The 61,058-nt window shown below is 32.6% G+C and overlaps 2 protein-coding genes across 6 annotated transcripts; one reads left to right on the plus strand and one right to left on the minus strand.

Annotated features, from left to right (window-relative positions):
* Positions 1-20,288: 20,288 nt before the first annotated feature.
* LOC141907523 (succinate dehydrogenase assembly factor 3, mitochondrial-like) lies at positions 20,289-45,319 on the minus strand. 5 transcript variants are annotated; one of them, XM_074797188.1, is made up of 3 exons: positions 45,224-45,319; positions 30,374-30,593; positions 20,289-23,004 (listed from the first exon to the last, which is right to left on the minus strand). In XM_074797188.1, exons 2-3 carry the CDS (start codon positions 30,560-30,562, stop codon positions 22,780-22,782), a joined length of 414 nt encoding a protein of 137 aa, XP_074653289.1. In that variant the 5' UTR covers positions 30,563-30,593; positions 45,224-45,319; the 3' UTR covers positions 20,289-22,779. The 5 variants fall into 5 exon arrangements, with proteins under 5 accessions (XP_074653289.1, XP_074653293.1, XP_074653291.1 ...); XM_074797192.1 differs by having other exon boundaries at positions 30,374-30,579; positions 45,224-45,317; XM_074797190.1 differs by having other exon boundaries at positions 45,162-45,233.
* Positions 45,320-50,246: 4,927 nt separating this feature from the next.
* LOC141907766 (uncharacterized) lies at positions 50,247-53,948 on the plus strand. Its single transcript, XM_074797508.1, has one exon. It carries the CDS (start codon positions 50,247-50,249, stop codon positions 53,946-53,948), a length of 3,702 nt encoding a protein of 1,233 aa, XP_074653609.1.
* Positions 53,949-61,058: the final 7,110 nt, after the last annotated feature.

A 61,058-nucleotide genomic window follows, 5' to 3' on the forward strand; every position in this document is an offset into this window, starting at 1 on the left:
CTAATTAAAAGTGAATATTATAATTATAGAAATGAAAATGTTATCAATCATTTTTGTGACTTATTAATTGAATATGAAATAAGATTTAATGAAAAGTTAAATAAAAATATAGAAATTATAATGACAGAAGAAGATAAAGAAGAATTTGAGTTTGCAGATAAATGTTATTATTGTGAAAAGATATTTAATTATAAAGATAAAAAAGTAAGAGACCATGATCATTTGAATGGAAAGTTTAGAGGCGCTGCACATGAGAATTGTAACTTACAAGCTAAGAAAATTAACTTTGTACCAGTTATATTTCACAATTTATCGGGGTATGACGCGCATTTATTTATCAAACAGTTATGCCATAAAATAGAAGAAATCAATAATGAAATAGAAATATTAAATTCAAATAGATCAAAAGATAAAATACCAACTTATAAATTTAGAATGTTAGCTAAAACATCTGAGAATTATATATCATTCCAATTTGGGTGTCTAAGATTTATAGATTCATATAGATTTTTAAATAGTTCATTAGATAACTTATCAAAATCATTAGTTGATGATGAATTAAAAATATTAAAAGAATATTACCCAAATAATGATGATTTCCAATTAATGAGATATAAAGGAGCGATTCCATATTCTTTCTATAAAAATCATAATGATTTTAAAATAACTGAATTATTGAAAGAACAATTTTATGATGAATTAAAAAATGAATATGTTAAAGATGAAGTCTATAATAGAACATTGAATATTTGGAATCATTTCAAAATAGAAAATCATGGTCAATTAGTAGATTTATATTTAAAATCAGATGTATTATTATTAACCGATATATTCGAAAGGTTTAGAGATGTAAACCTAAAATATTTCAATATTGATCCATGTCATTGTTATTCTAGCCCAGGATTAACATGGGATTGTGGATTAAAATTTACAGATATAAAAATGGATTTGTTAACAAATATAGATCAATTACTATTATTTGAAAAATCTATAAGAGGAGGTGTTTCAGGTGTATTGGGTGATAGATATTTCAATGTAAATGATAATCCTGGATATAAATTATTATACATAGATGCAAATAATCTTTATGGTTGGGCAATGATGGAACCACAACCTTATGGGATGTTTGAAATAACTGAAGTTTTACAAATTGATAAATTTGATTGGAAGAAAAGAATCCTAGATATTGCAGATGATTCAGATACTGGTTACTTCTTCGTTGTAGATTTAGAATACCCTGAAAATATTAAATTCAAATCTAGAAATCTAGCATATTGTCCCGAACATAAAACTGTTAAACATGAAGAATTATCAAATTATCAAAAAAGAATTAAACCCGATAATCATATTCATACTGAAAAGTTAATGGTAACTCAAGAAGATAAATATAATTACGTTGTGCATTATAGAATGTTGAAGTTTTATTTGAGACAAGGAATGATATTAAAAAAAGTACATAGATATATTTCATTCAGTCAATCTAAATGGTTAGAAAAATATATAGATTTTAATACTACACAGAGAACTAAATCTAAAACTGATTTTGAAAAAGATTTTTTTAAGTTAATGAATAATGCGTTCTATGGAAAAACTTGTGAAAACATAAGAAATAGAAATGATATTGAGTTAGTTAGTAATGGTAAAAGGATAAGGCATTTACAATCATATCCTAAGTTTATAGGTAACAGAATATTTGATGAAAATTTAGCTGCAGTTAAAATGAGGAGAACTTCTATGAAGTTCAATAAACCTATATTTATTGGTTCGACTGTTTTGGAAATTTCAAAATTATTGATGTATAATTTTTATTATAATGTTTTACAACCCCATTTTGGGGAAAAACACATAGAAATCTTATATTTTGATACAGATTCTTACATATTAAAGATAAAAACTGATAACATAACAGATGATTTAAAAACATTAAAACATCATTTTGATTTCAGTAACTATCCTAAAGATCATGAATTGTTTGAAAGTTGTTGAAAAGAATATTCATTTCAAAGATTACATCAATTGTATATTTAATGAAGAAGTTAGAAAACATAAGATGAAATGTTTAAGATCTGAAGATCATGAAATGTTTATTGAAGAAATAGAGAAGATAAGTTTGAATCCATTTGATGATAAAAGATATATTTTAGATGATGGAATCCACACAGTCGCCTATGGTTGCAATTTAGATGAATATATAAAATTCAAAAGAGAAGAAACAAAAGAAAATGAGATTATGAAAAGGATTCTAGCGTGTTAATCAATTTCAATAAAAATTTGTATAATAAATGGAGAGTAAACAAGTACACAGTGAATTCTTAGATAGAATTAAAGATACTTCAAGCGTCAAATCTGTAGATTATAAATTCAAAAAGTTAACAGAATTAACAATCCTTAAGAAATATCTAATTACAAATATTGTTACAGTTACTAATAAATATGGAGATAAATTAGTAATTCATTTAGAATATGAAGGATTAAAAGGAAATAAATATAAATTCAGAACATATTTACCAGATAGATTTCATAGATTATCAAGTGAAGATTTAGAAGAATTATGTTCTGGAGATTTCTATTTCGTATACAAAGGTAAGAATGAAAAAGGGCACCATGAAATAGATTTCGAATGAGAAAATATGTAAAATAAATGGTGGAATTAAAAGAATACAGAATATTTGTTGATTCTAGAAAACTTACAAATTATAAATCTCATAATTTATTAGTACAATTAGATAGAGAATTTAAGAATTGTGTAGATTTAAAATTAGTAAATATAAGTTTATGTAATTCTTTTTACAATGTATCGGATAAGTCTATTGAACATAGAGTCTTTTTAATTCATGATAGAAATAAAAGTAAATGGTTTCATCTTTATCTTAAACCAGGATTATATAATTTAGAAACATTAGCTCAAGAAAATTAATAGAAGAGCTCGGTTAAAAATGGGTGCATCTGCTGGATTTGGATTAAGACTGATTAAAAGTGATAGTTCTGATAAAATAAGAATAAAATTAGGTAATGAAGATCAACATCAATTTCTAGTTAAAAAACCCTTAGCTAAAATTTTAGGAATAACCCCAGATGTAAGGATACGCAATGCTGATGCTACACCAAATATAATGCCTTTTACACGTTTTTGTATTTATTGCAATTTAATCGATCCTACAAAAACATTCGAAGCAACTAAAGATATAACTTGTAATTCTGGTTTACTAAACATTTTACCATTGAAGAATGTTAAAGAATTTGGAACGCAAATAAATTATAATTTAACAGAATGTGATTTCAAACTATGCATTCCTCGTTTTAATAATTTTAGATTAGAAATTAGAAATCATAATGGATACTTAATTGATTTAAATAATTTCCCTGTAATTTATGAATTAGTTATAAGATGTAAAGAGTAATTTTTTCATTATATAAATGAATATAACTGTTGGACCGAGTATATGTTTTGGATTTGATTTTAAACATGGTAAAGAAATGAGAATTAAACTAAATGATGTAATTACTGATATAAAAAGTAAATCATTTAACAATGCATCAATGATTGATAAAGAAAATTATAATATAGAAAAAGTAATTGATTTAATTAAATCACCTTTAGAATATTATGAATTAAATGAAGATGGAATTATTGATGATATCAAAAACATATTATCCAAAATATATGATAATCATAAAACTAGTAATGAAATAAATGTTGAAATAATCATAAATAAGTTAACGAAATATTTTGAAGATAGTAATTTTTTTGATAAATAAATGAGTGATAATAAGTGGATAATAACTGGATTATATAATGGCGCATTACTATCAGTTGGAACTGTTGGTTATTCAATGGTATTAAAAAAAGTATTCAAAATGGGAAGTGTTAATGTTGATAGATTTGATATAAATGATATTTTAAAGTTAACATTAGCAGTTACTTTATCTAATTTAACTATTGATTATTTGGAAAAACAAAAATATATTCCTCCCATATAAATGCATAATTGTTTTGCTAAATAAATGGCTTCTGCAATTATAACTATTATAGGATCGGCAATTGTTAACGCTTTAGCATTTACTGGTGGTGGTTATTTATTTAAACATATTGATAAAAATAGTTCATTAGGAGAACAAAGAAGACATAACTTAGCGTTAGAGAAATACAATAAAGCTGCAGAAGAATATAGAGAAAAGAGACAAAACTATATGGATTACATCAATAAAGAATTATATAATCAGAAGATTTCACACAGAGATTTTCAATCAGTTGATGATGCAATGAGTTTATATAACGGAGTAACAAATAAAGAAAAATTACATCTATACAAACCTAAATTATCAGATTATTATACCCCAAGTAAAGAACAACAGAAATATGAAATAATATGGATTTTAGGTGGAACTGTTATTGTTATATTTGTTGCTTATAAGTTTACTAATTAGTAATTTTTATTCTAAATAAATGGAAGATAAAGTTGATAGTATTGATATTATTCCTCATGATATAAATAAAACTAAATTAAAAACATATTTAGAAAAACAAATATTAGAATTTGAAAGTGACTTGAAGATAAAAAAGAAAAAATATTTAAAAAGTAAAATTATATATTATTTGATTATAAGTGGTTCGGTTACAATTAGTTCTGTAATAACATTTTTAGCAATATTCAGTCCATTAACACCTTTAGCTATATCAATTGGTGTGTTAGGATTAAGTTCAAGTGTTTTAACTGGTATAAGTTCAAAATTAAATATAAAAAGTAATAAAGAAAAAATTAAAACTAATATAAAAGAAATTAATAAATTAAAGAATACACTAGATTATATAATAAGTTTAAATGGTCATATAACAGTTGAAGAACAAGATAAATTATTAAAAGAATTAATAAATTATTAATTTTTTTAATTATATAAATGGTAGATAGTTTTCCAAAAGCTTTCCAATATAATAAATCAATTAAATATAATATTCCAGCAATAGATTTTAATAAAGATATTACATATAGAAATGAAGTTTTAGATTCATTAATTGATTTATATATTTATGTTACTGAAACTAATAATTTTAATGCAAAGATGGAAAATATATTTCATGTATATTTAATTAATTTTAAAAAATTGAAAGATGAAAAACAATGGTTATTAAAATCTAATATGAAGTATTGGCAGAATCAATTAAATTTTGCTGTTTATTGTGCAACAACAGGTTGTGGAATTAGTTGGAATGATCATTTGAATAATTCTAAATATAAATTAATTCAAAGTTTATTTAGATTTCATACATACTTTCAAATAAGAATAATATTAAATGAATTAGAGTGCGCTTTACCAGGATCTAGGTATTTTAAAGAATTAGATAATAATATTAATTTATCTAAGTTTTATAAAATTTGCAATGAATTTAATATAGATATAAATAATTCTGATTTTAGAACAAAAATTGGAACAATAAGATCACTTCCTTGCCCTAGAAAGATTGCAGAATATTGTGCACTTCCCATACCATCTAATAGTTTTTATAATATCTATAATAATAAATTAGGTTATGGTAAAATAGAAACAAAGGATTTAGAAACATTAAATTTCAATAAATTACCGAAATTTTATGATAATTTAAAACAAGAAAACAATAATGGTTGGGTATATTTTATTTTAGAAAATAGTGAAGGTTTTACTAAATCAGGTATAGAAAGAATAAATCAATCTATTAGAACTTATTTGATTTGTATTCTAGGTGCGCAAGTTGAAACAAGATCACCGATAATTGGAAATTTGAATACATCATTCGATACACAAAAACAATTTAAAGTTTTATTTGAAGATTCCATACATAATGATAAAAATAGATCGATTCCAGAAAACATTATAAGATATCAAAATTATTTAGATAAATCTCATGTAAGACTTAATTATTGTATAGGCCCTAATCTATTAATTATTTCTAATGATTTAGTATTAAAGATGGGAAATATAATTGGTTATAATAATCTAATTAAAACTGCAACAATAAATAATTCATTTGGATTGAATGATATAAATAAAAAGATTATTACTGCTCCAAAATTAATGGAAGGTGAAAAAAATAAAAAACATATTCAATCAACTGAAACTAAAACTAATAATATTAAATTGGTTAATGATTCTAAAATAAAAGATTACAATACATCAGAAAATAATAGAACTGATATTATTCAACATGATATAATTAAAACTGATGATGATAATAAATCCCATGAAAATACTAAATTAGCTATAACTTGTATAGGAATTGTAATCGGAGGAATATTATATTTTAAATTTTAATTTTTTTATTATGTAAATGGATGTAGAAGGTGGAGAAGATATTCCATTGGATGACATGGGAAATAATAATGAAGGATATATTGATAATGATTATAATGATGCAGGCGCTAATATTTATAATGATGATGAATCAGCATATAATACTAATTTAGCAGATAGTGGTTCTAAAGCCCCATCAACAGATGAATTTGATAGAAGAACTAGATCGAGAATACCTACTGAAAATTTAGACCCAGGTTTATCAAAAGAAGATATAGAAAATAGTAAATTTATATATAAGTTCCAACCTGTATTTGAAAGATCTGGATATAATATAAATGACAGAGGGGCCAGACTTTTAGTAGAAAATTTAAAATCTTTAGATAATGAATATTATTATCATTTGAAAGATGATTATTATATTAATATCACTAATCAAAGTACAAAACTAAGTAAAATATTAGCAGAATCAACTTTGCTTAAGTTAGAACCAGATAGAATTAAGAGAATAAGTAATAGTAATGAAATAACTGATGTTACACAAGAAGAAAGAAATAATAATATAAGAGTATTTAGTGAAAGAATTGATAACTTATTTAAAATAATCGATAATAATTTAGAAACAGAAATGGAAGAGAATAGAGATCGATTAGATAAATTAAGATCTTCAACACCCGAAACATCTAGAAGAGATATTCAACAAATTGATAATGATTCAAATCAATTACAATTAGGAAAACATTTTGATAGCATGTTAGATGCAATTCATTCATTTGACGAAGAGATGAATAGTATTTTAGATACACCCGGTACTGAAACTGGAATAAATCGAATACAATCTTTACTAGAAAAAGGATTATTTGATTTAACTGATGATGAATTAGAAGCATTTCCTGAACAAGCACGTAGAGAAATTAAAGGTATGCAAGAATCAGCTGATAAAATTGCGCATGAAAAAAGTAAAAGAGATATTAAAATTAGATTTTTAGAAAAAGATAGAACTGATAAAAATAAAAAAATAGAACAATTAAAATTAGATAGAGATAATAAAGTTATTGAAGAAATTGAATTTAAAAAAAGAAATGCATATTTAGAAAAAGAAATTGATGATTTAGAATATAACATAGAATTACAAAAAGAAGAAATTAAATTATTGTTCAAATCATATGATTATAATATTAATAGATTAAAAGTTATTTTTAAAGATTTGTTGATTAAACCAAATTCTGAAATATCATTAAAAGACAGAATAAGATTATTATTTAAATTAGAAGGAATAACAATTCTTTCAATTCTAACAGCTGTAACTATGTTATTTACAACAATTGGTTTAGCAATATCAAATGCTTTAAAATCTACTCCTACTCCCACTCCCAATAAACCAGATAAACCTCCAGGTAATAATTCTATACAAGATAAAGTTAAGGATGGTTTAAAGAAATTAGCAAAATATTTATGGGAACTATCAAAGAAATCTGCTGCAGCTTTACCAGGAGTTATTGCATGCTTCAATTGTTGGTTTTATATTGAAATCTGCAGGAAACATTATTAACTTTGCTGCTGAACATATTATTTTATTTTTAATTACAATTGTAAGTGCTATTATTTTTGGTTTAGTAAATATGATATCAAAAAATATCAAGTAAACATGATATCAAAAAATATCAAGTAAACCATGATATCAAAAAATAAATAATTAATTTTTTTTGTTAAATAAATGAGTGGGAGTTATATAAGTCCTTCGAAGAATCATAGAATATCTAATGCTATTAAAGCAGAAAGATCACATCATATAATTACTCATAACCCTTCAAATATTAATCCCGATGAAACTTTATACGTTAGAATTCCTAGATTAACACAAAATACTTTTTATGTTCCAAATAGTATTTATTTATCAGCCGATATAAAAGTAATCGGTAATAATAATAATTATGTTGTTGATAATGTTGGAAGATATTTGATTAAAAAGTTAACAATAAAGATTGGTCCAGGAACAGTTTTCTCATTAGATGATTATAATTTATTTTCACATTATAAAGATTTATGGTTAACTAAAGAAAATAGAAATAATATGATATTTCAAGGAATTCAATCAGAAAACCAAAATAAATTAAGATCAGAAGCTAATAGCGCAATATTAACAAATGATGTAGATAAATTGATAAAAAGTATATATGGAAGCAAATATAAAATTCCATTAGACTTTGAATTGATAAATAATAATGCACCTTTATATAAATACGCAATTCAAGAAGATATTATATTTGAGATAACATTTGCTCCTGTAAATGAAATTGTATTATCTAGCGTTAATAAAGATATGAGTTATAAATTATCGAATATATGTTTAGAATATGATACAGTAACTGATGAAAATATTTCAAGTATAATTCAAACTCAATACAATCAAGGGTTTTCATTATTATATGATTATATTGATAAATTTAAAACTGTAACTATTAATGCAAATGATGAAATAATTAATGAGAATATTAACTTCCCAAGAAGATCTATTAAAGGTATATTAATATTTTTTACCATTGGAACGTATACTAATGGCGCAATAAATGTTGATAATTATTATAATCCTGAAATAACAAAAGTAGAAATAACTATCGAAGGTATAGCGAATAAAATATTTTGTCAAGGAATGAGAATGATAGATCAATGGGTAGAAATTAAAAAACATTTTATGAATGAAAAAGTAAAATCATCTGAAAATTGTAACATTAATCAAATTGATTATTATGCCGGTAATAAATATGCATTATGGTTAGATTTTAGAACAACTGAAGATAATTCATTTCATGGTTCTGGAAAAAAACTACAGAACACTAAAGATGGAATACAATTATTCATGACAAAGAAAAAGGGAATCAAAAATTTTAAAATGCACATTTATATTATATCTGACGCACAATTAAATATTGTAAATTCACAATTAGATAGTGTTATGTATTAAAATTTTAACTTTAATAAAAATATATATAATAAATGGAAGGAGGTAAAGTATATGAAAGAATCAAAGCTGATAAAGAAATCAATGATAATTTGTATTATGTAATACCTTATAAAAGAATAAATGAATATATTGGAACATTTTTATTAAATGAATTAAATCAATACAAAGAATATTTAATTGAACGTAATAATAATAAAAGTGGTGTTGTTAATAATAGTGTAATTGATAATAATGTAATACCTACTACATCTGTAATACCTACTACATCTGTAATACCTACTACTACATCTGTAATACCTACTACATCTGTAATACCTACTACATCAAATAATGTAATACCTACTACATCTGTAATACCCTCTACATCAAATAATGTAATACCTTCTACATCTAATAATAAAATAATATTAGATGTTAGTGAAAATAGAAATTATTGTGGTTATTATAATGGTGAATTTTCAAACGCTCCATCAAATTGGAATAAACATATGAATACAAATTCACATATTACTAATGTTATAGAACGTGTTGGTTTATGAGAATTTATAGAACACCCATTTAGATATGTTACAAAATTTGTTTCAAATAAAAAAGTAAATGGTAAAGAATTATATGAAGATTTTTTATTAACAACACCTAATAAAGATGAATTAGATTTAACCGATGCTAATGAAATATTAGGATCAAATATTGTAAATGAAATATTAGGATCAAACACTAATAAAGATGATAATGAAAATGATGCCATACGCCCACATGGTGATAAAGTTACAGATAAGCATATTGATAATAAAGATTCTATAAAACTTAAAGTAGAAAATAATGATAAATTTGATTGGATCAATAAGCTTAACAATAAAACAACTATTGATGATTCGGTAAAAAAGGTGAAAAAAAATTATAAAGATGTTGATGTAGATTCGGTAGAGCAGTTAAATATGTTGTTAGGGCCGTCTGATAGTGAAAGTGATTCAGAAATTAATTATCTAACACTCGAATAATAAAGGTTGAAAATTGTATAAAATAATAGTAAATAAAAAAAGGGTTTTAATTATTTAAGGTATCTAATAGGGTATCAGGTATAAGGGTATCAGGTATTAGGGTATCTAATGGGGTATTAGAGGTATTAGGGTATCTAATAGGGTATCAGGTATTAGGGTATCAGGTATAAGGGTATCTAATGGGGTATTAGGTATAAGGGTATCTAATACATAGGTATACAAATAGTTATTTTATAAATTTATATTCATATGGAAATTGTAATCTCATAAGTAATTTGGAACCTTTATTATTCTTTAATTTATTCATATATTCATCATGTAATTCAGTAGGTATAATTTGATTTTCTTCCAATGATTGTTGCATAGATTTTCTATCTTTGTTATAAAATAAAACTAGAAATCTTATATTCTCCCTAAAATCTTTCACAATTGAATTATATTTCTGATTTAAAACCCATGTTGTTATCCCAAAATGTCTACCAGAGAAAGCTAAATAACATAACTCACTTTCTCTAATTTTAGAATCATGTAAATTTGCGCAATCGTCGATAATAAATAATGTATTAGATCCTTTATAAATATCTAATGCAATTTTTATACAATTATCTAAATTATCTTTTACTGTTTTAGGATCTAATATAATAAACTTTTTTATCTTAACTATATCTCTATTATATGTTTTATTCATTTCATAAGTAGGACAGAATAATATTATATTACCAAAATGATTCTTATAAATAGTTTCTAACAAATCTAATATGAAATGTGTTTTACCACAATTGGTTACACCAGTAACTAACATATTATGAGGTTCAAATATAAATAAATCTTTATTCATTTATTCTTTTAATTTTACTAGATAAAATCCATTCATTAAATTTATCATCATATCCTTTATATTTCACCAGAGAATACTTTTTTCCTTTAAGAGTTTTTGTTTTCAATACCTTTTCTATTTTGTATTCTATTTCATCTGGATTTGGTACTAATGATAATTCTTGTTCATAAAAATAACCTAATATTTCTTCATCTTTTAAATCAAACAATTTATAAACAAATGGTTTAGTTAATATTATCTTTTTAATTTTAAATATTTCTTCAGTAAAATTTGGGGTATAACCTTTATAAAATGTTTTTCGATATTTAGAAATTCTAACATGTTGTCCTATTTTAAATTTAGGTTCTCCAAAATCATGTGTAACAAATGCTCCATATAAATTATTCCAAACTATTTCTGAATTTTCTTCTTTTCTAGCTTGTATAGGTTTCATATTTATAGAACTATGTTTAGAATTATTATAACCTTTAACTAAATCATCTAATACATTGATATATTTATATGTTTCATTAGCGGTGAAATATTTCCACATTCTAGTTTTCAATGTTTTATTAAATCTTTCTATAACAGATGCTTTTTTATCTGAATGTGTTGAAAAATATTCTACATCGTTATCAGTTAATAGTTTTTTAAAATGTTTGTTATAAAATTCTTTACCTTCATCAAATTGTATTTTATCTGGAATAGCTTCTTTAAATATTAATTTGAAAGAATTTGTAACTTCTATACCGGTTTTATTTTTAATCGGGATACTCCATGCGTATCTACTGAATATATCTATAACATTTAGTATCCAAAAATATCCTTTGTTATATTCTTCTAAGTTCTTCATGTCAATTAAATCTGCTTGCCATTGTTGATCGATATATGAAACCATTACTTTTCTTGTTAAATATTTTTTATCCATCTTTTTATGAATTTGATATGTTGGTTGATTTTGTAACCATGATTTTAATTCACTATATTTTATATTGCTATTATCAGATTTAATTTTATCCCATAATTCCGAAACACTTGAATATGAAACTTCGCTTTCTGGGTTGTAATATAACGCTCTTAAATATTGTTCTTTTTTCATCTTATTTTAATCCATTAATAATAATCTTGGTTTATTTTCAATGACTTTATCATTTGACTTATTTTCTGGTATGATAGGTTTATTGTCATTGGAATCATCTTTATCATTAGATTTGAATTTATGTTTATATATTACACCGGAGAATATAATAATTGTGATTAACCCAATTGTTATATATAAGTAATTATTTCTTCCACTATTAGAAGAATCAGATGGATTATTATTTGAATTAATACCACCGTGTGGGTGCCGTACGGCATCATCAGATAATTTCTGTGATTCATTTATATCAGTTAATTTCTTTTTCTTAGCTTTTTTTAATTCTGATGATCTTTTACCTAATTCTCTTGCCCATTTAATTTGTTTCTCGGATCTAGCCTTTTTCTTAACGCTATCACTCATTTATTTTAGTTAATTTTTGTTCTGATTCATTTTCTGTTTCGACGTTTGGTTGTAGTACATCTGTTTCGTTCTTACCTGATTTATATTCCATAGGTTTGATGTTCGAAAATGTAATGACACCAGTAGAAATTAATGTCATAACCGATCCTAATTGAAATGAAGCATATCCAACCCATTTTTGTAATTCAGTCATAACTAAATAGTCATTTTTCAAATCATTATATAATTTATTTTCATCATCAATTGGTATTAACTGGTTACATAACTTAGAATAACATTTTACAATACCATCTGAAATAGAATCCTTTATTTTAGATAATCTTGCCTCTTCATAAATCTTAAAATATTTTATTACTTTTTCTTTATTCATATTATCTAATTCTTGAAAAGTTATTGTTTTACCAATAAACTCTTTAGTTTTTCCACTCGCAATCAATAGTTCTAGATGATGCTTACAATATAAATAGTATTCATAATCTATAGAATTAGAAACAACTGTATCTTTATTATCACTTATACCCAAATCATCTAATGTTTTTTCAATATCAATACTATTCTTATTCGATTTCTTAGACATTTATATTAGAGAAATTTAATAAGAATAGTATTATAAGTATTCTTCAAATGATACTAGATAGTTAAAGTTAAAGAACTCTAGTATTGACTACTGATACTAGCTATTTGAATTTAAAGAATATCTATTTGAATCTATTCAAAATATAAAGTATTCTCTTTTGAAAAGAAAGTATTAAAAATATAATAGAATTCACTAGCTAGTTGAAGTTATTGTTTTTTTATTATATTTTATTTGAATTAGGATTTAATATCTCACTACTATTGTCTATCTATAGGAGCGGTAACTATAACTGTCCAGATAAGTCATTTCGGATTCTCGATAATAAATCCTAAAACTGAAAATAAATTCAAAGAAACGACTGGTGGAAATATTATTTCATAAACACATATATTTATTATGTAAATTTTAGCGATCGATAATAGAACAATGGAGAACAATAGAAATGTGGTCCAATCGGACCGGTTATTGCGCAATACACAGTTATATTTTTATTCTGTAAACTACAACATTCACACATAGAAATGTAACCAATCAATATTGAGCAGCTGTTTCAGTCAACAACGATCAATAATAGAACAATGGAGAACAATAGAAATGCGGTCCAATCGGACCGGTTATTGCGCAATACTTAGTTAACAGTAAACAATACAATATTAAAACAGATATATACAATCGAGATTACATTTTTGATATCTATATTACAAAGACTTTCAGTGTTATAATCTATAATTTTGTCTAGAATTCTTTAATTACTGGATTGTTTCCAATCATTTCTTCAATTTCTGGTAAATATCTTACTACTTCACTAAATGTTAATCCTAATATTTTGAATTTTTCATATTTTATTAATCTACCTACTCTTCTCAGTTTTGAAAGAAAACCGGCACTGATATCTCCACTCATTTTCTTAGTTTTCGATTATTTGAGTCCCAACAGCAATTTAAGTCGCGTTGCTGGTAATTTTGGTAATTGTAGTTCGCGCGGTAATTGTTTATTATGTATTACATCACTCAGAGTTTTCACCATTTCTTGATGATAGTCCAAATGTTCTTATAATTTTGTGAAGTTTGTTCGTCAATTACGAGAGTTTCATCCTCCATTTCTATTGATTCCTGAGTTTCACTATCCAGTAGCAATCGTTCCTCATCCGTTAGTTGGCTTAGAATTTCTGGTTGATCTTTGTGTTCCATTTTAATCTAAAAGATATCGTGAAAATGAATTACTGTACTTAAATATGTTTAAAGGTTTCCCTACTTCATAATAACTACAAAAAACGGTACTTACATTTAGATTTAGAACTGTAAACTGTGTTTTGAGAGAGAATATCCAATACGTACTATGTATGTGAAAGTTGATTTCTAACTGCCGACGTGGCGCACGTTCGACCAAACTAATTACTTCTGCACAGATGTTCTTTATGATGAAGTTAATTAACTCTTTAGAATTGAAAACAAGATATATTTGGCAACATATGTTTTAGTAGTAAGCAAAAGCTATGTATTATATACATACAAAGCTCAAATAGAATTGCCAGCTTTCTAACCACTAATCAAAACCTCAGAATGCGGTTGATTCTGTGAAATACTATTCCATAATTCAACAAATGTCTTTGCTTTATCCAGTTGATCTAAATATAACTGTAAATCTAGTTTATTGGATTTAATAATGTTTTCCTTCTTTTCTAAAGGTCTTAGATTCTTCCAATTCCAAATAAGTTTTTTATTGTATTCATCGTTCATGTTAAATTTAGAAATCGGAAACACATGATCAATATGAAAGTATTCACCATAATTATCTATATTCATTTTATCATCGAATTGATATATTATCCATGATTTGAGAAATTCATCTGAACAACCCAATAAATTAGATAATGTTTCTGAATGTGTTTCTTTGTTGAATAATTGTGTTAATCTAGACCGTAAACATTGTTTTAATCTAAAATTAAGATCTGTTTGATATCTTTTTCTCATATATTCTGCCATATAATAATTATAATGTTCTATATTATCTTCTCGGTATTGTTTGGTGTATAGTTTAAAACAAGTTTTACAGCAATATTGAAAACCATCTTTGCTAATCTTACGCTTACTAAATTCTGTTAATGATTTATCTAATTCACATTTAGAACACTTCTTGTAGTATATGTTTATAACGCCAGTGTTATTTGTAATATTGATAATTTGTGGTTGTTCTGGTTCCATTTATTATACGTATTTTTTTACTAAATTGGTTAATAATTTTAGAATCCTCTTCCATTTCTTCGACCAACGTCATCCTTTTTCATTCCTCGCTGCTTTTGATAAGTTGTTTCGATTCCTTGATATCAAATTCCTCAACGTATTGTTCATTATTTGGATCATTATTCCATAATTCAATAAATTTCTTTCCCTTTGTTAACTGTTCTGAATATAACTGTAAATATTCTAGTTTCAATTTATTCTCTAAATGTGTTCTAGTTTTATTGTGTCTTGCTTTTTGGGATTTATCTATATCGATATTACATGTTGGGCAGTAGTATTTATTTGCTTCCATTTTAATACTAAATTTTTTATTAAAATTGATTTTAGAAGTTCAATGATTTAAATGTTATTCATATATATATATGAATATTTTAAGAGTAATAGGGGTAATGGGCTTTCATATCAAAGGTTTAATGATCGAGTTCATTAATAACATATATTAAAAGTAATTAAAAAACTATAATATATTTTCATAACCGCGTGCATTTCAGTTGAATAATAGAATAATTATTATCATTTGAATATATTTGATTATTTGAATTTGTGTATTGTAATTAAATCAATTGGTCGCGGAGCGGAGCGGTAGCGAAGTGGAGCGACCAATTGATTTAATACAATATGCTTTTTATATTATTGATATCTTAGAATAAATATTTAGTTTTGATATAAAATGCACGCGGTTATGAAAATATATTATAGTTTTTTAATTACTTTTAATATTTTGTTTTTTAATGGGCTCGACCGTTCGACCTTTGGTATGAAAGCCCATTACCCCTATTACTGCTAACCATAAGGCTTAAGAATGGTATTCAGACATTGGACTTGCCTCTACTAACATTGTCTGGTTGCGAAACGAGATGTCGTTTTGAGCCTCCAGCTCTCACTACAGTCGCGTTACGAGTCATTTGTGGAGTCGCCCGCTTGAACTTAACCTGGCAGGCTAAGCAACTGACTTGTTCGCAGGGAACGATGTACAATCTGCCGACTGCTTGCTCGGTGCCCCTACGGGTTAGTCTCTTCACAATGAGACAGCTCGTATCGGTTCCGAGTAAGGTTGTGCTTGTCGCGGTGTATCGTTCTTTTAGTACTGAATTACGAGAAGCGACTCAGCTGACAGTTTCGTCAGTGTAGCCCGAGATCGTAGTAATAGATGATGAGGCCCAGACTGAACGTGGGCCCGGTGTACTGGCACTCACAGCTCCTCCTGGTGATGGGCTGTTGCCTCCGGATTATTCGGTAGGAATTCCCAGGAATTCTATGTTGGCTGATACCAGTAGACTGCATCCATATTTGTATTGAAATTAAAATTCAAATATTATGACGAGGGCGCCCGGGTGCGCTCCGTGTCAAAATTGAATTAGTTGTATTATTAGTCGTAAGTATAATCTAATTAATAGTTGAATCAGGATGCGTATGTCCTGTTGAATTATCGCAAAGTTTTGATTTATAGTAGATATCATTACATAAGAAATATGAAAATTTAGTATCATAATACTTAGTTCGCCAGTGAGTGAACTCATGGCCTGGTCATGAGTTACAGAAATAAGGAAAATCGTGACAATTGCTGATATTAATAATTGTAATTGACATGACATCGGCTTTAGCCTGACTATTAAAGAATCCGGTACTTATTATCGATAGTTTAAAGAGAAGTCATTAATTATCATTGCGAAAAAAAGAAGTTATTGTTAATAATAACAATAAAACAAATACTGTTTGAATAAATACTGTTTGTTCGTTATGTTCGTTATGTATGAATAATCTCTGTATTATTATGATGTTAATTGTAGCATACCCGTATCGGATGAGTTGGAATGAGACCGCCGAAGATACGATAGCACTAAGATGGAAGAATGCCTTCTTCTGTCGACCGCAATAGATGTTGATGGGTACCCCCTGATAGTGACCATATGGAGATGGGGACTTGTTGGGAGGTATCCTAAAACTCTATTCGACGCAACTGATGGTTTGAAAAACCAGCAACTGGTATGCTCTGGCCGAGATGGGTGATATTAATTCACCGAAAAAGGAACAACTATATACAGCCTACAACAACGATCTAGGGCGTTGCCGTTTCAACGGGATGGAATCATGCTCGGTGATTAGTCATGCGATTCTGGCCATTGTTAGTGGTGTTTGTCACTCTCGAAGACCTGTTATATACTCACAAACTTAAGTGATGAAGGGTGGACAAAGACACCTGGCCAATGCAATACGAAATATGAAGAAAAGTAATAATTTCCGTAGACATTTTAGCGGAGTAAAGCCGAGTGTGTTCAAGATGGCTCCCGTGTAGTTACATTAACATTCGATGGAATGTTGTTCGCTCAAGCCGTAAGATGCGAATGCATTACTGTTATATACTAGCTGTGGAGAAAAGACTCCGATATTCACCATAGAACTGTAACGTCTATGTGTACCAGTGAGCGTGTATTAGTAAAGAAATAATGCGGATTGCCGTACTGAACGATTTAGCGGTATGAGTTGCGGGAACTGCGGTGGATGACGTCATTCGTCCGTCCATGACGTACCTTGTTGTGTCTGGTAGCTGTTGCGTCACTTCGCGGTAAATTCTAAACTCAAACTGAGAACTGTTTTGTGCTTAACTTTCGACTGTTTAGTGTGCGGGGACAGTCGTCTCGAATGAACTTTTTTCCGATTGGGTATCCAGAACTTTAAAAGCGGTTTTATGATAAACTATATCATGAACTTTAATATGCGTTGTAGTGTCGAACTCTAAGAAATAGTTACTCGTTATAATGAATTGTTTACTAATGTTCTTTTTCAGGATTTGTTCTAGAGGTATCAGCGGGATTCACGAGTTGGTTTAAATTCAAAATTTCGGGACGAAATTTAAATTGGATAGGGAGTGTTGATCCACAGCTAGATTTTCGTAGTATTTGAAAATGTTTCGTAGTATTTAGAAATGTTCTTAATGTTGTTTCCGTATGCGTGGGGGTTACGTTAAAGCCGTCAGACAAGAACGTACTAGTAGTAAGAATTACGAAAGTTCTTGTTTGATGCTTTCATCTACCAACGCAAACCATAAATCAGTCTGTAAACAACAATTTTTTCTCGGTTCTTCTGCTGTGAGATCTGGCAAACATTCAGAAAATCTTTATTTAAAACTTTTAAATAGTTGGAACCATATTTGGTTGGGTCGGAACAATGGAGTGTATTTATAATGAGGCTCGTGAAGGGATCACGCTGATACTTGATGATATTCCCGGCTACTTTCCGTAAAAGGAAAAACCGGAAGTTTAGGAAGATGTGGTTTTGTTTTGCTTATCCTGTATTTAAATAGAATTAGTTAAATTGTAGATAAAATAATTAGGATAAGTATTCCAAATAATTTAAGAATTGATAATCAATCACAATGTATTCCGAATCGTAGTTAATTATAATAATTAAAAAAGAAACAATGAATTTGTACTGTAATTAGAAAAGAAAACAAAGTTTTGAAAAGATATTTAATTTGAGTAATCTAGATGTTGTTTAAGAACAAATTGTTAATAATCGCTAATGTTTTAGAAAAATTATTTGTGTTAAATGTTAAAACTAGCTGTCTGAAGTTTCTGTTGTCTGTATGCGCTCGTTGGTAATTCACAGACAATAGCTGCTCTCTCAACAACGACTAGCAAGGAGTGAGTAAATCACAACGCGTCATGACAGGAGGGTTGGAAGAAAAAGTTTATATCAGCAAATCAGTTTCTAAAAAACCTTTAGATCAGCAAATGAGTAGGGCTAAATTTTTAGTAACTAAAAACGGTCATGAAAGTTGGGTAGCTGCTCCTTGCCAAAAAGCGGAAGACCCTGCGTGGGAGAATCGGAATTCTGAGAATGCCGGTTCTTTCTACAAAAGGGGGCCGCTATCGAGAGAGAGAGGAGAGAATCTGTACCTTAGTAAGACGAGTGTCGACAGCAGGACAGGAGAACCTTCGGAACGATAGGGATTCATATACAATAGGGATTAGGAAAATCAATCTTTGTTCAAGGTAAATAAAATATATTATCTTCAATATTATCATCCGGTATTTATTCATTCGGATTTGTGCACGGACACGTTCTCTCGCCAGGGCCTTACTCAAGTATTTTATAGATAACGATTAAAGAGAGGATTGTGACCGGTGTATCAATACCCTATTGCTGCTCTAATTTTATTGAGTACTTTAATTCAAGTTTGTATTTTCTATTTCTGCCTGAGAGATTTGATTTTGAGTTAACCATGGGCGAAAAAAGATTTTGTAATTTTTCTATCTGCTCCTGACGGTCACAAGTGGCGATTAAATAAAACAGTCAAATTTGAAATCAGAATGCCTTTGGAAATTTCACCAAAAAAAATAATAAAACGAAATATAGCTGCGGGCAACAGGTTTTCCTACAGCTGCCACATGAGTATTCGAAATTGTTGGGTTGAAGGATTGCCATATCTCCATATAGTTTACTGTCATCCACAAAAGTATAAAATTAGTAGAAGCTATGAATCTCTCAGAGATATCGTTGATTGAAATTAGAAAAGGCGCAGAGTCTTAAGGAACCCCACTTAACATCAGACATAGCAGATATGGCCTTCCCAATTTGTCATCATCTTTCTTTCAGAAAATTTAATATCAAAAAGTGTATTATTGCAAAATGATGTTTTCAGGCCAGAGTAGGAGAGTACTACTCGTCCGCACTCCTAATCTTTTTCTATATAAATGGGAAACAGAAAGACATTCATGGCATCAATAGATAACGGAGTAAAACCTTCAAAACAACAATTTGAAATTATTTGATTAGTTGATGTTTCACAAGAAATTGAACATAAGATATTAAAATTAGAAAAAATATAAACTAAATATAGTGAAAAAATATCAGCAAATGTAAATTATTGTAGTGTAAATCGGTATAGTTTTAACCAAAAAAAATGCTTCTCAACGTTACAAAAAGTCAGTCACACCACTTTTGAATGCTACCAAAAGAAGAATAATGTGCTCCAGTTCCAACTGTTTCTTTTAATGTATAGCAGCTCCCTCTTAGATTGTATGTAATTAAAATCTTTATCAGACTGAAATGTTTTAACATATCTACAATGATTTCCTCTCGAGGATTTGCTAAAAACTGTAACGTCAGTCACATGGAATAGCCCAAAACCAAATTTTCAACTGTCCTATATGAGGTGTCAGGGTTTTTAAGCTTTCCTGACTGTTTCAACATATTTCCGTCGATGGGAAAATCTCTATTTCTTTTCTGCAAGGTCTTATGTTTTTTACCCATCTGTGACTACAGTAATATACAGCATAGTGTTTAATTCAAGTAACATTTTCATAATCTTCTCAACGTGCAGGGGTCTCATCGAAAAAGAATACATACACTTTTCAAATTGTTACATATGTCCCAACCAGTTGCTTGTACTTCAGTAGCAATTTGTGCAGCAACATCCAGCAGCTTCTGACCATCAAACTCCAGATTATTTCTATCTTGTAGCTTTTCAAAAGTTGACCAATTAACATTTAGCCCATCCATTGACAGCCGCAAGAAGTTACGATATCCAAAACTGGGTTCCACTGTATTTACAAAAGCAATGCAAGTGAATATCACACTGTTTTTTGGAGCTTCTTATCTATTAAGCTTTTATCAAACAAAAGTACATACCCATCAGCTTTTTTGTCTTTACCTCTATAAGAGTGGCAAATGCTGAAGCATGAAACCTACATCTATCAAATTTCTGTGCATGAAAATGTTTTTGCAATCTCACTATCTGCATACTACTGACCATCAATCAATCCTTTAATTTTGTTAGACAAGACAAATTTCAATTATTACTAGTATTTTAAAGGTATTTCCAAAAGCTAATATATACTTGTCATGTGAGTTTCTTGGTTATAAGGATCATAAAATTCGAGAAATAGATTTGTATTCAATGATTATTTTTACTATTCCACATATAACTGGCATTATTGAAGCAGTTTAAACTTGCCACACACTGTCAATATTTTAATTATTTCTTACAAGTTATTTGTAATCAATCAATGAGTATTCTTCCCAAAACACCAGGAAAACTGAATTTATAGGTATTGTTACATCACTTTGTGGGCTGACTGACTGCAGGCGCGGATCCAGACTATCACACATGCAGCACGTGCAGTAGTCGCAGTTTTCATATGCCGTTGAAAAATTTTTTCAAAATGTGAATAAAATAAATTGCTCAAAATCAAAAAAGACAATTTTAGGCATTTTCCTTTACTCAAAAGGGTACTATTCTAAAAGACATTATTGTTGGTCTATAAATTAAATCGAAAAGGACAAATTTCGCCAAAAATCTAAAATAAATTGCCTATGGGCAAAGTGTGGTTTACCTTGAAAGCTAGAGGTTGTTTGGAGTAAGGGCATTGCTTAAAAATCTTTTTACCTAATTCGTGACATCAAAATTCCACAAGTTTACATTGTATTTTATCTTTCTTTAAGAATTATTTTGTAGTCAAATAAGACCAAAGATATATATTTGGTTACGGTCCACGTCCAAAAGTTTGTAGGGTACAGGTAGACGTGGCAGGGAAATTATTTTATATTTTCGAAAAAAATATGTTTCACAATATGAGAAAAATATTCAAATAAGGCCATCCCAAAATAATTGTCTGTTTGCCGTAACACCGATTCAACTTTTCAGGATGAGTCGGTAGGTAAGAAAAAATTTTTTTTGCTAAATTTTTGGGCCCAAAAAACAAATTTATCACATTTTTACATGGAAACAATATCGCAAAAATCATCTACGTTGTTCACGGGAAATTTGTCTAATAGCGTAGATTTCGAGAATTATTCTAAAATTATAACTTCGTCCAGAGCGTCATCTCTGTGTTAAAAATGAAACAGTACATTGAATATGTGCCCGGTTTTACGTTACCAGCTTTGATGTAGTCACTATGAGAATGAATGTCAGCTTATTGGAACACTGCCAGTTTCCTAGAAAACTTAAATTAGGCCACATTGACAAGGCATGTTTTCACACGATGCACACTTGAATTCAAACATATATAATACGTAGCTCATACGTAGGCAGTGGGTCGGTCGGCCGTTTTTGTCAAAAATAAAATTTATTTCAATGAACCCCAGAAAAAAAGTTTTCACGGTACCTTTGAAGTCGGGTCGGTCGGGTTACGGCAAACAGACCGTTAATATGGGATGGCCTAAAATTCATATGATGTCACACATCAGAGGGTGGCTGAATATTGAGTCATGGAAACCTCTTCCAATGTTGGCCGCGGAAGTTAAAATACCGGTACAGAAGAAATCGGTTATTAGATCGTTTTAAATCCTGGAATTTACGACTACAATATTCAGACCTCGACCTATACTTTTAGTTTGCTGCTTAATATTTTCAGGTCACAAGTAATTACAATTTATTATGCAAGCTGCTTATGAAAAGTCATCAGCTAAACGATTTTGGGTTATCTGGTATAGGAGGCCAAGCCTCAGTCATTTCACCGACCCTGTTATCCTGATCGATGGGCAGGCTAGCTTCTTGTTTCAACAGATGTAATTGTCCAAGTTTTTCTCCATCTAATGTTTCTATAATGTCTTCCTCTAGATTTTTGCCATATTGCTGCAATTTACTACGCTTAACGAGCTGTTTAGACATGATGTGGACATAATTCTACAAAATGAAAACAGAAATAGATGTTTAGAAGTTTGTGGCATCTATGTACATGTATTGCTAAAATTTTAGCATATTTAAAACCCTAGGTATCCAACATTCTCAAAGTATCGATATATATATATGTGTTGTTAAAATGTTGGCATACTAAACTAGGGGTCCAGGGACACCATGCCCACTTGGGAAGAATTTTCAAATGCTCAACAATTTCAATATTCAATGCCCCCTAGTGACCATATACTAAAACCAAAGATGCCTGCATGATATTCTCTGTAATTAGTAATAGTATACTGTGCATAGTTCGTATCTTTTCATGTCATTTCTTGAAAAGGACTCGAAGAGATGAGTCGAAATCGATCGAAACGTTTGAACATGTAAATAAACTCAATTTCATCATGAAGATTGTGATAGTTGCATTTTTATTATTTTTTAACTAACTGGATACTCTTCTGAAATTATAAAACCAAAGACCTTGAAACTCACTAGGTGCAGGCCTCGAAGTTACCAGCAGCAGCGGCGGCATTTGTCGTTTGTTACACAACAACTGCTGCCCGTTGGTCTCGTTACCGGCAGCAGAAATGCCGTCGGTAAATTCATTTCTATTATTGCTGCAGGTGATATAAATAAACTGCGGCACAACTGGCTCACAATAAAGGTCAGTCATCAATCAACTGCAGTTCTTGACGCTGCATTATAAAAGCGCTGCCACTTGACCTATCTATCTAACTTCAGTCAGAGAGCTCCCTCCAGATTTACTGATAAGAAAACCAGCATACATTTTGAAGAAATATGGCATTAGCAGTGAGCCGCGTATGTCAAAAGATGTTTCTCTTCTATTTTGTAGTTATTTAAACTCTGCTATCTTTAATAAAATTCTGTACATTTATTCTGTCCCTCAAGACCAACCAAAATTCAAGGCCATTTGAGATGCACATTCAAGGCTTTCTACCCCCATGAAAAATTTTTTTTACGGTAATATGTCCTCGCTTCATCCATTCAAAAACAATCAAAACAGGGTTCGTTGTGCCACTGCTGACCCGAATTCACCGATATTGACTGACACAGCCAACTACAGCTACTTTTAAGAAATTTAATAATTTTGAGCCACTGACCTACACTAATGACGTTTTAATTAGTTGAAGTACAAATTTTTCTCGAAAATAACGGAAAAAAATAAGTGTGAAAATTGTATTCGGTTGAATTCAAATGATGGGAGAAAACTTACTTTTTGCAAGTACTTAAGATGAAAATATCAAGCAAAAAATCATTTCTTATTAAATCTGATGAAAACACCACCCAGATGATTTTGGCGGGATTTCAGAGGGGATCCATGGTCCAAGTCAATTGACACCATATCCGTCAAAAGCGCTAATACATGAAGCCATAACACATAACTGAGTGATGATTCATCATGAATGTACATAGCATTGGGTTTCCCAAATGACTCAAATAGACAGTTACTGTACAACATAGGTCTCCAAGGATATGAAACTAGGGGTCCAGGGACACCATGCCCACTTGGGAAGTGGTTTCAAATGCTCAACAATCTAACAATTTCAATATTCAACGCCCTCTGGTGACTATATACAAAAACCAATGACCTTAAACTCAATACAATCATAAAACATGTCAGCAGCTACGATTTTGTAATTGATTGTGATAACAAAAAATGTCTCGTTACCAATTTAATATGGAAATACTAAGTTATTCTACTATTCGACGCACCCTGGTGACCATATTCAAAACCCAATAACCTTGTAACTCACCATATTCATAGAAAATGTCATGAACTACAACTTTGCAATTGATCATGGTCACAAAATATGCCTAGGTACCAATATAATAAGGAAATACCAGGTTATTCTACTATTCAAAGCCCCCTGGTGACCATATAGAATAACTAATTTCCTTAAAACTCACCACACTAAAGATGATGTCATGAGCTAGAACTTTGCAATTGATTACGGTAACAAAATATGTATTGGTACAAATATAATATAGAAATACTAAAATATTGTATTATTCAACGCCCCCTGGTGGCCATATACAAAAAACAATGAACTTGAAACTCAACCCAATCATAGAACACGTTATACGCTACAAGGTTGTAATTCATTATTGTAACAAAATATGCTTAGGTATCAATATAATGTCGAAAAACTTTTTCCCACCTACGAATGAGTACTAATGACACCAAGATGGCCGCCAATTGCGTCATAATTGGCGGATCAAAAATACCTGTCACAGGTATAAAACATCCCTTTACAAAGAATACCCATCACAAATTGCAATGAGAAATGGCTAACCAATAGGAAGCTACAGGACCTAGAATTCTGGCCAAAATTGACATTTTTGGGCACTAAAAAGGTCATAAGACGGCCATCTTGAGTCAGATGGACCCAATTTTTCGCATGCTGATGGGCGCTTGGTAGATCAAAATATAATCGAAAGATCAAGGTAATTGATCAAAGTGTCTTCAAAATTTCCCTCGTAAACTTCGAAAATGCGTAAAAAGTGCTGATTTTGGCGAACAACAATGGCTGCCAGTCCGCCATCTTGATTCTAACAGGGCCAGTTTTTGGGCTGAAGATGTGTCTAGGGTAGATACATGTATGAACCAAATATCAAGACATTACCTTGAAGCGTCTTCAAAACTTCCCAAAATAACTGGATTCCGTCTACGGACGGACAAACGCTACGATGGACGAAAAGTGAACGTAATAGCCCGCTGGGACTAAAGTCCCAAGTGGGCTAAAAAGAAATCAATACGATTTATATACCATGCAGTAGACATTGTCACTCTGTTATCCATCAAATTTCCATCATTACAAAAAAATCATAAATCTACAGATTTGCAACATTTTCGAAATTCAAGGCCCTAAAATCTACTTTCAAGACCTTAGTGCTTTTCAAGGCCTTGAATTTCCTTTTGACAATTCAAGGCTATTCAAGGATTTCAAGGCCCGCTACAAACCCTGATTTTTGCCGTAGGTTTTCACAATTACGGAGGCCAGTTGGGATTCTAAAATGCTGATGGTCTTTGGTAAAATGCTGTCAGTTGCTTTAGCAACCCACAGCATTTTGAACTTTTGCTGCAGGTCTGATTTATCCAATTTCGAGGCCTGAGGTACCGATATAATATAGAAATACTAGATTATTCTACTATTCAACGCCCCCTGTTGACCATATGCAAAACCCAATAACCTCCACAATTATAGGACATGTCATAAGCTACTTTGCAATTGATCATGGTAACAAAATATGCCTGAAGTCTGTCTCAGTCCAGTTTGCCGCGGCACATCAAAGCTTTACTATCATAACATTGCCTGATTCCTGTGGTTACTGCATGGCAACTACGATCTCCACAGCAGGATATCTGGCAGCTGTATCCAAGAGTGCATATTATGTAGGTATCTTACTGACCAGTATATGTGTAGCCTTCATACCATAAACACGTCTTCGAAAAGTTATAAAAATGTTATCATTTTATTCCTGCGGATTTGTATTTTTCCTGTTTTTGTTCTACATGATGCCTGCGACACCATCTACTTCTTCTGGATTGAAAAAAACATTCTTAATGGACACCGATTATTTCTAAAGAAAGAACTATATTTTGAAAGTTTGGAACTATTTTCGAGAAAAATACAAGAAATTAACTGTAGAAAAAGTGGATATTGAAACTGGAAGGCAACAGGGGTAAGCGAGCGATCAGTTCGTAATATATGGAAACAAATGAAGGACACTGGACGAGTTAAAACACCGCGAAAACCTTAAGATTTAAAACCCCAGTATGGTAAAAATATAGCCGGTCTGGATGGTATGGTACTTTCGAACATCCGTCGTATAGTTCATGACTTCTTCCGCATAAATGAACCACTGACTCTCAACAAAATTTTGCAGAAATGCAAAGATGGTGACGATATCCCCAAAATATCCAGGGCCACACTTCACAGAATTTTGAGGGATATTGGATTCAAGTTTAGCGTAAAAGAGAGCGCAAAATTGTTTGTTGATAGAAAAATATGAAATCGTTAGCTGTCGCAACAAGTATTTGCTAGGAATTAAAAAGTAGCGCAAACAAGGAAGGCCAATTTTTAACCTGGATGAAACTTGGCTTAATGCTGGGTCAGTCCTTGATAGTATCACGGTGGATATGAACATTAAAAGCCGTAAAAGTGCCTGGTTAGATGGATTGACAACAGGCCTTAAAGATCCAACCGGCAAAGTTGACTGGCTAATAATTCTACATGTTGGTAGCAAAGATGGTTTTTTGTAAGGTGGCAAACTAATTTTTAAATTAGGAGGGAAAAATGCCAATTACCACAATGATATGAACGGAGAAAACTTTGAAAAGTGGTTCAAAGACACATTTTTTACCTAAGTTGCCTCCTAATTCAGTGATCGTCATGGACAATGCGAGTTACCACTCCGTGAGAATGGAAAGCATTCCAACTTCGAATTCACTGAAAGAGGATATGGAGGTCTGGTTGAGCCAGAAAAGCATATTTTGGTCACCTGACATTCTTCAGCACAAACCGCGTTATCTTTCGTACAAAGTGGATGTTTTGGCGGAAGAAAATGGCCATTCAGTTTTGAGGTTGCCCCCATACCACTGTGATTGAGATGTTATGGGCCAACATCAAAGGATGCGCAGCTGCGAACAATAAAACCTTTAAGCTGGATGATGTAAAATTACTTTCAATTGATGCCATGTCTCGTGTCACTGCCGATCATTGGAAGAACTATATAGCCCATGTCATAAAAGTGGAGGATAAAATGATCGAGATAGAGGGCATCATGGACAATGTCATAGAACAAATTGTTATCAACCTCGGAGACGATAGTGATTACTCAGATCAATCGAAATCAGACGACAGTGATTGGGGTGAATCCTGGGAGATGGACTATGATTATGATATCAATGCGCTTTGATTTGGATCTCTGGTGGATTAATTTATTTGTATTGAATAAATAACAAATATTGTGTGTCTCCTGAAGTGATATTTTTACATTTTACTTATTTATTTGCCTCTCCAGCTGTGTTGTATGTTCTAAATCTTAACAGATTCCAGGAAATTGGTCCATCAAAACACCCCTGACAACTTCAAAACAAACATGAAAACTGTGTATAAAAGTTATGCACTTTTGGATACTCCAAGAACTGAAAATTCATGAAGTCATTCTAAGATATAGCTGACATGCAACAAGGTAGTAAAGCATAACTAGATTCGTTTGCATTCTTGCTCCTGTTACCCACTCATTACGGTTACTATAGCAACAGTCAGCTGATTTTGCTGACTCACTGAATCTTTGCACGAGGTCCAGCCACTTCAGCTGTCAGTACTAATTAACATGCGTACATTTGATCTCCTTTGCCTAACAAATGCCGCGGCAAACTGGGCTGAGACAGACTTAAGGTACCAATATAATAAGAAATACTAAGTTATTCTACTATTCAATGCCCCCTGGTGACCATATAGAATATCTAATAACTCTGAAACTCACCACAATCAGACCATGTCATGAGTAAAAACTTTGCAATTGATTGTGGTAGGCTAACAAAATATGTATAGGTACCAATATAATATAGAGATACAAAGTTATTGTATTATTCAACGCCCTCTGGTCGCCATATAGAATAACTGATGACCTTGAAACTCACCACAATGATAGAACATGCTAGGAGCTACAACTTCACAATTGATTGTGGTAACAAAATATGCTAAGTTATCAATATAATGTGGAAAACCATTTTTCCACCTACGAATGACTACTGATAACACCAAGATGGCCGCCAATTGTGTGATCATTGGCTGACCAAAAATACCTGTCTAAGGTATTAAAGAACCCTTTCGAAAGAATACCCATTCTCACAAACTGTTTGATCATAATCTGATAAGTAGGGGTTTAACTTGTAGCTCTACTGTTGTCGAAGTGTACTGTACTGTAATCCCCTTTTTACGCTACAAATTTCCTGCAATAAAACTCGTTCGCATAGCATGTTCTTGTCGCATTACGCCACCAGCCTACTTGACGGGTGGATCTTAATTCATAGTTTGCAAACGAAGTTATAAGTAGTTATACATATGTAATACATAGATCAATATCTGAGTAATTCAACGTCGTTTATTTGTTTGATCTGATATGTTATTTGTATTTTCAGTTAACGGAAGTTCAATAAAGCATTCCTGTAAAAACTGTTTTCCACAGTTACTTTTATGTTATCTTGAGGGTTCTGTCCCTGACTTAGAAAGAGTTAAAACTTTTTCATCCATCATGGAAGACCTAGATGAGAATGTTCTAGCGCCTACCTCGAGCATTGCGGATTTGAAAGCTAATCTGAGGCTTATGCTGGATGGCTCACGAAGAATATCAATTCGTGTGAAGCGTTACTCGGGACTGCGAAATCGTCTACCGTCCTGTCCTGCGAGTGCGATTGTTTATTGAATTCGCTTGAGAATTTACGTCGTTCTCATAACACGTACGAGCCTTTACTCACCGATGAGTTAGTTGAACTATCCGAAGAATCCTGGTTTGAAGAATATTATGCATCCGTGATGGTCGTAATCAAGAAGCTCGAATCTAAAATTCACGAATTGAGGGAGCGAAGTGTAGCCGGTTCCGTTACAGGTTCAGCCGGTAAATGCTCTCAACGACCATCCGTGCCGTCAGATGATGCTTTGAAGTAAGCACTATTGAACGTCGAGTTAGCCAAGTTGACAATTAGTCAAACTCAGCGTCGGGTTGAGTTGACACAAGAGATTTCACAGTGCCACAGGTTGAAACAATAAGTTGAAACACTACCGGTACGTCAATAATTGTATAAATAGCGTGAGCCAGACAAAACTTCACACCATATAAACTTATTACCTATCGACATACCTAGCGACCGATCTGACGGAAAGTTGGCTCCCTTGTCTTTTTATATAGTACCTAGGATACTGGGGTCAAAATCCTTTTGTGTCAAGTTCCTGTGTGTGATTTGAAACCGTATTTAAGGATAATCCAAAAAGTCTTCCTTGAAAGGGGTTATAAAGCGAAAAGTGACTCCGTGATTTGAAAGTTTTAACAATATGTTATCATGCCTACATACTAAACTTCAGTTGGTAGGCATGGAAACATATTGTTTAACTTTCAAATCATGGAGTCTCTTTTCTCTCACGAACCCCTTTTAAAAACGTGAATTTCAAATCTGAAGATGATGATTTCTCTAGGTTATGGTATTCCCAAGACTTCGTTGTCTAATTTAATATAACCAATTGGGTTTGAGTTGTGCGGCAGACGAAAAAAATGTCAGGGCAGTTTCAGGTGGCTTGAACAGTGCTAATGGATTAACTCAATTTTGATTAGAACTGAAACTGAGACTTACCTTCCAGCCATTAATAAACTGATCCACTTCAGTTTCATTGACTGTTTTATGTTTTTTGAATTCATCTTTTACGTATTGGTCGCCCATTGCTCTCATTTCAATTGGTAAACCACGGTGTAATTGTAGAATTTGTTTATATAACTGCCGCACTTGACGGAATCGAGCTTTACTCACGGTACTCATCTTCATTCCAAGATTATCTAGATCTAATCATAAATACCTTAAAAAAATCACACATATATATATATATATATATATATATATCGGTTTACGATTTAAATTATCAATAAGGAGCCTATCGGCTTATATAGCTCCGCTGTGTGATTTGAAGAAATAGAAGCTGCATACCTAGGGGGTGCCCCCTTGTGGCCAAATCCAAGAAGGGCTCTGTACTTTGTAGGTATTGGTCCATAGAACATTCAACCAAATTTGGAATTGATTGGATTAAAACTAGGCCAGTTCCGAACACGCACTCTACTGAACGTTAGTCCAGCATGTTCACCGCAGCGCTACCGGGTCAGTTCACAAGCCGGTTCATAGAGCTATTATATATTAGAATTCCATGAAGCTTAGATATTAGGTTCACTCCTACGTACATTCTTGTTCGCTCTTCTGACCTGGATAAATTCTTTTACGTGATATTAATTCATAATAAATTACCATACACAAATTCGAAACGATCAGACGATGAGTTATATTTTTCTCTTAATTGAAAATTACGTTTATAAGCTGTTAGTAGGCGAATCTGAGAGGAGATACATTTTATGAAAAAGAACTGTATGGAAAGTGAAGGAATAATCACGAGAATTACAATATGGCTTCTGCAAAGCAGCTGAAACCCTAAATTCATTTTGGGATTCAAACCTAATAGAAACGGAAACATTGGAGTCATCAAAACACACGCTCATTATGCGTACTGACATGACCCAGTTTTGAAAGTTCTGACACGTAGTGACGCCTGCGCACTAGAGAATTTTGGAATAGAGAATTTCTCCAACACTAACTAATGTGCATGCGTTAAAAACGAAGACATTGGAAACATAACGTTTTTTGCAGTCGCATGAAAAAATAGTTGAAGTGAAGCAACATAACAATATGGCAACTTTTTGTGCATGATAAAAGGTAAATTATGGATTCGGACTTGAACTTGGACTGACATTGATGCCAAAGCAGATATTATTCTCGTTTCAAATTCTTAAGGTAAAATTCACCGAAATGAATTTTATTAACAAAAAATAACATTTAGAGTAATTCTTGGTAAAAGAGCAGATCCGCACCTCTCGTGAATGGTTCAGTCAATTACATTAAATATCACTGTATCAGAATCAAAATTTCATCAGCAATTCAGAACAGTGGTTTATTTTATGATATCTTCACTAGAAAGTAAATTTTCGGCCTGGATTTTGTCTCGAGATAGTCACCATTTTTTTAACCAGAGGCCATATTGAATGGGTATTATATCTAAAGTGAAGATCTGTTTAGAATATTTGTTGAAACAATGAACCATTCAATTTGAGGAAGAAAAATAAAATTTCTTGTCAATTCACGCGCATAGCAACGTAAAAATGGTAAGTCAGACCAAAAAATAACTAGGGGTCCAGGGACACCATATGCCCACTTAGGAAGTGGATTCTAATGCTCAACAATCTAACAATTTCAATATTCAATGTCCCTGGTGAACAAAAAAACCCAATGACTTTGAAACTCACCACAATCATAGAACATGTCATGAACGACAACTTTGCAATTGATCATGGTAACAAAATATGCCTAGGTACCAATCTAATGAGGAAATACTAAGTTATTCTACTATTCAACGCCCCTTGGTGGCCATATACAAAACCAATGACCTTGAAAACACCAATATCATAGAACATGTTATGAGCTACAACTTTCCAATTGATTGTGGTAACACAACATGCTTAGGTATCAATATAATATGGAAAAACTTTTTCCAACCTACACCTGAGTACTGATGACACAAAGATGGCCACCAATTGCCTCATAATTGGCCGATCAAAAATACCTGTTTCAGGTATAAACATCCCTGTCCAAAGAATCCATCACAAATTTCGATGCGAAATGGCAAACCAGTCAGAAGCTACAGGACTCAGAATTAGGGTCAAAATATACATTTTTGGGCACTAAAAAGGTCATAGGACGATCATCTTGAGTCCGATCGACCAAATTTTTCTTATGCTGATTCATATAAATACAAAAGATCAATATCATATATTATCATTCAATTCATAGGGCCAGGGAGATTAAAAGACAAATATCCCTGACATGAACTTCTGTGGGTCCCTGAGAAAACTGTTTTTTTAAAGGTTATTCTGGAGCATTTCCTGGACCAAATAGATGTAAAATCAATAACAAGAGCCCAAAGGGGCACTATGGCCAGCCCGTCAGCTTTTCATAAAATGGCAAATGACGCATTCTGTGGGTTACATTTGTCCAAATACACTCCCAGCCCATAGACTTAGTCAATCCCAGGCTAATATTGTGTTTTCATAAGTAGCACAGACAGCAACTGGAGCTGGCAGGAACAAATACCTCAAATAAATCTTTTTCCTTGGTCTTATTGATTTGAATGCAGAATAGAACTGAATTTTCTAAAATTTGTTCAATAAAACAAAATTGAATCGGATAGTTTTATTGCAGAATAAAATTTGATTGAATTTGCAGTTTGAGCACATGGCTAATTGGCGTATCAAGGTCATCCATCCGATTTGAGAAAAAGCTATTTTTCACGAACTTTGGACAATTGTCAATGATATTTTCTTTAGTGCAAATAAAAATATTCCTCCCAAAAATCAAATCAACTAAATATTTCAGAGAAATCGATATTGAAATACAATTTTAGATCTTAAAATAAAACCCAGAAGTAACACGGTAGACGTACCGCGGGTTCACCCACGTGAACACCCGCTGATCTCTGCGGCTAAGCCAATCATAGAGGAGTCTTTGCTTTCTGATTGGTTTTTTAAAACGGATATTTTTGCGAAAAAGCTCATATAAATTTTAACGAGCCCCTCTTTCAAAATTCAGCTTCATAGAGGATGGAGAACGGATAATGCTCTAATGAATGATTTGTATGAATTTATGCTCAGTTTCACAGTCAAAGAGCCTTAGCTCTGGCAACCATGTCATTTAAATTTGCTCCATTTGTATGGTTATAGGCTCAGTCTATGGCTGGCCTAAAAATCAAGGGTTTTTATTATATTCAGAATGGAGAATGGATTTTATTCTATCAATACTGTTACTAGCATTAACACATTCAAAACTCTTGAGTGAAAGAAATAAACAAACAATTTACTGAGAAAGCAATTCACTGACCTGATGTAATCATATTGCATCAAAACAAATACATGTACCAGGACACAATTAAGCAAGGTGTTACTTTAGGGTAGTGAATTGATAATTTTCTATTACACAATATTCCATTGATTGTTATGTATTAGTCAAAAATATTAACTCTATACTAATTTCAGCAGCAAAAATACAGGTAAAGATTTATATATTGCAAAGTTTTGATAAACACACAATATTTCATTGATTAGTTAAATACATCTAGTCTATACACATTTCAGCAGCAAGTAAATTATTGATTTACGAATTGTAAATTTTTGATTTACACAATATTTCATTGATTTTTATGTATTAGTTTAAAAAATTGTAACTTAGTCTTTACTTACAGTAAGTAAACTATTTACACAGGTATACCAGCAGTAGAATAACCCAAATTGCAATTCTTTGGTGAACACAATATTTCATTCGCTAACTACAGACAATAACATTATAACCATCACTTATAGGGGTCATGAAGAGGTTTTTGAGATATGGCTAAAAGTATTTTTTATCATCAATCATAACTTATTGATTGATTTAGTGGTCAAGAAATTAATTTTCAATTCTTCAATTAGTGTTAAAACGAGACTTTCGATTGGCCGCGCTGATGCCTTCCCAACCCGGAAGTGTGAAGTCATTCTGAGAACCCAAACCATAACAACATGGTGAAGTGTATTGAAACAAACAGCGATTAAAGTGCAAAATAGTGACTCAAATACATCAGATTCCAATCAAACGTCTAAAGTTTAAGAAGCCAACTGTTCATCATTCCATTTAATTTGGACCTGATGCCTCAGAACAAAGCAACTTGTGACTATAGTACAGCACATTTCTACGTCAAGAAGCAGCGAGCATTCGTCATCATTTAAGTCATTCCCTCTATGTAAAAACCATGCGGAGGGGATGACTGATATAGACATCGCAGATATTTCTGTGGGTAGAGATATTTTTATCCAGTACTGAACCATAAAAGCGTCCTGATAAAATAACACTACCCGGTATGCTTTCAAAACAGCACGAGACAGACAAATTAAATTGGGATCAGTTATGAAAACAAGATGTTTAGCTACCAAAGTACTGACTTCAGATATCCCTCACAGCAATAAACTCTGATGCAACTGATTCAGCAGACAAGGAGTCAGTGACGTCGTTGTGCACGTGCAAGAGCATTAGATGATTCAGCCGCTGCCGAGTCATAGTTGACCGCAGGTAAGCTTTCAGTAAACAGAGAGCACTGAAGGATCTTTTTGAAACCGCGTTTTTGGCTGGCATAGCAACTAACAACACAGTAACACAGTAACTATTTCTGATAAGAATTCTTTTTCTGCTGAGGTGCGCATCTAAACCTTTTTAATCACATCTCGAATCGTAATTCAAGCTTAAAAGATCTGCTGAACCTCCAGTCAATTTGCCTGAACATCACCGGATGGAGTGATGTCCTTATCACACTGTCTAATTCATCCTTATAGCATAAGCCAGTAGCAGCTTTCAGTAACAACTGCTCGACATTTTGATAAATTGTATACCCTGGCTGCTCAAACCTGGAAAAACACTATTCATTACTAGATCCAGAGCTTCGAGCTAACGACTTCTTATCAACTGAGAAATCAAAGTATGCGTGAACTCCTGTCCAGTTCCATGTTCATACAAAGGATTTCTTCTACACTGCCTCAGTAATATAGGTTCATCTATACCAAGATTTTCATTACGAGACTCTGTACACTTTTTCATACCATAAATCAAAACTGCCATCATTTCTTACGCTCTTCAAAGTGTCCACACACTTCCGCGTGATAGCATGTCCCTCTGCTGCACTGGTATTGGGATTTTGGAGGGTACGGGAAAGATTTTCAACCTGTTCGAAGAGCAGCTCTCCCAGACAAAGACCAAAGAAGAAATCCTGACATTAACAGCACTGATTCTGGCACGCACGTCTTGGTCGGAGACTTTAGTAACAATTAGTAACAGATTCCTAAAGAAAAAGATACTTCATTTTAACATTTGTTCTTTCATCATCAACAAAAAGTAAATAAGTTCTAGGTCTCAGAGGTTACTTTTTTATGAATTGCTGTCTAAAGATCTCAATTTGGAACCATTAACCCCAGAATACTCTGCCACAGCAAGTTATTTGGCCCATAAAGATGGGGAAAAATATATCAAATTGAAATTCAAGCACAGATTCCTGGACTACTCAGGTTGCCAACCAGTTGTGTTTAAGTAAATTACTTACATCCCACAAATCACGTAGATGTGCGTAATTTTCACGTACTTTGCGTTGGGCACAGCACTCTTATTCCAGGCTTAGGGTTTTTATCTGGATTTGCCTCTTTGATTTGTTGAAATGTTGCTTGTCTGCCATACTGGGAACTATTTATAGTATAGGGACTGAAATAGAATATTTGTTAAATACATTGAAAGTGAATAAAAATAAACATAATCAGGCACTCTTAGTTAAATCTAATCTAGTACTGGCTCATCGCTGGCTGCTTGCTGAATCTCATCTAGTACTGGCTCATCATCGATGGCTGCTTGCTGAATCTCATCTATTGGTTCATCATCGATGGCTGCTTGTTGATTGGCTAGTTGGTTATTGTTACTATTGCGATCATTCTTTTGGTTACACCCCGAGCCTGCGCACAAAAGATGCCCTTAAAATGACCATTTAAACACAAAAAGTAACCTTTTTAAAAATTGATTAGGCACGCCCAGATTATTTTTTTAAATAATCTAAGTCCCCTTTTAAATAATACACCCCGGGCCCGCACACAAAAGATGCCGTTTTCAACATTTAAAACACATAAGTGCCCTTTTTAAAATTCTAGGCCCACAAAAATTTAACTCGCACAAAATGTGCCCTTTTTAAAAATAAGACCCAATTTAAGTGCTCTTAAAATCATTATACCCTACACGAAAAGTGCCCTTTCCATAAGGCCCAAATTCATTAGTTAGTCTGTTACACGAATCGATATACTACACTACTGCTACACATCAGTCACATTTTTATTTTTTTTTGTGAAAAATGAAAAACATACCTAAACAGGCTTCCAAAAGTACAGCATCGCTTGGCTTCAGACTCCAATGCCTTCTGCTGCTCTCTCACCCTCCATTGGCGGGCTGGCATGATTAATTTCTTACTTTACAACATGATTACGATGATTAACGACAAAATAATCAATTTTCGGAATGCTTTTCTGTGAAATCCGAACCCGGAAGTAAAACAATGCAACGCTAGCGATCCTAATAACCTGAATTGCAGAAACCGGTAAGCTTACGATACCATAGTGGTGAGCAGTGTCGAATCCCACAAAAGGCAACATTACCACGGAAAATGTATTCACGGCTAACGATCACAAGTGACTCAGTACATATGTAACCGGCTGGTTGTTGTATCGGCAGGCTGGCTGGGGAACTAGCATTTACACCAGCGGTACAGGATTCCATCCATCAGGAACAACAAGGCAGTTAAACCTTATATGTACAATCTTTATTGCATCCCGGAATGAGAATGATTATCATAGCTTTACATAGTCTTTATATACAGAATCATGAGTATAATGTGAGAACTAGGTGTCAGACAAGTTGTAGACATCAGGACTCACAAACAAACACCTAGTGACACATTTGAGAGACATTAATTAATTATCGATGAGCACTGACTATAGCTAATTATTGTGAAAACATATTGAGTAATGTCACATGTTGATTACGACCTTAAAGCACATATTGACACTATAGTCATAAGTTATATTATATTATTATTATTATTATTATCATTATTATTATTATTATTATCATTACTAATATGTAGTAGAGCTATGAAATGTTATGAACTGATCGATATGACATTGTAGATCTATATGATTATGAAATACGCAAATTATATCAGGGTGACACATATTTCTCGAACCCCCAGACTCCGACTTCTCCGAAAGAGGGAGAAAAAGTCTTTCACTGGACTTACGCATGGGCTCGGAGCGGGACAGGAACATCCTCAAAGCCCTGACTGGGCACAAGGCCGAGGCAAATCACCGGAAACTCCCTGAGTCAGCGCCTCAATTCTCCACTCCCTGCCCACAGAGGATGGCTTCTGGTTTTTCGCCAGGAACGACAATCCCGGGGGAAGCTAAACAAACTGGTCAAGGGGGCCAAAAACAATATGACCAGGCCGAGCCAACAAGGCATGAAGCTCCGACCTGCGCGCCGCCATAACTAAACACAGTAAAAACACGGTCTTCTTGCTAAAGGCTCGTACGGAGCCGAAGTCAGACCATCAAATCCCATGGGGGAAGATCCCGGACCACCCTCGGACGAGAAATGGAAAACTTCGCAATCAGCTATGAAATACGAGGATCTGCCGTGACTGACGGAAGGCCTGCCAAGCGATGGGTATGGGAGATCGCCGACCTATAGCCTTTCACTCCACAGACTTGAAAACCTTTCCTTGCAAAGAAAAAGGAAAAAATCGACTAAATCCGCTACAGAGGGTGAGGGAGGATCCACCTGTCTCCCACGGCACCAATTACTGAAGAGCTCCCACTTGGAGTCGTTAACGAGACCTGTCGAGGGTCGTCTCGAAGTGACGATATATGAGGCAACGTCTGCCAGAAAACCTTCACTCTGGAGACTCAATGGACAGCGGCCACGCATGAAGATTGAGCCAATGTAGATTGGGGTGTCATTTGAACCGACCCTGCGACAGAAGCGACGAAAACACCGGGGGAACCCTGGGGCTGTCGCACAAGAGCTGGATCAGAATGGTGAACCATGACTGGGTTGGCCAGCAGGGAGCCACCAGGACCAATTCGCAGTTGGTTGCTTGTTCCAACCAGGAGAGTGCCTCGCCGATGAGAGGGATCGGGGGGAATGCGTACGCATGGAGATCCTCCCAGTCTTGAGCTAATGCATCAACCGCCCATGCCTGGCCGTCCGGGAAGGGAGACACAAACGCTGGGCACCGAGGGTTGAACCGCGTGACAAATAGATCCAAGGTCGGCATCGCCATTAGGGATCTCACCTTGTTGGCCACCTCCTGATGTAGCGACCATTCCGTCGGAATGGGACGATCTTGACGCGATAGGGCGTATTGCGACCAGATTGAGTTCGTCCGCTAGGTGCGCTACTGACAGAACCGGCGAGAACCTTCGAGGTGAGTGCCCAGCCGTAGTGGCTGGCATCCGTAAATAGGAGAACTGGAGCATCGAGGGGAGCCAATGAGGAACCCTTTATTAAGTTCCGCGGTCAAGTCCACCACAGCAGGCTTGGAAGGAGGTCCACCGGCGGCAGAGGCAGCAGGGAGTCCCAGAAATCGCCGGAAAGAGACTAGTAGGTCTTCCAAAACCTCCGCAGAGCACGCCCGTGCAGACGACCCAGAGGGACGATCAGAGACATGGAACTTATCGGTCCCAACACCTGCGACCAAAAACGAGCGGAACGCTGTGTTCCACTGGTCAAGCCGAGAACCGCCGATGTGAATTCCTCTATTCGGCTGTCCGCCGGCCGGACTATCCCGCGAACGAGATCGAAAAAAATTCCGAGATGAAGGAATTTCTGCAATGGGGCCAGCTGGGACTTTTCTTCGTTTACGAGGAAACCTAATTCCCGAACACGATCGATCGAGCGTCTCTCCGATAGCTCTTCGACATTCTTCCTCCGAATTGCCTACCACCAGCCAATCGTCTAGGTATACAAAAAGACGAATACCTTTCCTTTGTAGCCTTTTCTGGACAGCCTTTACGACCTTGGTAAATACCCAAGGGGCTGAACCCAGGCCGAAGGGGAGGGACGTGAACTGATAGTGGACGCCTTTCCACTTGGAGATACTGCTGTGACTTCGGGTGCACCGGCACTTGAAAATAAGCGTTTTTCAGGTTGATAGAAGCAGCCCATTGCCCGAGTTTCAGGCCTTGAATGACTCCTTTGGGGGTCGTCATTTCGAATTTTGGGCAGTCGAGAACTTGTTTAGTAGAGAGAGGTCTATCACCATCCGAAGGCCGCCGGACGCCTTGGGAACGGTGAAGATCCTGGAATACCAACCCCGAGAGGAATGACCCCAAACGCGATGCAGGGCTCCTTTTTCGATTAGCTCCTGGATCGCCGGGGTAATGTGCTGCTCCTGACTTTTCTTGGGTCGCATGTCCAGAGGGGAGCTTCCCAAGGGAGGTTTCTTTCTGATCCTAAAATTTTGTGGGCGACGCTCACTGTGCGCACTTAACGAGCGATCCGCCGAGTTCCTGACTGAGACCGGACCGGGGACTGAGTTCTTTAATGCGACTGGGACCGGGAAATCAGACGTGACCGGGCCCGTTGGCGCGAATTAGATCCCGTGAAGACGGAATCCGCCGGGACTGAACCCGGCGCACCTCCCGTAGGAGGTGGGTCCGAAACCTGCGTGACCGGTCGATCAAGAGCCGGGGGAGCAGGAATACTCGGAGAGTTAGTAACCATTGACGTATTGTCAACGCTACTATTCGACTTCTCTTTCCGAGAAGCATAGGAGCGAGACTTGTCGGCCCGTTTCCAGGTGGCTTCATCCCACTCCAGACATGTTGCACATATCTGAGCCCTAGAACACGGAGCTCCGTGTAAGGTCGCCCGGCATTTCTGGCACGCGAGGTGCGAATCCCACTGCCCGAAAAACCTAGTGCAACTCACACCAGAACAGCGTTTTTGCCCTATGGGGGCGGAAAATCCACTCGATTCGATCCCCCAACCGACCGATCACGATCAATATCGACAATCTTCCACTTCTCTGTCTCGATCAGTGACTGTTAATCATATATTGACAACCAGATGGGCGTTTAACAACCGATAAATTCAACCGATTTTCCAACCAAACAATTCAAGCAGTCTTGCTCACACCGATGCGAGCGTAAAAAGATGGTGAATCTCCCGTTGAGGGCACTTCTAGGCCTATACGGGTTCTCAAAGTCGTTATCTCTGGCGTTATTTCCGGCCAAGCTAGCGTTGGCTATGTATATTTTTACAGGGAACGTATTGAAGGGAATGTATCTGACAATTTGACTAGCACTGATAATTGGATAAGTTATAGGCCTATGCACTGATTACCCAGTAACATCGTTTCAGCAAACACTTTAGACAAATCGTCACGTAACATTTCCCTATCCAATATGGCGTCCTATTGAAAGATCGTCATGATTCTTAGTCTGAATACCAGTCGTTGTTATGGTTCCCTACAACGTCAGACGCTAAAGTATCATATAGAGGTTAACTCCTGTTGGGGGAATTCACTAATTTCGGCCGGGTTTCACTAGCAAGTAAGTTATTAGTGTCAAATCAAACCTTTGTACTAAAACATATTAATTGGTTACCTTGTTGACTTTGAAAACGTGTTTTATAATAAAATTTTTGATGATTTAAATCGCGAACCGGAGAATTTATTGATTTGATTTGAATTGCAGGGGTAAAAACGGCCCATATTGAAAAAGTCGGAAAATATTTTCAAAAAAAAGAATTTTTTTGGGGAAAAAAAATCGGTAACTTTTAGCCAAAAAACTTACTTCCTTTTGGTCAAAATGTTAATAGTTTGGGCCTGAATTAGAGCTGCTTTTTGAATGAGCCATATTGGTTTCTCCGACTCCACAGTTGTGCTAACAACTGCCGAAAACCATCTTAAGGAGCACTCCTAACTACGGAGCGCTCCGATGTGACGCCCATGATTTAGGTGATTAAAGCGATTGAGGTGATTTACACTGTTCTCAAGAATAAAGAAAATGTTAGAAAAGGTCAGAAATCCGTCTATGGTCGGAAGATTTTCATCCCTGGAATTAAATTGATTGCCACTATCGGGATTCCAAAAAGAACTAAATTAATAAAATGTGAAAATTCAATATAGGCTATCTCTCTAAAATTACTCTAGGCCTATATGTTATTTTTTGTTGATAGGCCTAAAACGCATCAATTATGGTCAATTTTAACCTTAAGAATTTTAAACAAGAATAATATCTGCATCGGCATCAATGTCAGTCCAAGTTTAAGTCCGAATCCGTACGCTCCCACCATGCACCACGAAAAGCCGCCATATTTGTCATGGTGCTTCACTTCAACTGTTTTTTGAGGCTACTAGTCAAAAGTTTTGAGCTAGGCCTACTACGATCGGCCTACTAAAAGCTACTTAGCATTACAAATTTATGCACAAATAGTTAACTTCCATCTGATTACAGAACAGTCAGTCTGAGGTAAGTTGATGGTGTTTTAAGGGGTGAAATAGACGCTAAAAATTAACATTATATGAGCACTTTCGCCCTACTGTCTGTCACACCTACTCTCCGTGCGACGTTTTTGTCCTTAATTTTGTTAATAATCGGTTTATCTACCTTTATTACGCATCAATTTGGTCAGTGTGGAATTTGCATTCAGAAATAAACAACAGTGGATGTTGTTTGAGGGGGTCATCCTTATTACCGAGATGACCTATTTTACCGAGACGAACCGAGATGAAATGAAATATAGCATATTTATTTATTTCTTATCGATTTTAAAACTTGAAATCATGTTATATCAGTAGGCTAATAAATACCTTCTAGAGTCATATTTTACATATTTTTTTTATTTAAAAAAATTTTGACTCCAAATACGTAAACTCGGTTAGCAATAAAATTTCATTGAATTTGATTGATCGACGATCTTATCTTGGTAAAGTTAAGTTATTTTTCTACAAAAATATCCGACAAAATATGTAAAATATGACTCCAGCAGGCATTTATAACTGATATAATATGATCTCAATGGTAAAAATCGATAAGGAATAAATAAATATGTCAAATTTAATTTCATCTCGGTTGATCTCGGTTCATCTCGGTAAAATACGTCATCTCGGTAATAAGGATGACCGGTTTGAGGAACAACAGCTAGGTACTAGACTACATGATTCTGAGATAAAAACTGGGCCCAAAATCTACTTTCTATCATGGCTAGTGAAGATATCATAAAATAAATCACTGCATTGGATTCCGTGAGACATTCTGAAGCTAGAACAGTTGCAGTTAGGCTAGTTTTAATACGGGATAGGCCTATCGACAAATTCAAGTTCTGCAATTTCTCGTTTGATGACTTGAATTTGTCGATATCCCATAGGCCTGGTCGATGTTTCGCGTCCGGTTAGTCAGTAACCTGACTGTGGTTTAGTTTCACGATCCGATATTTTCACAAACCACAGTCAGGAATGGGAAGGTCATTTCAATGAAATTTTCACGAGTAATTTGCCTGGCATTTCATTGTCTCTTAAGATATCCGTCTAATTTCTGTTGTAATCAACGCACAACATATTCGTAGTTTGTTTGATCCCCATAAAACCTCACCTGACGATCTTAATACATGTGCAAATCGGCCGTAAAGTGTGAGTAAATTTCCGTCGATTCGACTGCTGCCATTTTGAAAACGTGTGGAGGGTGCCGGCACCCGTGGACTGAGGCCAGGACCACAACACAAACTAACGAAACGAAACGACGAAATTGAAAAAATTAAGAAATCAACACTTATTCACGTTTTCTTCAACCAAAATTTATTTTTTCATCATTTATTGTGGAAAACACGAAGATTTGAAATATAAGTTGGAAAACTATCAAAAATAAAAAATGTCGTTTCGTTTTGAAAGTTATATAAATCCTTGGAGGTCACCTATTCTATCATGCCAAATGTATGCAATACAGAGAAATGGTGGTCAATGGCGAAATTTGTGGAGAAATTGATTAATTTCTCAAAATAATGTTGATTAATCGCTCGAAACATAAAATTGGATTACTTCGAAAGGTTTACCTGTGTTAGTTTGTGATTTAAGCCATTAATTGTGGACTGAAAAGTGAATAGAAAGTATATTTTTGAATAGTCTAGTACCTAGCCGTTGTTCCTGAAACAACGTCTAGGGCGAAAGTGCTCATATAAGGTTAATTTTCGTCCCTCATTTTGAGGGACGAGGCTTTGAGCATCTATTTCACCCCTTAAAACACCATCAACTTACCTCAAACTGACTGTTCTATAATCAGATGGAAGTTAACTATTGATTGTGTATAAATTTGTAATCCTAAGTAGCTTTTGACGATCGTAGTAGCTCAAAACTTTTGACTAGTCGCCTCAAAAACAGTTGAAGTGAAGCAACATAACAAATATGGTGGCTTTTCGTAGTGCATGATGGGAGTGTAAATTACGGATTCGAACTTAAACTTGGTGCCAATGCAGATATTATTCTTGTTTCAAATTATTAAGGTTAAAATTAGCCTAACCAAAATTTATGCATTTTATCAACAAAAAATAACATTTAGGCTAGAGTAATTTTAGAGAGACATACGTATTGAATTATCACATTTTGTTAAATTAGTCCGTATTGGAAATCCCGATAGTGGCAATCAATTCAAATCAAATCAATAAATTCTCCGGTTCGCGATTTAAATCATCAAAGATTTTATTATAAAACACGTTTTCAAAGTCAACAAGGCAACTAATTTATTTATTTTAGTACAAAGGTTTGATTTGACACTAAAATCAGTTGTTGCATTGCAATTAGCCTAACAGGAGTTAACCTCTATTTCACCAAGAACCTTAGTGTCTGTGATGTACCACAGACACTAAGACACGAACGACATTTTCTCAATACTCTTAAATCACTGTGACTTTAAACCACTAGAAATCCAGTTTCATCAAACCGATTGTGAAAAATAAACTCTCTTTACAAACCTCAAACATTCAGTTTTCTTATTATTATATTCATTCGGAGGTTCCTTCATCATAGTCCGTGCTTGATGCGATATAAATGCAGGCCTAAGCAAAAATGACACCATTTTTTAACTTTGAAACTAGGCATTGTAACACTGTAGTTCGTTAGCAACAAGACAACTTGAGCGATGCGTGTCTCATCGCTAAACAGCGCATCATTTTTGTATCTTGAATTTAATCGTACTAGAATCAGATTTATCGTCAAAATTATATAATGTCGAACAAACGTAAGACATCATAAGGTTAGTGTACATAGTTTATTCATCAAAATCGGTTGTTTATATGCTGAGATATCGCAGTTTGAACACGGACAAAAAGGCTGACCAAATTCTGGTCGGCAACTGTACAGCGAATTTGAATGCACGCGTCTGGGTGGTTGGTTACACTAGGATCGTAGATCACTGGTGGAGACAACCACTGCCAGTGCTGGGTGAAACCTCTATCTATAGGCCTATGATACTTTAGCGTCAGACGTTGTACGGAACCGTAACAACGACTGGTATTCAGACTAATTTTTGAAGTGTTACTTTTTTCAACCGTGTTTTGGCCCTTGTCATCCCTAACGTTGAACGGTATAAGCCCATCCGATTATAAAAAGCTTACCACCAACGATTAGGTAACTAAACTAGCGTCGGGTAATTCCGGATTTTCATGTATTTACTTCATCCCTTCTGGTTGAATTGTATTTATAATTATTAATGTATAGGCCTACCTTTCTGAGTGCGGGTTCGAAACCTTATTCTCTATTTCTACTTTGGAACATTATTTATTTACCTTCTTGTTGATACAGTATATAGTTAGGCCTATTATCGGTAACGGTTTAACTGCAGCGTCAAGGTGAGAGGACCCGGGCCTGTGACGGGACATGGGTCCTCTCAAGGGACAAATGTAGAATTCTTACATGAAACGTCGATTCCAATGCTAGCGGTTTCGAGTCCCAATATTCTTATGTATTCTGCCTTTAACGATTAAATAAATTCACCTATCGATTATTATTATTACATTTTCCATTTTGATTTCATTTATGAATAGATAACGGCTTACCGATAAATCCTAATTTAATTAAATTCTAATTAACTGCATGGCCAGAGAGACAATAGGGGATATGAGTAATAGGGATAATAGGGGTTCATACCAAAGGTCGAACGGTCGAGTAAGTAAAAAATTGAAATAAATCCTCGCAAGCTCGAATTTATTTTAATTTTTTACTCACTCGCCCCTTCAACCTTTGATATGAACCCCTATTATCCTATTAATTATCCTACTATCCCTATTAAAATATTCATGTTTTAAAAGTGAGAGTAAAATGTTAACAGAATAATCTAGAAAATAAGATCAAATATAGATTTCGAATGATAAAATATAATTTTTAACATAAAAAGTAACGAGTATTAACGAGTAAAATAATTCATATTTAAAACATTGAATATTTATATTTATATGCGTTAGATTCTTATTTTTAAACATAAAAAGTGTGAGTAATTAACAAGTGAAATAATTCATATTTAAAACAGCGAATATTTATATTTGAATAACTTCTAAAATCAATTCTAATAAAAGATTTGATATTAAAATGGAGAGTACCGAACAAGTGCACAGTGAGAACAACAAATCGTTTCTAGATAGAATAAAAGATATCACAAATGCTAAATCTGTAGATTATAGATTTAAGAAGTTAAATGAACTAACAATTCATAAGAAATATCTAATTACAAATATTGATACAGTTACTAACAAATATGGAGATGAATTAGTTATTCACTTAGAATATGAAGGATTGAAAGGAAATACATATAAATTCAGAACATATTTACCAGATAGATTTCATAGATTATCTAGTGAAGATTTAGAAGAATTATGTTCAGGTGATTTCTATTTCATATATAAAGGTAAGAATGAAAAAGGGCACCATGAAATAGATTTCGAATAAAATATGTAAAATCAATTTTAATAAAAAATTTGATATTAAAATGGAAGCAAATAAGTACTACTGTTCAACATCTAAAATTGATATAGATAAATCTCAAAAAGCAAGACATAATAAAACTAAAACACACTTAGAAAATAAATTAAAGTTAGAATATAGAGATGATATATTAGAAACTAAATTAGATGAATTAAAGAATGAAAAAGAAATATATAAATGTGATACATGTAATCAATTCAGCGACAAAAGATATTATAAAGAACATTTAAAATCTAAAAGTCATATTAGAAATATTAATAATGATATTTTAGGTGAAAAATATTTTGATAAAGATATTGATAAGAAACAGAAGACAATTAAAAGAATAAAAGATAAATTAAACAATAAAAGACCATACATGGAAGATGTAAGAAATTATATTTATTCATTAGATAGGCCTAATAAAAAAGAAATAGAAATAACCGAAGCATTCAAAAGTGATATTGGACCAGCTGCAATTGAATTTAAATTTCATAAAGGCAAAACTTTAGAAGAAAATAAAAAGCATTTAGAAAATATGAAAAAAATTATAAGAATAATTACTGATGTTGAATACCCTAAAATTAGTATATCTTCTAAAGTTAAATTTATAAAATCTGAAGATAAACCAATATATAATATAAATTTTCATTCACAACATATTATATCTAAACAACATATAGATGATAGATTAAATAAATGTTATAATGAAATAAAAAGTAAAATAGAAGAGAAATATTTTGAAGGATCAGGTTAAATATTTGATGAAATAATATTTATGACATTACATGTTTATAACACAAAATATAATAAGTTAACTAAATCGAAACCAATTGACGAAAATAATTTATCATATTATAAAGATGATAATATAAATGGATCAAGTTATATCAAATTACCATTTAAAACTAATGCTGTAATAAATGTACAAAATTCTGATGATAAATGTTTTCTATGGACAATTATAAGTTGCTTACACCCAACAGAAGATATTACACATAGTTTTAGATTAACAAATTATAAACCATTTGAAAATAATTATAAGATGGATAATTATCCTGTTAGAATTAAAAATATCCCAAAAATAGAAAGAGATAATAATATAAAGATAAATGTGTTTGATTTAGTCAAATTGCCAAAAACAAAAGGTAATAAAATTGAACATTTTACATTAGAACCTTTATACCTGTCAAAAGATTATGATTCAAATGGTGTTATAGATATATTATAGGCCTATTATGAAAATCATTATATGTGGATTAAACAAATAGATTTATTTTTTAGAACAGATGTAAGGAATAATTCCTGAAATTCTGCTTTATTGTATTCTGTATACTGTATTTGATATATTTCTATGGTTGTTATTTCATGGTTTCTGGTCATGGTAATTCTATAGCCTGAGAATTTGTATAGTTCAATAGATATATCAGATATTGAGATTTTTGGTCACTTGTTATATGGATTTAGACCTGTAAGGTTGTGTTGCTGTATTTGAGTAAAGGGTGAAGATTTAAATTGAAGGTTTAGACAGCCAAATATTACGGTAAATTGCTAATATAAAGATATTCTCTTATGTCAATAATTATACAAATTTATTTATGGTAAGTTTCTATTTGTTTGTAGTTAATCGTGCATCCGTGTTTGTGACGTCTGAAAATAAATGTCCTAATGATTTTTTGCCACGGAACATGAATCTTACGTATCGGTTGATCTTCACATTTTATTAACGTAATAATGGCTACAGCAGCAACTGGCCAACAAGATGTTAGGCCAAAAGAAACAAGAAATAGGTCGCTGACCGAAAAAGGTGTCGAATACCAGAAGGAGAATAAACTGAAAGATAGAAAAAGTCTCCTGAAGAAGCTGAACAACCTGTCTAGTACTCTTCTGTCAGTTATTGAGCACAGTGACTATGATGTTGTCCAGAATTCATACAAAGACTGGATCAAGACGTACGAGAATTTCTTGCAAGTTTCAGATGAGTACTGTCTTCTACTCAGTTCTAAAGAAAAAGAGAATTTGTCGGTCGAAAGTAACGAGATGAATACATACTTCAACCAAGTCAAAATGGCGGCTGAAAATACTTTGTCGGTACTCGCAAGATCGAAACGGTCTGCTGAATCCAGGAAGTCTGTTAGATCAAAAGCTAGTTCAGTACGCTCTGATTTGAGTAAGGGTAGCTCCATAATATCTGCTCGTTTGAAAGAAGAACAGAGAAAAGCAGAGCTTAATGTCTTGCTGAATAGTATGAAGAAAAAACAGACTCTTGAGCTTGAGAAATTGCGGCTGAAACAACAAGAAGAGTTTTTAGATTTGAATACGCAGCTGGAAGTTAGTGAAGCGAAGAGTAACGTGATTGAAACACTTTTAGATAGGGAATCGAATAAGTCAATGATTGATGATAAATCGTTCCTTCCTGAACCATTTCCTACATTTCTGAAAAATGAAATAGCTGAAAATGATGGTTCTTACAGACCTTTGAATCCACGTGCTACTACGTTCATGCCATCTGATGTCGGAAGCGTTGTTAATGCGGAACCAAGAGGTCTAGATTCGATTGTGAAGCATATCAAAAAGCCGTTTGTTGAAATAAAAAAATTTGACGGAAATCCTCTTGAATACCGGCGTTTCATCCGTCAGTTCAATTCTAGAATTGCTGAGAATACGGACGACGACGATGAACGGCTAAACTTTCTCGAACAATTCACAATTGGTGAGGCAAATAGAATTGTAACAGGTCTTAGCTATATTGGTTCAACACGAGGATACCAAGCTGTTCTTACAGAGTTTGAAGAACGATACGGTGACTCGGCGATCATTGCAAATGCTTTGTTAAAGAAAGCTATAAACTGGCCTATGATTAAGTCAGACAACAGTAAAGGCTTGGACGAATTCTCGATTTTCTTGTTAGAAGTAGAGAATGCTGTGAAAGATATAGATGCATTGAAACTTCTTGAGTACCCTGACAATCTGAGGAAGTTGGTGGGTAAATTACCATGGTCGCTTCAAGATAGATGGAGAACTATAGTACAGACAACGCGCTCTGCTGGTAATACTATAAATCTGAATACCTTAGTGAGTTTTGTACGGAAGGAGTCAAAAAAGGTGAACGACCCGATTTTTGGTAAAGATATGATGGCTGCTGCGTTAGATCAGAAGAAAGACAAAAAGTCTCTGCGAATATCACAGGGTAGCCGAAATACTGTTGCTGCACAGACGGGGAGCATTTCTCATACGAATCAACAAAACTCATTTAATCTTGCATTGAAGAAACCATGTATATACTGCGCTGGCGATCATGTATTAAATGATTGTAAAGACCTGTCTAATGTGGTCTTTGAAGAAAAAATATCTTTTCTTAAAAGAAAAGGCCTCTGTTGGGGTTGTCTCCGATCTGGACATCAGAAGAGAAATTGTAGATTGAAGATGAACTGTGATATATGTAAACGGTTGCATCCAAGTGTACTGCATGATGATTCTAGGTCACTTCCTGAAAACCCAGCAATTATGACACGAAGAGATCAGAATCAGAACACGATATCAGATGTAAAAGATGGAATTCCCTGTGGCGCCATAAATGATGGTGAAAAGAAGACAGATGGATTCTGTACTATGGCTATACTTCCAGTTAGAGTGAAAGTGAAGGGAAGAATTCCAGAAGTGATAACTTTCGCCTTCCTAGATCCTGGAAGTAGTATTTCTTTTTGTACTTCGTCGTTGTTGAAGCAGATCGGCGGTATTGGCAAGAAAGTGAGATTGAATCTCGACACTATGGCGAGGTCTACAATGCTTGATACTCAGATTGTTCATTGTTAAGAAGTCAGAGGTTTGGAAACTGAAGACGTAGTTTTCATGCCTGCTGTTTATACTACAGAGCAGATGCCAGTTTCACCACTGCATGTGCCAACAGAAGATGACATCCGTAAATGGTCGCACATGAGTGATGTTAAATTGCCTAAGATAGATGCAGAAATTGGTCTGTTGATTGGCAATAATATTGCGGATGCATACACACCGTTCGAGTTACGGACAGGCCCTGCTGGATCACCACATGCTTCCAGAACCAGACTAGGATGGGTCGCCTGGAATGTTATTAGATCTGGTGATGAAGACGATGATATAGTTACCGACACTGTTGACAAAATCAGCTGTGCTGTGAGTTCTCTTGATCAATTGGTTCAGGAAGCTATAGATTTTGACTTTCCTGAGCGAATTGCTGAAGATAAAAAACAATGGTCAGTTGAAGATCATAAATTTATGACGATGATGGAGTCCAATGTAAAAATAGAGAATGGACAGTACCAATTACCAATGCCATGGCGTGACAAGAATTTGAGGTTTCCCAATAATATTCGGCATGCTGAGAAACGACTGTCAAATCTGAAAAATAAGCTGTTGAAAAATGACAAGTTTCGACATGACTATAATGTCTTTATGGACAATATATTGGCTAAAGGCTACGCGGAACAGGTTCCTAATGAAGATTTACGTTTGGAAAATGGTCGTATATGGTATATACCTCATCACGGGGTATATCACCCCAAAAAACCTGAAAAAGTCCGTGTCGTTTTCGATTGTCCTGCACTTTATGGTGGAGTGTCTTTGAATTCTCAATTGTTACAAGGGCCAGATTTGACTAACACTTTGGTTGGTGTGTTGATACGTTTCAGACAAGAAAGAACCGCAATAATGGCAGATATAGAATCTATGTTTTATAGAGTAAGGGTTGCACCGGATGATAAAGACTGCTTGAGATTCTTATGGTGGCCGGATGGTGATTTGAACAAGAAAGCCATACCATTCCGTATGTTAGTTCACTTATTTGGGGCAATCTCATCCCCGAGTTGTTCTAACTGGGCTTTACGCCGGACAGCCACTGACAACGTTAGCAAGTATGAAGTAGAAGTTACCAATACAGTCTTGAAAAACTTCTATCTTGATGACTGTTTGAAGTCTCGTGTACAAGATGGTCAAAATCCAGAATTTGTGATGAGACTGATATCTCTGTGTAAAGAAGGGGGCTTTCGACTCACCAAGTTTGTAAGTAATGATCGTTTTGTAATTGAAAGTTTGCCAGAAGAAGAGCTTGCTAAATCTTGCAAGGAGTTGAAGAGTCTGGATTTTGGTTCGCCAACAGAAAGAGCATTGGGCGTCCACTGGAATATAGAGAACGACACTTATGGCTTCAGGATAACTTCTAAGCATCAACCAAATACACGCAGAGGGATTTTGTCAACGGTCAGCACAGTCTATGATCCTTTGGGTATTGCTGCCCCATATGTACTGCCGGTGAAAATTCTGCTACAGGACTTATGTAGAGAGAAGCTTTCATGGGGTGAAGAAATTCCTGAAAAATATCTGAAAGTTTGGGAGAAATGGCAGGAAGGTTTACCTGGCCTTGAAGAGTTGGCTATATCACGATGCTTCAAACCTCATGGTTCTTCGAAATCTTGTCAGCTGCATCATTTTGCGGACGCAAGTAATGTTGGGTACGGCACTGTATCATATTTGCGCCTTGAAGATGAAAATGGTCAAGTACATTGTTGTTTTATATTTGCTAAAAGCAGAGTAGCTCCTTTGAAGAAAATGACAGTTCCTAGGATGGAATTAGCTGCAGCTGCATTACTGATTAAGATGAATAAGATGATGTTGGAAGAATTGGAGTACAGTGTTTCAAATGTATATTTTTGGAGCGACAGCACTGCAGTACTGAAATATATTGCTAATGAGACTGCTCGTTATCACACTTTCGTAGCGAATAGAGTGAATTTAATTAGAGATGGTTCAAGTATTCAGCAGTGGAAGTTTGTAGATGGTCATCTGAACCCAGCAGATTATGCGTCTAGGGGTTTGTCACTGGATTGTATAGAACAAAACTCAGTAGTATGGTTACACGGCCCGGAGTTCCTTTGGAAGCCAATATCTGAGTGGCCATGTCAACACGGTGTTTTACGGTCCCTGAGTGATGATGATGTTGAGTTGAAGAAGACTTCTAATGCTGTACTTTCGGTTTCTGATGATGATCCTATAAAACATCTATTTAACTACTACTCAAGCTGGCATAGACTCAAACGTGCCGTTGCATGGTTTTTAAGGTTGAAAGATTGTTTGCTGTTGAGAGTAAGTAAACGTCTTTCTGGTGAAAACGCTAATGCTGAACGATTGAATACCAATAAGCTGAGTACTGATGATCTTCAAAAAGCCGAGCTGGCAATTATTAAATGCGTACAGGAAGATTATTTCAGGAAAGAATTAGTGATTCTCCGTTCAAATGATAGAAAGTTGATTCCCAGAGGTAGTCAATTGTATCAACTAGATCCTGTTTTAGAAGACGATATAATCCGTGTTGGTGGTCGGCTGAGAAAAGCATATTTTCTTGAATATGAACAACGACATCCGGTTGTATTGCCTAGATGTTCTCATGTGTCGAAATTGATATTGTTGAGTGTTCATGCATCGGTCGGGCATCTTGGTAAAAACTCAATGTTAGCCCGATTGCGCGAGCGTTACTGGATTTTAAGGGCTAATCAACTGGTTAAGGATATAACGAGGAAATGTGTTTTATGTAAAAAGTACCGTGGTCAAGTTTGTAATCAGAAGATGGCAGATCTTCCTCAAGAGCGATTGTTGCCTGACAATCCGCCATTTACTAATACGGGAACAGATTACTTTGGCCCGTTTGAGGTAAAACGGGGTCGTTGTATTGAGAAGCGTTATGGTGTTATCTTCACCTGCCTGGTAACTAGGGCTGTTCATTTGGAGGTCTCGCCTACTCTGGCCACATCTGGTTGTATTAACGCTTATCGCAGATTTATCGCACGACGTGGAAATGTACGTCTAATTCGATCTGATAATGGAACCAATTTTGTTGGAACCAATCGAGAGCTACAGAGGAATATTGATTGTTGGAATAAGGACCAAATCCATGATTTCTTATTGCAGAACAATGTCAAGTGGATTTTTAATCCTCCAGGTGCGAGTCACTTTGGAGGTGTATGGGAACGCCTCATTCGTTCCGTCCGTAAAATCTTGTTTTCATTGATGAAAGAACAAGGTTCAAATCTAAATGATGATAATTTATCCACATTGTTCTGTGAGGTCGAGTCGATTTTGAATAGTCGACCTATATCTACGTTATCAAATGATCCAAATGATCTACAACCTTTAACCCCGAATCACCTATTACTGTTACACAAAGGATCTACTTTTCCCCCCGGACTATTTGACAAATCCGATTTATATACTCGACGTCGTTGGAGGCAAGTTCAGCATATTGCGAATGTTTTCTGGAAGCGGTGGACATCTGAGTATTTGCATCTCCTGCAGATTCGCAGTAAATGGAATACTGCGAAACGAAACGTATGTGTTGGAGATATTGTCTTCATCGTCGATGGATCCATCCGTAACTCGTGGACTCTATCGCGTATTTCAGAAGTCCATCGTGATCGAAAAGGTTTTGTTCGTTCGGCTTCAGTAAGAACGGCAAAGGGTACTATTTTTCAGCGTCCTATTGATAAGCTGTGCGTTCTCGTCGAAAATGAAATTAAACTTTAGATTCTCTTTGTTACTTTAGATTCATCGTGCTTAACAGTCAAGAATAGGTTTTTGTTTTTGGACATTATCGTTATTATGTTAATTGAGTTTCTCAATTAGGGGGCGGGTATGTAAGGAATAATTCCTGAAATTCTGCTTTATTGTATTCTGTATACTGTATTTGATATATTTCTATGGTTGTTATTTCATGGTTTCTGGTCATGGTAATTCTATAGCCTGAGAATTTGTATAGTTCAATAGATATATCAGATATTGAGATTTTTGGTCACTTGTTATATGGATTTAGACCTGTAAGGTTGTGTTGCTGTATTTGAGTAAAGGGTGAAGATTTAAATTGAAGGTTTAGACAGCCAAATATTACGGTAAATTGCTAATATAAAGATATTCTCTTATGTCAATAATTATACAAATTTATTTATGGTAATTTTCTATTTGTTTGTAGTTAATCGTGCATCCGTGTTTGTGACGTCTGAAAATAAATGTCCTAATGATTTTTTGCCACGGAACATGAATCTTACGTATCGGTTGATCTTCACAACAGATAATAATCACAATAAAATATATCTATGTAGAAAATGTATAACTAAACTCAGTAATGAAAAGGCATTATTAAATCATAAACAATTATGTGAAAATCATGATTATTGTAAAATAGCTTTACCAAATGAAAAGGAAAAAGTATTAGAATTCAAAAATATGATTTCAAGAATAAAGTACCATTTGTAATATATGGAGATTTTGAATCACTCAATAAAGAATTAACTGATCAAGATAGAAAAGAAATATATTATAAAAGAAAGAAATTAAATTCTAATGAAAATGATGTAATTGATTATTCAGATCCTCTAATAACAAATACAATTAAAAAGATTCATCAATCAGCTGCAGCTTTTGGATTATATATAAAATCTGATTATCCAGAACTAATCAAAAGTGAATATTATCATTATAGAAATGAAAATGTTATCAATCATTTTTGTGACTTATTAATTGAGTATGAAATAAAATTTAATAAAAAGTTAAATGAAAATAAAGAAATAATTATGACAGAAGAAGATAAAGAAGAATTTGAGTTTGCTGATAAATGTTATTATTGTGAAAAGATATTCAATATATAGAACATATGAAACAATTTCGGGCAAATAATCCAGAACATAATAAAGCGTATAATAACAATTATCAAAAAAAAGATATCAAACAGATTATAATTACAAATGTCGCGAAACTCATAAAAATGAAAAATAATTCTCACACGCTCGAATTTATTTTTCATTTTTTATGAGTATAACTCCTAATTCAAGTAGAAATTGTTATTATTTTCATGTTTTTCATTTTTACGAGCTCGACCGTTCGACCTTTGGTATAGAACAACTAAACCCCTATTACTGACTTGATATTCGAAAATGTAATGACACCAGTAGAAATCAATGTCATTATTTTTGCTCACTCAACCATTTAACCTTTAGTATAGAACAACTTAACCCCTATTACTCTTAAAATATTTATATATATGAATAACATTTTAATTGACAGATTATTCAATATAAAAGTGTTAGTAAAGTGTGAGCTCTTATAGAATAGATATATAGATATATTTTAAACATTATTTCAATATTTATATTTGTATGAGTTAGATTTTTAAACATTAAAAGTGTGATTGAAATAATACATGATATAAATCATTGAACTTCTAAAATCAATTTGAAAAAAAAATTTAGTATTAAAATGGAAGCAAATAAGTACTACTGTCCAACATGTAATATCAATATAGATAAATCCCAAAAATCAAGACACAATAAAACTAAAACACATTTAGAGAATAAATTGAAACTAGAATATAAAGATGATATATTAGAAACTAAATTAGATGAATTAAAGAATGAAAAAGAAACATATGAATGTGATACATGTAATCAATCATTCAGTGATAAAAGATATTATAATGAACATTTAAAATCTAAAAGTCATATTAGAAACATGAACAATGATATTTTAGGTGAGGATTATTTTGATAATGATAACGATAAGAAACATAGACAATTAAAAGAATAAGAAATGAATTAAACAATAAAAGACCATACATGGAAGATGTAAGAAATTATATTAATTCATTAGATAATAGAAAAGATATAGAGATAACCGAAGCATTTAAAAGTGATATTGGCCCAGCAGCTATTGAGTTTAAATTTCATAAAGGAAAAACATTAGAAGAAAATAAAAAACATTTAGAAAATATGAAAAATATTATAAAAATAATTACAGATGTTAAATACCCTAAAATAAGTATATCAGTTAAAGTAAAGTTTATAAAATCTGAAGATAAACCAATATATAATATAAATTCTCATTCGCAACATATTATATCTAAACAACATATAGATGATAAATTAGATAAATGTTATAATGAAATAAAAACTAAAATAGAAGAGAAACATTTTGAAGGATCTGGTTTAATATTTGATGAAATAATATTTATGACTTTACATGTGTATAACACAAAATATAATAAGTTAACTAAATCAAAACCAATTGATGATAATAATTTATCATATTATAAAGAACCAGATATTGAAGCATCGAGTTATATTAAACTACCACTTAAAACTAATGCTGTAATAAATGTACAAAATTTTGATGATAAATGTTTTCTATGGACAATTATAAGTTGCTTACATCCAACAGAAGATATTACACATAGTTTTAGATTAACTCATTATAAACCATTTGAAAATAATTATAAGATAGATAAGTATCCTGTTAGAATTAAAAACATCCAAAAAATAGAAAGAGATAATAATATAAAGATAAATGTGTTTGATTTACTCAAATTACCAAATACAAAAGGTAACAATATAAAACATTATACATTAGAACCTTTATATCTATCAAAAGATTATGATTCAAACGATGTTATAGATATATTATATTATGAGAATCATTATGTGTGGATTAAAAGAATTGATTTATTTTTTAAATCAGAAAATGATTTTGATAATAAAATATATCTATGTAGAAAATGTTTACATAAATTGAGAACTGAAAATGCATTATCAAATCATAAACAATTATGTGAAAATCATGATTATTGTAAATTAATTTTACCAAATGAAAAGGATAAAATATTAGAATTCAAAAAATATGATTACAAAAATAAAGTACCATTTGTAATATATGGAGATTTTGAATCATTAAATAAAGAATTAACTGATCAAGATAGAAAAGAAATATATTATAAAAGAAAGAAATTAAATTCTAATGAAAATGATTTTTCAGATGAACCACCAAAAACAAATACTATTAAAAAGATTCATCAATCAGCTGCAGCTTTTGGATTATATATAAAATCTGATTATCCAGAACTAATTGAAAGTGAATATTATGATTATAGAAATGAAAATGTTATCAAACATTTTTGTGACTTATTAATTCAATATGAAATAAGATTTAGTAAATTATTGAATACAAATAAAGAAATTATAATGACAGAAGAAGATAAAGAAGAATTTGCGTTTTCAGGTAAATGTTATTATTGTGAAAAGATATTTAATTATAAAGATAAAAAAGTTAGAGACCATGATCATTTGAACGGAAAGTTTAGAGGCGCTGCGCATGAGAATTGTAACTTACAAGCTAAGAAAATTAACTTTGTACCAGTTATATTTCATAATCTATCAGGATATGATGCACATTTATTCATCAAACAGTTATGTCATAAAATAGAAGAAATTAATAATGAAATAGAAAGATTAAATTCAAATAGATCAAAAGATAAAATACCAACTTATAAATTTAAAATGTTAGCTAGAACATCTGAGAATTATATATCATTCCAATTTGGTTGCCTAAGATTTATAGATTCATATAGATTTTTAAATAGTTCATTAGATAACTTATCAAAATCATTAGTTGATGATGAATTAAAAATATTAAAGCAACACTATCCAAATAATGATGATTTCCAATTAATGAGATATAAAGGAGCGATTCCATATTCTTTCTATAAAAATCATAATGATTTCAAAATAACTGAACTTAAAAAGGAACAATTTTATGATGAATTAAAAAATGGACATGTTAAAGATGGAGTTTTTGAAAGAACGATTAATATATGGAATCATTTTAGAATAAAAAAACATGGTAAAAATTAGTAGATTTGTATCTAAAATCTGATGTTTTATTATTATCGGATATATTTGAAAGGTTTAGAGATGTAAACCTAAAATATTTTAACATTGATCCTTGTCATTGTTATTCATCACCAGGTTTAACATGGGATTGTGGATTAAAATTTACAGATATAAAAATGGATTTGTTAACAAATATAGATCAATTACTATTATTTGAAAAATCTTTAAGAGGAGGAGTTTCAGGTGTATTAGGCGACAGATATTTCAATGTAAATGATAACCCTGGATATAAGTTATTATATATAGATGCAAATAATCTATATGGTTGGGCAATGATGGAACCTCAACCTTATGGAGTATTTGAAATAAGTGAAGTTTTACAACATGAAAATAATGATAAATTTGATTGGAAGAAAAGAATTCTAGATGTTGCAGATGATTCAGATACTGGTTACCTCTTTGTTGTAGATTTAGAATATCCTGAACATATAAAATTTGAATCTAGAAATCTAGCATACTGTCCCGAACATAAAACTGTAACTCATGAAGAACTATCAAATTATCAAGAAAGAATTAAACCCGAAAATCATATTCATACAGAAAAAGTAATGCTAACTCAAGAAGATAAATATAATTATGTAGTACATTATAGAATGTTGAAGTTTTATCTAAAACAAGGAATGATTCTAAAAAAGTACATAGATATATTTCATTTAGTCAATCTAAGTGGTTAGCAAAATATATAGATTTTAACACCAAACAGAGAACTGAAGCTAAAACTGATTTCGAGAAAGATTTCTTCAAGTTAATGAATAATGTATTCTATGGTAAGACTTGTGAAAATATTAGAAATAGAAATGATATTGAGTTAGTTAGTAATCGTAAAAGGATAAGGCATTTACAATCATATCCTAAGTCTTTAGGTAAAAACTAATAACATAACAGATGATTTAAAAACATTAAAACATCATTTTGATTTTAGTAACTATCCTAAAGATCATGAATTGTTTAGCAATGATAATAAAATTCCTGGTAAATTCAAAGATGAATTAGGTGGTGAAGAAATGATTGAATTCATCGGTATTAGATCTAAAATGTATTCATATAAAACTAAAGAACATGAAGCTAAAAAGTTAAAAGGAATAACCAAAAGTGTAGTAGAAAAGAATATTCATTTCAAAGATTACATCAATTGTATATTCAATGAAGAAGTTAGAAAACATAAGATGAGATGTTTAAGATCTGAAAATCATGAAATGTTTATTGAAGAAATTGAAAAGATAAGTCTAAACCCATTTGATGATAAAAGATATATTTTAGATGATGGAATTCATACAGTTGCTTATGGTTGTAATTTAGATGAATACTTAAAATTTAAAAGAGAAGAAACAAAAGAGAAGGAAATGATGAATAGGATTATAACGTGTTAATCAAATTTTAATAAAAATATGTATTATAAATGGAGAGTAAACAAGCAAACAGTGAGAACAACAAATTATTTCTAGATAGAATAAAAGATACTTCAAATGTCAAATCAGTAGCTTATAAATTTAAGAAGTTAAAAGAATTAACAATCCATAAGAAATATCTAATTACAGATATTGTTACAGTTACTAACAAATATGGAGATAAATTAGTTATACACTTAGAATATGAAGGATTAAAAGGAAATACATATAAATTCAGAACATATTTACCAGATAGATTTCATAGATTATCAAGTGAAGATGTAGAAGAATTATGTTCTGGAGATTTCTATTTCGTATACAAAGGTAAGAATGAAAAGGGGCACCACGAAATAGATTTCGAATAAAATATGTAAAATAAATGGTAAAATTAAAAGAATACAGAATATTTGCAGATTATAGAAGACTTACAAATTATAAATCTCATAATTTACTAGTACAATTAGATAGAGAATTTAAGAATTGTGTTGATTTAAAATTAGTTAATATAAGTTTATGTAATTGTTTTTACAATGTATCGGATAAAACTATTGAACATAGTCTTTTTAATTCATGATAGAAATAAAAGTAAATGGTTTCATCTTTATCTTAAACCAGGATTATATAATTTAGATACATTAGCGCAGGAAATTAATAGAAGAGCTCGGTTGAAAATGGGTGCATCTGCTGGATTTGGATTAAGACTGATTAAAAGTGATAGCTCCGATAAAATAAGAATAAAATTGGGTAATGAAGATCAACATCAATTTCTAGTTAAGAAACCATTAGCTAGAATTTTAGGAATAACTCCAGATGTAGGGATACGGAATGCTGATGCTACACCAAACTTAATACCTTTTACACACTTTTATATTCATTGCAATTTAATTGATCCTACAAAAACATTCGAAGCAACTAAAGATATAACTTGTAATTCTGGTTTACTAAACATTTTACCATTGAAGAATGTTAAAGAATTTGGAACGAAAATAAATTATAATTTAGCCGAGTGTGATTTTAAACCATGCATTCCTAAATTTAATAATTTTAAATTAGAAATAAGAAATCATAATGGATACTTAATTGATTTGAATAACTTTCCTGTAATTTATGAATTAGTTATAAGATGTAGAGAGTAATTTTTTTCACTATATAAATGAATATAACTGTTGGACCGAGTATATGTTTTGGGTTTGATTTTAAACATGGTAAAGAAATAAGAATTAAACTAAATGATGTAATTACTGATATAAAAAGTAAATCATTTAACAATGCATCAATGATTAATAAAGAAAATTATAATATAGAAAAAGTAATTGATTTAATTAAAACGCCTTTAGAATATTATGGATTAAATGAAGATGGAATTATTGATGATATTAAAAACAAATTAACCAAAATATATGATAATCATAAAAGTAGTAATGAAATAAATGTTGAAATAATCATAAATAAGATAACTAAATATTTCGATGATAGTAATTTTTTTGATAAATAAATGAGTGATAATAAGTGGATAATAACTGGATTATATAATG

Source organism: Tubulanus polymorphus, chromosome 6, assembly GCF_964204645.1.
Source record: "Tubulanus polymorphus chromosome 6, tnTubPoly1.2, whole genome shotgun sequence".
NCBI lineage: Eukaryota > Metazoa > Nemertea > Palaeonemertea > Tubulaniformes > Tubulanidae > Tubulanus > Tubulanus polymorphus.

What these genes read in the sequence shown, in the direction of transcription:
- LOC141907766 (XM_074797508.1), top strand. Translation starts at nt 50,247, where the DNA reads ATGCCTGCTGTTTATACTACAGAGCAGATGCCAGTTTCACCACTGCAT.
- LOC141907523 (XM_074797188.1), bottom strand. Translation starts at nt 30,562, where the DNA reads ATGAAGATGAGTACCGTGAGTAAAGCTCGATTCCGTCAAGTGCGGCAG. An exon ending in AGTTTATTAATGGCTGGAAG is followed by an intron (nt 23,005 to 30,373) that starts GTAAGTCTCAGT and finishes TTCATTTTGTAG; the next exon opens with AATTATGTCCACATCATGTC.